Source organism: Cupressus sempervirens, chromosome 11, assembly GCF_028749045.1.
Source record: "Cupressus sempervirens isolate cs-2001-9-10 chromosome 11, ASM2874904v1, whole genome shotgun sequence".
In the NCBI taxonomy this organism is placed as follows: Eukaryota; Viridiplantae; Streptophyta; class Pinopsida; order Cupressales; family Cupressaceae; genus Cupressus; species Cupressus sempervirens.
This window is the reverse complement of record NC_143128.1, coordinates 295,236,763-295,308,851: the sequence shown is the minus strand read 5'-3', so window position 1 is coordinate 295,308,851 and position 72,089 is coordinate 295,236,763. Positions and strand designations below refer to the sequence as shown.

The 72,089-nt window shown below is 32.7% G+C and overlaps 1 protein-coding gene across 2 annotated transcripts; it reads left to right on the top strand.

Annotated features, from left to right (window-relative positions):
* Positions 1–45,131: 45,131 nt before the first annotated feature.
* LOC149529286 (putative low-specificity L-threonine aldolase 2) lies at positions 45,132–59,531 on the top strand. 2 transcript variants are annotated; one of them, XM_089810374.1, is made up of 10 exons: positions 45,132–45,573; positions 48,906–49,126; positions 54,180–54,291; positions 54,568–54,618; positions 54,895–54,966; positions 55,153–55,285; positions 57,534–57,592; positions 57,743–57,843; positions 58,916–58,982; positions 59,359–59,531. In XM_089810374.1, the coding sequence occupies exons 1-10, from the start codon at positions 45,295–45,297 to the stop codon at positions 59,419–59,421; spliced, it is 1,158 nt and encodes a 385-aa protein (XP_089666500.1). In that variant the 5' UTR covers positions 45,132–45,294; the 3' UTR covers positions 59,422–59,531. The 2 variants fall into 2 exon arrangements, with proteins under 2 accessions (XP_089666500.1, XP_089666502.1); XM_089810376.1 differs by having other exon boundaries at positions 45,153–45,573; positions 54,183–54,291.
* The last annotated feature ends 12,558 nt before the right edge of the window (positions 59,532–72,089 follow it).

Sequence of the window (72,089 nt, the reverse complement as noted above, 5' to 3'; positions counted from 1 at the left end):
GTAGCGGAAGCAATAACATACAAACATACATAAGAAAACATAACAAATTACATTCCTTAAGGATCCCAAGACATTGAATCACATTTAAATTTTAATTAATACTAAGTCTAATAAACAACACATCCATATAAAATAATAATTAAAAGTCCAAAGTCTATTTAAATAATATACATTTGTTCCAAATGCCACTTGGCAATAAAATTTGGAATGCTCAATCATCCACTATACATGTCACAGGGTATGAAAGGCTAAAAGAATATACATTTATAAAAATAGAATTACATCATCCCTTTCAAATCCATGATACAAAGTACAATACAATTAGTGAAACCATCCATCACAAAGACATAACTATCCATCATAAAGATACAACCATCCATTATAATGCACAAAGATAGAACGAAAGGAAATGCAGACAAGGAAACTCTAGCCATGGTATCAATGGATGGATCTCAATGGTAAGAGTAAAAAGCACTACCTCCCAACCACATGGTAACCCAAAAAGGCCCAATCCCACCACACTAATATCATAGTCTCAAGTCCCAAGTAGGATATCAATCTAAATATCAAAAGTAATCTCTAAGTCCAGGAAACCCCAAAAGTAAACTAACACAAAGGTTCCAACATAAATCGACATCTAGACCTAGAGGCACACAAAGACACGTAGGAAACCTACTATGTAAGAGGGCAAGTTTCATCGCATGAATCAACACTAGAGTTACCCTAGCAGTCTCTTAGGACCCTGGCCCCCTAGTGATCCATATGCTGCACTAGTATCCTCTTGTACTGATAAGGCATACTAACAATGCAAGGTCACAACCAAGCATTCTCTCTACTCCCATCCTAGTCTGTACTAGCACTCGAAGCATGGGCAAGAACATACAAAGACTCTTATTAGGTTTATTTTAATCTCATTTAGTGTAGTGTTTTCACTTATTAAATAACTTACAATGGGTTACCCTAGTAGCCACTTAGGGCCCCAGCCTCCATTGCAAGCCACTTCCCAACATTACATATAGATAACCTACCCGAGGCTCATAAAAATATAAATCAAAGAATCACAAATTTGAACTCAACCCTATACAACTAACTAGAAAGCATCAAAAGATAAGCATAATAACACATCAGTTCTCTACGAGTAACTAGAAAGCATCCCCAAAAATATGGATCGAAGACTCAAAATGGTTAAGTCAAATATGTCATAACATCCACCTTAGTTTCACACAAGAACACTAGAAAGAAATAATGAACAATACATACAAACTCATCATGAAGCATACCAGACACATTACCATGGTTGAGTTTAAAAGATTAAGATCAATTCAGCATAACATCACAATCACAAAACCCCCAAGCCTCTGGTAGACATCCTAAACTGGTCAACACTCTAGTCAACCCAAACTCAAAACACAAACAACACATAGAAACAGAGTAGTCTCATAGTTTGGTTTGATTTGAAAACATATCGTTGAGTTAAATGTAAGGTTTCAATTTTTGTTTCAATGTATATTCCAAGTAGATGAAATTCAAAGTTTACCCTACAAATTAACCCATTTTAATTTTCAAAAAGAAAATAGAATTACCCCTGTTTGATTTTAACACAATTGTCTAAAATACTCCTAGGGTAATTATTTATTTAAATTATTAAAATATATTTATTGATTTTAAATAAAATATTTTATAATTTTATTAAAAATCAAAGTTATTAATAATAATTAAATAAATCTTACAACTTTATTACATAACTTCCATTATTAAAATTAGGCAAGAGCCTACAACACGATGGTAAATTGTGAGCTTATTATAAAAGAGGTCTTAGGTTTGAATCTACCTATGCTTAATAAAATAATAATTAATAACAATACACAATAATTAATCTTGGCTTCTGCCTCTTACCAATCAAAAAAAATTCTTCCATTATTAAAATACACTTAATTAAAGTAATTAATAATTATACAAAACTAATTATATTACCATTCATTAATAATTATTAATTATTAATAAATAAAATTAATTAATTAATAATTAATAATTAATAAATAATAAGATAAATTAAATATTATTAAATTTTAACAAAACAATTTTTTTTTAAATTAAATTAAATTAAATTAAATTATAAAATTTATATTGTTAAAAAAAATTATTTAAAAAGGCATATTATTATAAAGGCTCGTCGGCCTTGGTTGTGGCCTCTTTGTGGTTGTCGTAGGGCTTGTGTCATGGCAGTACTGTGTACTATCGTTGTCAGAGTCCTTGCATCAATGGCAGAGCCACCTTAAATAAAAGAAAGAAGGTAAGTGGGAGGTGGGGGGGTGGTGGCCCCACCTCCCCACAGTATTATTAAAAATTATTATTATTATTTTATTTAAATATTATGAAATTTGTTTTAAATAATACCCCCCCTTAAACACTTTTAATAAATATTTATTTTTTATTAGAATTTTGACCAAAACTCTGATAGAAAAAATATAGCGAACTAATCAACTTTTTTAATTTAAAAATTCCATTTCATTCCAAACCCTTCCATGTTTAATTTTCACTTTTTAAATCTACTTAAAGAAGGATAATATTAATCTTTTAATCTTCCCATGTACAGAAGATTTAAAATACATACTAGAAATTCACAATACTAAAACATTCATCACAAGAATTATTTAGATAACCATTCGACAGTCACGATGTTGACAGGAAAAAGAAAAAGCATAATGAACTGTGTGAATAATCACAAGCATCTACCTGGACTCTAATGCTAATCGCTATGCCTAAGAAGATTGTGAGATAAATTTCTCCTCTCAAAAACCTTCTCTCTTCTAAAATCTTTTTTTCCTACCAAAATTTGTGGTCCCTTGAAAATGAACCCTCAAATTGTGATATGGAGTTCTCTCAAATTGGGGCACTAATTGTGTGATCACCATTTAATAAATTATAAAATAACTTTATTTAATTTCACTTGACTTCTCTTTTTAATTTTACTTGACTTCTTTTTTTAATTAATTTATTAAATTTTTAATCTCATGCACACTTTATGCAACCTTTAGACTTTTAATAAATTAATATATTTTCCATGCTTTACTTTATTTTCGAAAGATTAATTGATAAAATATTTATTAACTTAAATAATAATAATATTTAGCATTTATTTAAAAATGAACTCTAAATATATTATTATTAAATTAAATAAACATTATCACGCTCTAAAATTAAACTTATGACTTTTATCTTTAAATTTAATTCTTGTTATTTAATTAATTTCTTAATTAATTAAAATATAATTAAATATTAAAATATCATAATAATTTTCTGTTAAATTAAATCATTTAATTTGACTTAATTAATAGAAAAATCACCAAAGTCTTACAGGACAAAATACAAAAACCCATAATACAAAAACACATGAAAAATCAAACTAAAGGGTTATAATCATGGATTAACATCATACGACACATTTGGTAGGTAAACAACTCAGATTCTTGTCCTAATTTTCTAGGACAAATGGGTTTAAAGGTTTAGGATTTGGACTTAAGAATTTATCTTCCCTCTCTTACCATTGAGATAATGAGATAGGGTACACTTATCCTACCAATTTAGGGAAGTCAATACCCAATACCTGCAATCTGCAAAAAATCCACGCATGTACAAACACAATATTCTAAACTAAACAACCAATGGCAGGAAGTGGTGCATCGTGTAGATCCTGACTAGCAGGTGACTACAACTCCCTTCCTTAACCACATCAAACATGTCATACATAAAGAAAACATGTGTACACCATACACATGCAATATGGGGTAAGTATCCATGTAAGAAAACACATGATAATCCATCTAACTAATCATCATCAATAACTAAAAATACTGTAATAATCATCATACATACATGAAGTACAAAGTACCATGCAATCTCATCATAAATCAATTGAATCTAAAACAATATTTGATAATCTCAAAACAATGTTACTAATCATAAGCATAAAACTGACCTAAAAGAGTTCGGCAATAATAGCAAAAATGTAAACTAGGGGCAGACACTACACAAAGTAGCTTGTCAAATATATGAATCCAACATAAAAATAGTATCAACCAACTAGGTAACCAATTACCACTTAACCAAATCACATAATCATGAAAACTAGCCTAAAAGAGTTCAACAATATAACTAAAAGAAAACTTGGTGTAGGCACTACAAGAAGGATCTTGACATTCTTAATAGAAGCCTTTAGGATTTTATAACTTTGATTAGAAATGCCCATCAAGGTGGAGTCCAACCTCAAAACCTTATTCTCTAGCATCTTGACCTTTTCCCCCAATTTAATAAAATCCACCTTGTTCATAACTACAAATAGCATACACCCCATGAGGTTTATCTTTAACAACATCCTGATCTTTGGCCTTGGCAATATCCTTGTGAACATTAACCCTACTCTCAAGTTCCCTAACTTGGAACCTCACCTCTTTGAGATTATGTAAGGAACCTTTGATTTCCCTATTGAGGTCCAACATACCCTTCCTCATGATAAGATGAAGTTGTTTAGAATACAAGATGAATTTGTTTAAAATATTCTCAAATCTTTAACACTAGATTATAAGAAAAGGCAAATACAATTGATGAAGTCATTACTCTTATTAAAAGTTTTAATAGGGAAACATTTATATGTAAGTTGCAAGTTTTCAAAAATGAAAAATTATAAGATTATTTTTCTAAAATTGAGAATGATATTAGAGATAGTGCACATAAAGATAAAAGAGTACTAACCAAGAGTACAAGCACTAGGAGGAGGAATCTTGGAAAATATGTAGGAGAATATGCAAGTGAATAGGCATGAATTCAAGGAAGAAGAAAGAAAGATGGATGAATTTGAAGCTTTGGTTGCAAAGAGAAATCTTGAAGGTAAGAGAGACTTAAAAAAAGTTACCTTATGTTTTCCATCACTGTGAGAAGATTCATCATTCTACTTCTAATTTCCTATAAGAGAACCTAAGGTAAAACCTAGACCTTACAAATCAAAATTTACTAAAGGATGTATGTATGTTAATGATAATGAGATTGAAGTCAAAGGTGTCAATTTTGTGTATAGTGATGATGACAATGAGATAGGATTTATTTCTATAAAAAAGGAAAGTCTTTCACATCACATAAATTTTTCATAGTCTTCCTTAGAAGCACACTTAGCTTTGCATTATTAAACTTTCCTCTTTACAAATCATGTAATGCCATGAACTAATTACATGTTTTGTTAATTACAGTGGTATAAGAGGAAAGTTTAATAATGCAAAGCTAAGTGTGCTTCTAAGGAAGACTATGAAAAATTTATGTGATGTGAATTTTGATGTATAATCAAAGGATTGTGAGTTTTGTGATGAGAAAAAAAAGGCAAAGATCAAATATTGAAGATATCGGCATTGTAAAGAGGTTTTGTAATTATCTCTTCTATTGAAGAACTTCATCTATAAGTTACATGTTTGGGAAGTGGGCTTATCTTGTACAACATTTTGTATATGTACCAACTCCTAATAGGGTTGAAGCAACTCCTAATAAGTTTAAGGCTTCTAACAAGGACTGAGACACTATATGCATGTAATAGACTCCTAAAAGGGTCAATATCTTTAACCAGATACTTATGATTACTGGATCATTTTGTGGGTACCATCCCCATCAGAGTTTCTTCTTAGCCAAGGTTTCCCTAGTAAACAAAATATGGTGTTATGAGTTATCTTATTACATGGTTATGTATACTATTTAATTTAATTAGTTTGATTTCATATGCAAGTTGCAAGGCAATTAATAATATCCAATTTTGGGATAAAGTTTGTAGAATACTGATTCACCCCCCACCGCCCCCCCCAAATTATTCCCTATTTATAACAATTGGTATATTGAGTAAGATTTCTATGGATATGGAGCAATTACCAAAGAACCTAGAAGAAGTTCTTGAGCATATTGATATTCTCACTAAAGAAAGAGACAACTTGAAAGAGAGATGTGAACAGGCAAAAGACTACATTGGGAAGTTAAAAAGACAAGATTGAATCCAAAAAGGAACCTAAAGATCACACAAAATATAGAGATGAAGTTTCCAGATTGATGAAAGAAAATGATATTTTGAAACATGCGTTGAAGATCACTGGACTAAAGCTAAGTTTGAAGAAAGATGATAGCAAAGTTGAGTGAGATCTAAAATCTAAAAATACAACTCTAAGATCCCATCTTAGAAAAGTGGCATCTAAACTTGAATCCATCAAGTTAGAATATGCAAAACTTGAAAACTACAACACTATTATAAAAGAAGAGTTAACCCAGACTAAGCAACAATTAGAAAGCTATATTTCAATAGTGAGAAAATTGATGAGCAACTATATTTTTAGAGACCTTCCTATGATAAGATTGGTCTTGGATATTTTATTGGAGAAATGTCAACTAAGAGATCCAAGGCAAGAAATGAACTTTATCCAGTTACTAAGCATCCTAAACATAACACAGATGAGCAAGATAAGATTGAATACAAATCAAAATAAGTTGAGAAAATAAATCAACCTGAGAAAATTCATGAACCTAAGAAAACTGAGCAAGTTGAATCACCCAATAAAGTGAGGTATGAATTTAAAGGTAGATTCTTTGCATGTAATTAAATTGGTCATCTAAAAAGAGATTGCACAGGCAAGTCATTCAAACCTATCTCTAATTTTTATTGTTATAATTGTCATGGTTTAGGTCATAAAGTAGTTGACTATAAGAAACCTAAATTTGATAGTAATAATAGCAATAATAGAATGTTTAGATATACTAACCTTGCCAGAGAAAGGAGATCTGAAAGAGCTTAGTAGCATCCTAGGCTAAAAGAAGAAAAGAGATAAGGGTCTTTTGGATCCTCAAATGAAAGAGAAAGGGAAAATTGGGAGGGAAAATGATAAATGTCCTAAATCTGATATTTATATTTGTTCTAACATTTTGAATGTAGGAATTACATATGGCACAAGTGGGAGAATTTGGAGAAGTTGGAGGAAGGAGTTGGAATGGAAGAAAACTTATTTTGATATAGTATATTAAGTTTTCTAGTTATTTTTCTACGATTTCTCTGATTTTTTGGTTGATGTGAGCTCATTTTAAATGATACAGACTTGAAACTTGCATTTTCATAAAATTATATGAGTTGACTTTGATTTGGTTTTGGTTTTGATTATTTTCATTATGTTTGGAAGAAGTTATGGCTGTTCTAGTGAAGACTGGTCAAATTTTGTCATAATATAAATAGTTTTGAGAAAATTGCAATAACTTTTATTTCCTTGATTGTATTTGGCTATAACTTGGAAAAAATATTTTTAACTCATTTTTATTGAGTCTCATAAAAAGGATTGGTTTCGTTTTTTCATGTATGGAAATTATTAATGCTTGATTAAGGGTTTTAAATTTTGCCCTATTGAGAAATTGTTCTTAAAAGATGCAACATTCTTGCATTCAATTGTTTAGTTGGAAAAGATTATAAATGTGAATCCATACCTATAATTTAAATTTTTTTTGGAAGGCCCATATAGCACACTTCTATTGTGCTCTTTGCATCAAGAAAAAATGAAGAAAATAATAGAAGAAGGAGAAATGTTGTGTGTTACAAATATAACAACCTTGGACACATTGCCAAAAATTATAGAGCACTTATTAACCAGCCTAAACCTAATTATAGGAACAATGCACCAATATGCCATCTATGTAATAACTTTGGTCATATAGCAATATTTTTCAGAATGGATATGAGGAACATCAATAGGAATCTGAATTTTAGAAGGAATAACAACTAAAATGTCAAGAGAAATGATCACAGCAATAATTTTCAGAAAGATGAGTCACGAGAACATGTGGAAGAATTCAAAGAAGTATTTATCAAAGAAAAATATCCATCAAGCTCACATGCAATATTGGCATTTGATACACCTAAACAAAGACTAAAGTCAATAATTGTTTGTGATTCATCCTATTTGAATTGAGCATCTTTTATAACTGAATTAACATTAGAAAGGAAGAGAAGATAGCATACAAAGTGTTAAATTTTTTGCAATTAGTATGAGCTAGTGCATGATGAGTTGAATCTATGATAAGAGAGAATGTCATTTGGAGAATACAAATGAAAACAAGTTTACTAGTAATCATTAACAACTTCTTACGAATTGCATACTTACACAATTAATGCAAATATCAATTTGGTAAGATTTAAGGGATGCAAATGAGATCTTGTATACCATTTGATCATGTGAAGTGTTAAGGAGCAGTTAAAAGAAAATTAAGAGCGAATTGAAAATGGTTTAAAGTGAGAAGTGTATAAATCCCTAGCTACATGTAATTGAGGTATTTACCATTCGTGTAATTAAAATTCTAAGGTTTTAATCTGAAACAATGACCACCAATAGTTTGTGATGTGAATGAACATCCTAGATGCAAATTTAAGAAAGACCCTTATGTGTCTTTGGAATATGACCCATTAGGAGCATTTCACAAGTTTGATTGGTTGTATTGTACATAGAAGATATTAGAGCCTACATTCATTGTAAGTTTGAAAGCATTGGTGATGATGGCATTCATAAGGAGATGATATTAGAGCCTACATTCATTATAAGTTTAAAAGCATTGGTGATGATGGAATTCATATGGAGATGAACGCAGTATGCAGCAATGACCTATCCTTGAAACATGGCTTTGAGAACCTAGATGAGCTAAACATCATTAGACATGTATTTTATACTAAATTTGACAATCATGAGTGGACTAGGATAATTTTGAGTGGAATTCATGAGGACGGTTTTTGGGTAGGAGATATCCTTGTGATGATAGACAATGATATGATTCATAAACTGACAAGTCTGAGTAATGAAGGATGTAACCCTGTCAATGAGAAAAAATGTCAAGAAGATAGTAGAGACCACTTTGAAAACCAAGTCAAATAATAGGAACATGAGATTAGATCTAATTAAGGAAGCATATATGTCAGATTGTTGAGTAAAATCATTAGATACAAAATGAATTATAATTCTAGTATAAACTTTGTGCCTGCTAGATTTATATATGCAATATATATTATATCTGTAGTCTGTAAAGAAAGAGAAACTAAACATGTCTCATTTTCTAAAGCAATGGATTTTGGATAACATTGATAGGATTAAGAAGAACAAAAATGCAATATTCATATTTGAATCCCTTATCACACATTTATTTTTTCAAGTTATGAGAAAAAATTTAGGAATGCCTAATTATGAATGGAATGGAGACAAGTGCACAATGAACCTAATCATGTATCATTATAGAAGACACTCTAAAGAATGAATAATTGGGGATATTACAAGGTTGATGAAAAGTTTCCAATCTGAGATGAGATAGAGATATAGAGCTCCACCCTCTTTTGTAGAAAAGTACAAAGATGGTATTTGTCTTATGGTAGAAATATATGTAACATGCATGGAGGTAGTAGAGCCTAGAGTCAAATTCATTTACCCTATGGAATATGAGATGATAGAAGAGCTAATAAAAGGATATGTGAAGATAATACTTGAATCTAAAAGAGACGAAGAGTATCCTAGATGGGGAACATATGAAGAAAATATGAAAGAAGTACAAATTGAGCCATATAGTAAAGACATCAAGAAGAGAGTTGATAAGAAAATTGAAACTATAGTAAAAGAAATAGGTATGACAAAAGAAGAACTCAAAGGAACTGTGATAGTTTGCAAAGAACTAAAGGCAAGTGGTCAATTAAACATTATATTTGTCACACTATTGGAAGTAGTGGGAGTAGTAGAAGGAGTGATAATGGCAAGACCCTCATCACAGATTCCTAGTGTGCCATACACTACAGTCTCATAGGTACAACCTACTACTATATAGACAACAAAAAAGAAGAATAATGAAGAGGATATGATCTTTGTAAGCATGGGAAGCCACTCCTCTTAGCACTAGAAAATCTATAAGACTAACAAAGGTTAAGAAGGAGCAAATAGAACCTCCAAAACAACAAAAGAGAGTCAAATAGATGGCTATATGACCTGGAAGAAGAAGAAAAACTCATACTCCCAAAAGAAAAATATAGATAGTTGAGTATGAATCAAAGTCATCAAATGAGGAATTAGAGAAGAAAGCTAAAGAGAAAAAGGTAGAAACCAAGATACCTATAGGTAGAAAGGTATCTAAATGATACCATCATCAACAAAGGAAATTTTACACAAGTTAGAAATTTTTATGATTTGTATAGAAGTTTTGAAAGATTTGAGTTAGAAAATATTATAGGGTAAATGCACCAAGTTGTGGTGCCAAAACTATAATACACAACTTTTTATTTTCAAATTTTCAATAGCACATATGTGCTTTTTGAAAGTAATATTTATGGGCGCCTCTCTCTCTCTCTCTCTCTCCCCTTCCTATTGCACTCTCTCTCTCTCCCTATCTCACCCTCTCCCATCCCCTACTCTCTCTCTCTCACTCTCTCTCTCTCTCTCTCTCTCTCTCTCTCTCTCTCTCTCTCTCTCCCCCTCCATCTCTCTCTATCCCACACTCACCCATCCCCTTCTCTCTCTCTCTCTCTCTCTCTCTCTCTCTCTCTCTCTCTCTCTCTCTCTCTCTCTCCCCCCATCCTCTACTCTCTCACAATCTCTACCCTCTCTCCCTCTCTCCTTCCCTCTCTATTGAAATCCAGGCTTACAAAGTGTGTGTACACTATCATGCATGTGTGTTTTGTAAGCTTGAATTTAACTACCAATCCTAAGGCTTGGATTTTCCTTAGGGATCCAACCCAAAGGTTTGAAGTCTCTAAACAGGTCTAAGACATGTTTTGCAACAAACATACAAAAAATGATTGATTTTTCTTCTGTGCTCTCCTTCAAGTTTCCTCGTGGTTGAGCATCAATAGAATCAGGTTACATGATATTGTAGATCTTTATGTTAGCTATCTAACCATATAATTTATTTCAAATTTGAACTATTTCTAGCCTTTCAACTATAATTTCTTTTAAATGTATGTCTATTTTCTCTCAAAAACCAACATGTACTAAATGGGGTGTAGATTTTAGCTCATTCCTCAAATTTCACAACAACTTGCTTTTTTAGAAACTAGACTCCATTTTACACACTTTGAAAAAATGAATTTTTGACTTTAGATTAGTTCTCAATCATTTCTAAGGGGAGCACACAAATATTTCACATTTTTGGGATGTGTCCAATAACAAAATTCATTAAAAAAATACAAATTATAAAATTACCCAAAAAATCTGGGATAAACTACATGATGTTAGGTAACTTTTGACTAGAGTGATTAAAGAATTTCAAAAAAAAAAAAAGTTAAAATTTTAGGGGGGCCACACTTTGCACTATGTTATGTTTTTTTTGAAAAAATAGTTCCACTTTCTATGGCCCCACTTTTTTTAGGACCTAAAACTAAACCATTTTGAAAAAAATATAGTATTTTAGAAACTAGATTCAAAGGACTACTACTTTTTTTTATCATATCTTAAAATTTCAAGCATGACTATCTTCAAATTATTGTCGAAGTTCAAAAAATTTTGATTTTTGAAGGGAAAAAAAGTGGCCACTTATACCTCCCTTTTGGCACCACAACTTGGTGCACTTACCCTATAATAAGACATTTGATTATTAATGATAAGAAATTTGTAGAAATACAACGTATTATTCCAAAAATACTTGAATAAAAGACTTGTAAATAGAAAATGGAGAGTTATAGAGGAAGACAAAAAGATAAGAGAGAATCACCTTAGAAATGTTTGTGAAGTTAAAGATGAAAATCACTTGAGTATTTTGTTGAGTGACCTTGCACCTTACTTGAGAAAGAAGACAAGGCCCATACTCATCATGGAAGTTATGAAGAGGTAAATAAGGAAACAAAGGAAGCAATTGTAAAAATGGTGACATGTCAAGAGAAAGCTAATTAACAAGAAAAGAAGAAGGATATAGAGGTGTCTACAACAAAGGATACAGTCATGGAAGAGGTATTTCTTATCCACAAATAAAAATTTCCATAGATATTGTGCATATTGATAGCACAAAGGCAACAGTCAATACATTAGAAGATCCTTTGAAGGATTATGGTACAAATGTTGGCAATTTGACTAGTTAAAGTAGATCTAAGAATGAAGATGAAGAAGAAGAAAAGAAAAAGGTTGAAGAAGACAAAAAGAGAAAGGAGATAGAACAAAAGAAAATGGAGAGAGAAAAGAAGAAACTTGAAGAGGAAAGGAAGAAATTAAAGGAGGAAAAGAAAAAGAAAGAAGAGGAGGAGAAAAGAAATAAAGAAGAAGAGAAAAATAAAAATAAAAAGGAGGAAGAAGAGGAGAAAATAAAGAAAGAAGATGAGAAAAAGAGGAAAGAGGAAGAAGATAAAAAGAGGAAAGAGGAAGAGGAGAAGAAGAAAAAGGAGGAAGGAGAAAAGAAGAAAAAGGAAGAAGAAGAGAAGAAGAGGAAAGAGAAAGAAGAAGAGGAAAAGAAAAGTCAAGAAAAGAAGGCAAAAGAAGTAGCAATAGCATCAGACAATGATGATAGAAAGGACTCATATCATCTTTGAGTAAGCTACTAGAGAAGAACAAGAAAGTGCGCAGTTTGGAAAAGACTCAAGACAGAATGTAGAATACAATTCCATCACAAGTGACAAGACAAGATTTGAAGCTAAGACCGAAGGAATTAGTGAAATCCTTTGATGTGAATGTCACTAACCTTTCTGACATTGCAATAGTTCAAGTACAGGCCAAGCATGATGCACAAAAGTTTGACATTGTTTGTCAAAATATTAAAAATAACTTAGGAGCTCTTAATGCGTGTATAAAAGAGCTAAGGAAATGTGAATAGGAAGGAAAGACATTGTATGAAAAGTGCACATTATCATTCAAGTTTACTAATGGTAGTGATGATGAGCTAAGGAATAAGCATGAAGAAATCCAAGAACTAATAAATTAGCTTTAGTGGCCTGATAAAAGGGTAGAAGATACTGAGGCAAAAATTGGGAAGACTAATGATGAAATAAGTCTTATTGAGATGAAAGTTTACTAACAATGATGTAAGTCAGTACGGTCATTTCAAGTGTGTGAGTCAGTACGATCAAGTACAAAAGAAGATGTGATTGTTTTTACCAATTGCGATAGTATACAGACAAGAATAGAGCATAACAAAAAATGGGTAATTGTGAGCTAAGGAATTATTTTGTTTACAACATAATTGCTTGACTAATTAGGGACAATATCATATATGTTAACACTAAGAGGAAAAAAGTTAATTTTTTATTTTTCCAAGTGTGTGAAAACTTAAAGGCCAACTAGACAATGTTTTGTTAATTACAATGGTATAAAAGAAAATTTTGTAATGCGAAGTTAAGTGTGCTTCTAAGGAAAACTATGTTAACTTTATGTGATGTGAATTCTAATGTATGATCAAAGGATTATAAATTTTGTCATGAGCAATAAAGGAAAAGATTAGATAATGAAGATATCAGCATTGTAAAGAGGTTTTGTAATTATATCTTGCATTGAAGAACTTCATCTGTAAGTTACATGTTTGGGCAGTGGGCTTAGCTTGTACAATATTTTATATATCTATATATGCTAACTCCTAACAAGGTTGAAGTAGCTCCTAATAGGGTTGAGGCTTCTAACAATGCCTAAGTCCTCCAACAAGGACCAAGACACTCTATGCATGTAATGGACTCCTAAACTAGAAACTTTTGATTAGTGGATTATTTTGTGGGTACCATCCCCACCAGGGTTTTCTCTTGGCTAGGGTTTCCCTAGTTAAAAAAATATGGTGTTATGAATTCTCTTATTGTGTGGTTACATTTTCAGTTTAGTTTAATTTATTTGATTTCATATGCAAGTTACAAGGCAATCACTAATATCTAGTTTTAGGCTAAACTTTGTAAAATACTGGTTCACCCCCCTCCCCTCGCAATATTCCCTATTTATAATAGGAACAAGGACAGACTAGTATGTAAAGATTACTCTCAATAGTAAGGTATAAATTGTGTAGAAACCTTTTCCCTAGTAGCAAGATTAGAAATAGTAAGATTTTTTTATCTTATGCATCTAACAAAAATTTCAAGACATATCATATGATGTTAAATCAAATTTCTTGAATGAGAACTCGAAGAAGAAGTCTATATTGAGCAACCTGATAGATTTCCCTCGACAGAACAAAAGGCAATGGTATGCAAGTTGAAGAAAGAACTTTATGGATTGAAGTAAGATTTTAGAGCTTGGTATATGAGATCGAATAAGAACTTATTAAACTTGGGATTCAAGAAAGGTAATGTAGATAGTAATTTTTACTTAAGAGTTAATTTGATGGTTTACTTATTATTGAAGTATTTTTTGATGACATTATTTTTGGAGAAATGATGAAGTAATAAGTTTTTTGATAAATGAAAGGAGAATTTGAGATGTCTATGGTAGGTGAGATGAATTATTTTTTGGGATTAAAGATAACTCAAAAAAAGATGACACTTTTATATTTCAAACTAAGTACCTTAAGGAACTATTGGTAAGATTTGGAATAGAAAAAATTCTAAACCGATTGGACCACCTATGGTAGCAGGATGTAAGTTGACTAACAATGATGATTCCTCTAGCACATTTCAAACAAGATATAGATCAATGATTCATGGCTTACAACATTTTACTCTTACTAGATCTTATATTGCTAGTGTAGTTGGAATTGTAGCAAGTTGTCAAGAGCATCCTAAGGAATTACATCTTACAGTAGTAAAAAGAATATTCGAATACTCGAAGGGAACTTTGGAATATGGTTTTTGGTATGATAGATCTAATGGATTTACATTATATAACTACATTTATGTTGATTAGGAAGGAAATGTAAACGATGGGAAGAGCACCAATAGAGGAGCATTTTTTCTTGGAGGAAGATTGGTATCATGGTTAAGAAAGAAATAAGAATGTATTTCTCAGTCTACAACAAAAGTAGGGTATGCAGTAACAACAAACAATTCTAATAAAATAATATAAATGAAATAGATGCTAAAGAATATCAATATTACATTATATGAGCCTATCATCATGCATAGTGACAATACAAGTACAATTATTGGGTGGGTGCAAGAAGTTGAGTCCCACTTTTGGCCAAAAAGTGGAAGTATTTTTCTTGTTTTCCAAATTTCCTATCACTTAATGTCCAAATTTGAGGCACATCAAGATTGAATCTTAGAAAACTTCAATAATAGAAAATGTAGTGCTCAGAGTCTAATTTTCAAATATGTAATTTTTTGGAATACACACATGGTATAAATTACATTTTGGTAGGTATGTTCAAAAATCACTTTTTTAAAATGATTATTTCAGAATCATACCACACACGTGTACAACTACCCTTTTTTGGAGCAAAAGAATATTTTTTTGAAATTCCTTTTGGGGAAAGGTACCTAACACACCAAATATTTATGAGAATAATTTTCCTTTTTTTTATTGAATTTTTTTTCATAAATTTGTATTTGACCATAAAGTGGACTTTGAAAACCTTTAGTGTACAACCACCATAATTTGATGAAAACTTCACCTTTTTTCAATTTTTTTTAATATTGAACTACATTCTATGTATATTGATGACATATAATTCATTTTTCAAAAAAAATGTAATATCAAAAAAAGTTATTAAAATTTTAGTTAACCATACTATTTGAAGTTTAGGTACCAATTTGGCTTGATAAATATTGTAAAAATACTAAAATAAGTCATATTACTATAAAATTCACATTTTTAGAAACTAGACAAAGAGTACTTATAATACATTTTTGTTTCCTCAAAAAATTCATTTGGAAAGTCCTCCAAAAAATTACGGCAGGGCAAAAATTTCAAGTTCTTGTGCCTTAGCCAAATTTTCTAGAACAAGCAAAGGCTTGGTCCTACCAAGCCTGTCCCAAGAGAAAATACAATGCAACCCATGGCATGAAAAATTCAAATTTTAAGAAATGAGTACACATTTCAAAATGGGTACCTAATTCTAAAAGTAGGCAAAAATGAGCTTTCAAGTGCCAAAGATTGACTTTTTGATTTTTTTAGAAATAGGTACCCATTTTGAAAATAATAGGTACACATTTTGAAATGGGTACCCATTTTGACAAAAAAAGGGTAGCCATTTTTTTAATTTAGGATCAAACACCTGAGCCTAAAGCGAATGCCCATTTTTAATAAATAGGTACCCATTTTTAGCAACAATATTTTTTCCTCAAGGACTTCCATGGTTTTGGTACTCAACTTCTTGCATTTACCCTATTATGTCTAAGAATCTATTTCTACACTCTAAGACTAAGCACATTACAACTATCACTTTTTTTTAGAGTGATAAAGTCACTAAGAAGGATATCTAATTGGAAAAAGTTGAGCACAAAAGAGTAGGTAGCAGATATATTCACTAAACCATTGGATAAGGACACTTTTGAGTACCTTAGAGGTATGCTTGGGGTAATGGCCCCACCTAGTGCAGAGTAATTGATGTATATTTTCATCAATCCAATGTATTCAGAGCATATTTATTCATCTAGACATGATGCTTGTTCTCCTTAGGGGGACTGATCCCATTGTGTAGAGATAATCCTAGAGCTCTTATGTAATGATTGTTGGTATAAACGTGTTTGTTAGCACTTAACATGTCTATAGTTGTAGATTGGCTTGATCAAATGCAAGTACTTTGATGAAGGTTGTGATCAAAATGGGAGAATTTAAGAATAAGAGAAGGTCTATGAGTTATGTTGTTATTTGTCATATTGGAACATTTTTCATTGATGTCAAAGAGGGAGAAGATCAATGAAAAACCTTAAGGAGGTAAATGAAGGAATGTGCCAAAGTTGATCAAAAAGGCATATGCATAGGTGAAGATTGTATATGCTAAGGATATTCAGAAAATTGTATTCAATTGATTAATTTATGGATTGATGATTCTTTACCTTATGTTTCCATCAATGCAAAAGGGGGAGATTATTAGGAATTGAGGAATTTTTTGGATCTTGGATGAATCTTGAGATATTTTATTGATGATAATATGTGTTTGTATGTTCATGGAAGACATGTATATTCTATGTATCATAGGTTAATTATAAGGAAGGTGAGGTTAGTTGGCGATAGTATCATATATGTAGTAGAATGAGTATAGATATCATACCTATGTTCTCTATTTTTTATGTGAAGATTTGGTGAAGTTAGAGTTTGTCTAGTAAAGATTGGTAGCATACCAGTGTATAGAAAATAGTTGCAAAAACTACCTATAAAAGTTTCTAATGTTTAGCACGTGGAATGTTTTAATGGTAGACAACTATGTTGAGGAAATGTGTAATTTACTTATGTAAAATGTGATATATTTATTAGAAAGTGTGGGAAACTTATTGTGATGTATTTAATAATTCCTATAAAGGTGTGTATACCTTAGCATGGTCATATAAATATACATTGGGTAAGCTCTAACAAGTTGACCTGATTAATTATTCATAAAGGGTACAAAGGAAAGATGTTTTTCTTGGTTGGAGATGTGTAGATATGAGATTAGTTGAGTATGATGCAAGCTTCTGTTTTGAATTATTAGAGTATAGAAGAGATGATATTGGTTGATTGAGGAGGACTTCAAGGAATTATTTTGATATCATGGTATTGGATATGTTATCTTGAAAGATTGTCTTTCACATTTTCTTGAGCATTTAGGTAGTGGGTCTACTTGTTTCCTTTCACCCTCGATTGGGGTTGGAACCTTCAAGAAAGGGTTCAAAGGTCTCCTCATATGGATATTTCCTCTAATAAGGATTTTTGTACTAAATACATTATATTTGACTCCTAAGAGGATCACATTCCTTCATAAGGAACTTATATATTAGTGCATGATCTTGTGGGTATCATCCCCATTGGGGTTTTCCCTCTAATCAAGGGTTTCTCTAGTCAACAAAAAATTGTGTTATGGTGTATTATTTTGTGTTGTTGCACATCATTATTTTAATTTTTGGAGATTAAATTTATAAGTTGGATATATTTGGTCACAACCGATTCAACCACCCCCTCCCCCTCTTAGTTGTGTGTCAACTTTACTTCTTAATAGGGAATTCATGTGGAGGAAAAAGATGACCAACTATAGATTAATAGGAATATTTGAGAAAAGTGACAAGATATTCACATAGGTTTCATGGATTAATACAATACTTTAAACACACTAGGGGTAACTCGTAATAATTTGGGGCATTATAATGACAATTACCCTTGATTATAAACTCAAATAGGTAATAGGTATTTGGGAATGTAAACTCTCTAAGTAGTGTGAGGAAAGTGTGAGAATATAGAAATTCCTTTGCATCTTGTCTCTCACAAATGTTGGATATCATTCCTTGATGAAATCTCTAAAAATGAGATTATTTTACAATCAGAGCATAGATATAGAGTTATTTATAATATCTCTTGTATATTTTTTTGCAATCCTAATCAATAAGATGAGGACAAATGAATAGAAGAGACCGTGGACAAATGAATAATAAAGAAATGCTTCCAAGGGGACATTAATGATGCATTGGATAACACTAATGTTGTTTCCAAAAACATCCCTTGCCCTTGAAACTTTTATATTAGACAACATGGATGTGGCACATAAGGAGTAGAGAAACATAGGTGTGAGAAGAAAATCCTTACTACTCAAAAATATGGCTGACTTGACCAATTAAGGAGAGCTTGGATGGCTACATAAATCCTTAGTTGTAAATGACCTAATTGTTGAGGACTTTGAGTGTGAGTGGGTGAATGCAATGGAAGGTGGTGTTAGTATAGATGGCTTGGAGGAGTTCCTATGCCTCATGAGGTCATGGATGGTCATTTTGTCTACATTGCCTTTTTCTAAATGGTAATAAATTGCATGAAGAAGTGAAGGACTAAGTAAGCCCATTATTTTAATGATGGTATTCCAAATGTCATAGAATGTAATTAAGCATATGCATGTTTAGAATATTGGCCCCCTATTTTGATTGTACAATAAGGGGACCTTATCCTTATTTAACTAGGTTAAAGCTCAAACGCATAAGCACATTAGATCAATGGGGTACATCCCTAAAACCACAATGGCATATTGAGGGTTTAACCTTCAAGGGAACAACAAAAAAAAGTACAACTTTTAACCAATACACAGTTAAGTGGAGAACCCATTTCAATTTTGTTTGGAGGAAATTGATAAAATAAATTAATTAAATGAAATTCACACGCATGCACGTACCCACCCACTCACTCATTCACACATAGTTTTAGTAGATGAAGTACTATAAGGACATAATGAGCCAAGTAAACTAATTCATTAATTAGCTAAGTGACTACGAAAAAATAATTTAAATAATAAATTGTTTAATAAATAAGGGTAGCCAAAATAGATGACTATTGCGGATAAATTGACTAAGTAACAATGGTCAATTTTAAGCATCTACGATTACCTATTACAACACTTTACTAAAACTATCAGGTTAATTTTTTCCCCATTGTATATATAAAAGCCTCTTAATCACTCTCCAATGACTTAGTTTTCACTTCTTTGATTTAGCATGATTCATTATTGATATCTCTCATTCTATGAATGTAGATAATAATTTATTAGAGATAAGTACTACAAGTTTATTATTCTTAAACATAAAACATGCAATAGAATTATCATAAATTATTAAGATGTGAATCAATATCAAAAGATACAAATACATTAAAAAATAATAATAAACCACAAACTAAGAACAATTGTGATAGATCATCATGTTTTGTATCATAAACTACAAAAGGTAAAAGTGGATAATCACTAATCTAAGTATTCTTTATTTAATTCTCTTTATCTTATTAGATAGAAATAATTAGTAATTCATATAGTATTGAGTTGAACAAGGGGCGCATGCGCCAAAATTCCTGCCTTCATTTTTTTATAGTTGACTGAAGTAGCTTTTGCAATGATCTCTATCTTGTCAATGCCTCTGTGTTTTATCGATGGAAACTTATGGCTCAAGATTAATTTTTTGTATTTAGTGAGGAACTAATGGAAATGTTGAAGTGTCTTTCAAAATGAAAACATTCATAAAATTTTTTGTATATATACAACTAAGCTAATGTTGATATCAAGGATGCCTATGGCCCATAGGATATAATGTTATATGAAGAGAGAGCTAAAAGAGAGAATGATATGTTATTATAAGGACAACTAAAGGTAGAATAATAGAGAGAGTTAAAGAGAATTTGAAAAATAGTAATAATTTTTATTATTTTAAGAAATATATAAATAAAAATAAAAATTATATTATATGAATGAACTATTCATTTCTACCAATTCAATTATAAGTTGAAATATTTAATTAAAAAAATTTGTTGATTACTTAAATCAAAATACCAAAATATGTAATAGGTTTGAGTGGTAGTATTAATGGTATAAAAAAAATTGAGCAAAATTGTAAAATAGTAGCTAATAAAACATAGTGTAAACTTTTTTAAAATAACATTTTACAATTGTCAAAAATAAACATCAATGTAAAACTAATAAGAAATATATATAAACATCAATACAAAACTAATAATAAATATATTTAAAATAATAAATATAAAACATTTAACTCTATAAATTCATATGACTTCTTCTCTATAAACTATCTTAAATAATCAACGTATTTAAAATAAGAAATATAAAATATTTAACTCTATATTTGATTAAAATATCTATATTTGAATAACATTTTACAAATTACAAAAATAAACATCAATATAAAACTAATAATAAATATATTTAAAATAAGAATATAAAACATTTAACTCTATATTTGAACTTGGTAAGGAAAATAGATAGGGATATAAATAACAATAGAAATTATATTATATGAATGAACTACCAATTTCTACCAATTTAAATATAAGTTGAAATATTTAATTTTAAAAAATAAATTGTTGATTAATTTATTCAAACTACCAAAATCTCTAGTAAGTTTGAGGGGTAGTATTAGAGCAAGATTGTAAAATAGTAGGTAGTAAAACATAGTGTAAACTTAAAGAAATAACATTTTACAATTGGAAAAAATAAACATCACTATAAAACTAATAAATATATTTAAAATAAGAAATATAAAATATTTAACTTTATTAATGTTGATAGGCATTCTACAATGGCAGAATGGGGGAGTGAGATGGTGTGAGCATGTTAATGTTAACTTTTATTCTTCTAGGTTAAATTTGACAGCCATCTACATGTCAAAAGTTTAAATCTTATTATAAATAGAATATATTTTTACAAATAATTTAATAAATAGAACATAAAATATCCGTTTAAATTATAATATTTGTTGGCAAGAGCCTATAACACAATGGTAAATTGTGAGCCTCTTATTGAAGAGGTCTTGGGTTCAAATATACCCGTGCTTAATAAAATAATATCTAATAATAATAGATAATAATTTTAGATGTAGTAAATTAAATTATAATTATTTGGTAGAATATAAAATATTTAACTTTATATTTGAAATTGTGATAAATTCATTATTAAAATATCTAAATTTTACAACTTTAAAAACATTTAACTCTATAAATTCATATGACTTCTTCTTCATAAACTATCTTAAATAATAAATGTATTTAAAATAAGAAATACAAAATATTTAACTCTATAATTGATTAAAATATCTATATTTGAATAACATTTTACAAATTACAAAAACTAAACATCAATGTAAAACTAATAATAAATATATTTAAAACTAGCACTTGCACCCAAAGGAGTAAGGGGTATGCTAATAGTGGCAAAAGGTGAAAGTCTATAGCTATAGAGAAGATAATGTTTGTTTCCAAAAAGTAGGGATCTTCTTAGAAATATTGATCCTATTTATTGTTTCTACAAGATAGTGTGAGGATTCCAGACATTCACATATTTTTCAAACAATAACCTTACTCACTCTACTTCCTCATAGTTGTGCCAATCGAGTTTGTCCAAGTTAGCACCAAGAATCCAAGTGAATCCATGTATATGTCCTAATCCGTGATGTAGCCATTCATATCTATACCAATTTTTTGTCACATAAAAGAGTTTTTCTATTATTTCTTCATGGAATATGATGAACCTTTGATGCGAGAATAGGAAAGTGGTATGTGGATTATTGATAACATTGCGTGTGGATTCTTTGTTGTTTTAAAGGATAGATGGAAGGCCATTTGGAAAGATTTTTTGTAATTTAGTCCATTTAGTATCTACAACACTAAACGTGGAGAAAAGAGTAAGGGTTCATATTGGGTGATGAGGACTTAATTATAATATCTTATAATGGTCCCATGTTATTCATTAGACATTAGGAAATTCTCAAATACAACTCAATTAGTTATTTTAGGACTTTCTATAAAGAAAATATGGTTTCCTTGTCATAATCATCATGTGTGTAATCATAGTATCATATGTGTTTCCATTGTATTATGCAACCTTTGGATGAGAACTTGATGAGATCCTTCTTACTCATGACAAAGGGAGGTTTATTTGTGGAGTTACTTGGTTAAAATTGCCAGCCAGAAAAATAGCTCTAGTATTCAAGATTCTAGTTGCTATTCAAAATGATGATGGTGTTAATATTGTTTATGCCATTCACGGAGGATATTTATAGAGGTGCAAGAATTTAGAAACATATTAAATATTGTAAATGGCGAATCAATCCACCTAAATATTCTAAATTTTAGGGATCATTACAAGATCTTTTGAAATATATAAAGATCTATAGATATCTCAAATATCAGACTAATCCAATCAATATGGTCAGTGGAGATCTCAAATACCAGAGTAAACCAAGCACATATGTCATTTAAACTACTGAACTTTTTAAAAGCCACATAAATCTTCTAAATAGTTATAATGTATCATACAAATAAAGCTTGTCGTATAATTTCTCTTGATAAAATTGACCCCATAGTTTAAAATTAAATGTGGTAGGACTCCTAATTATAATTGATCTACAACACAATGTCATATTCCTTTAATGTAAAACCCCTTTATTTTTGTGCATGTATGATATTCATCGAGTTCTCAATTGTGAAACTAAAATATTGGATGGGCTCATGGAGCCTGTTTATCCACAACAACAATCCACCTGCAAGAGCACATTGAGTTCAAGTATTATATATCATAACATATAATAAAAGTTGGATTAGAAAATGATTTTGTTTTTAGAAGTAGACATTATTGGGTAAGTTCATAGAAGAACCTACCTAGAAATTCAAATAGTAGGATAACTATATCCTTTAAGTAACACAATAGACACCTTTACAATTTCTCCCAAGTCAACGTAATCATTATATTTCTTTGGAATTGTTTCTTTTTTTTTGTAAACTCCATCAGAGAGGTCTATTTTGTATCTAGGTATTGCTCAACAATGTATAAAACTTGGAGTTATGGTTTTAATTGTAGATACCCATAATTAATCATTGTAATTATAGATTCAATCAAGGAAGCCATTTTAAGTGGAAGGAGGTAATTTATATATCTATAAATTACACATCACATGCATTAAATTTTTCTTCTTGAAAATGTATGATATTACTTTGTATTGTATTGACTAAATACTATATATCAAAATGTGAGATTGGAACAATCCTGCATGTGCCATTAGGAATGCTTTACACTAAATTCTCCTTGCCATTCAATTCAGTTTCAATCCTCTATGAAGATTCCTCCTCTTCTCCTAGTTTCTCCTTGAAAGAATGTGTCTCTTCTCCCCTATTGTCCACCTTACTTTGCATTGTATCCATATTTGCAACCCTATTACGTACACTTGCAGAAACAAGGAAGCTATTGTGTTTATTTACCATACCTATAGCATATGTGTTGTGTGTTAGATGTGGCCAACTATTGTGTTTATGGTAAAGGAAGTTGATTACTCAATACTTTCTTATTAAAAGACAACAATGGTGTAGATGATTTATGGGTTGTGCATCTAAAATTTTATGCAATCATTCTTTGTATTTTTAATCAAGTCTAAAGTTATAATTATTGGTGTCATATTATAAAGAAATATTAATAGGCAACCTCAAATGGATAGATAAAATGTGTTGTATGAATTGTAAAATGAAGTTGTGACAATTGTTTTGTACCAATGCAAGATAAGAGAATTACCTCTTTAGTAGTCAAGTGTCCTAAGGGAGTCAGTGCGAAGGTGGTATGTCATTGTGGTCACTAGTATCTTGTGTGAGCTAGTATAAGGACACGATATGAGGCCTCTTGATATAGTTGAGCTACCATACCAACACACAACTTGGGCTAGTACGAGCCAAGTGATTATGCTTGACTAGAGTCCCTACATAGTTATCTGTAGAATATTCTAATTAGTGACTAGAGATATTATATTGAATTTACAATCATGTGTGTACTTGTGTCATAAAAAACTTGGTGTAAATTAAATTAAATATTTGTATTTTCAAATTAGTGCATGATTTGCCAGCCAAAGTCTCCAAGCTTGGCTAACATATTTTTGCATCCTAGGGTGAGAAGGTATAGGGGTGATTTGGTTTCACTATATACATTTGTTGAGATATTTGGACAACTTTTTGTTGTTTCATTGGTAGGTTTAAACAACTTTTGAGTGAAATAAATTTGGGATAATAACCTTGACCATCCATAATTTATTTTTATATTAAACACTATGAAATTGTTCACTTTGAAATTTTTTTGTAGGTTTGAGGGTTGGAGATTTATCATTGCTATGTTATACTTAGCATATTGATGTTGGCATCTATTGTCATTGATGTCAAAACATCCATATTGAAACTCTTTTGTACCATGTGATAATGGAAATGAGAGTTGCATTGTGGTCATTTAAACCAGGAAGTGTGATATTGATGTTGTGGTGAATGATTAATCAAAGCATAGATAAGGTGATCAAACTATTTAAAATAATGTCTCTTAGATATCTTCAATTATTTGTTTTGGTTGTGATATGAGAAGAGACATGGATTTCAAAACCTACATTAAAGTAAAATTTTCTACCAAAACTATATGATTACTTTCTATCGAAAGTTTTTGGGCAAAAAATTGTCTTTCGCAATTTTGGAAGAATTTCTTCCTCCGAAAAAGTGTAACCCACTATTGTGGGTTCGACACAAGAGATTCATTTTTTCACCCATTATCAATTCACAGATGATGTAACTATGTTCCCAATTTTACACCTAAGTTTTACACATTGAGCTCTTGAGATTTAAACTCATGTTAAATTGTAGATCTCGACATAAAATAGAAGGCTATTAAATTTAACACGTAAGTTTGGTTGGTGTGGCATATGACACGATGTTAGTGTTTTACTAGGAAGGATCATCGATCTCACTTCGACAATGGTGGAGGGTGTGGTAGTGAACTGATATGGTTGATTTTTAAACTCATAAATGGAGAAGGATGACTTTTTTGCCTAAGAATGAAGATTTGTTATCGTCTTTGACTATTTATTTTTTACAACTTCTTTGGCGCCATTAATTTCTAATTTCTTAATTTATGTATTAAAATTATTGTGAGATGATAAAAAAAATGTCAAAAGTTTTTAGGATAATTACAGCTAAACCATATTTATAACTTTACATGTTATTTCTTCAATGTGTATACGAATATGTAATATTTGTTCATGGTTTATAAATATATTGTCATCTAGTTAAATTTGTGCCAAAGTTCTTATAGCTTGACCAAAGCTCATCAATACAAATAAAAGGACTTGGATATGGCAAAAACTTTGATAAATAAAATAAACTACATAAATACCAAAAAATAAAATAAAATAATACATAAGGAATGTAAAGAGTGAATTTGGAAAAAGGTATATCTATTTTAGTACAGTTAATATAGTATTTATTTATAATTTCAAGAAAAATAAGTTTTAAATTAATATAAAATATCTACTATCTTTTATATTGCAATATTATTATTTTTCTTGATATTTAGTTAGTTTGTATAAATAAGGTTGCAAATTTATAATCTCTTAATTATATTTTTCCTTTTCTAAATACATATTTTTTGTTTATTTTTATGTTCATTATAAGATGTAATTAATGTTTCTATATATATATCTTTGAATATTTATTATGTGCTATTGTTTTTCTGTTCTGCTACAATGAATGTCTATCTATTATTTTGCCCGTCTTTCTCAAGGGTTTGGCATGGCAGAGAACACAAGATTTGAGCATGACTAGGATTGAATTCATGTGCGTCACTCTGAGACAGGCCAGAGTATCTAGATGTCTTGCGAACTAAGTTGAAATCACATCCTTTGCTCACCTACAAAGGCTGACGTCTTTTCACCTCTTGAATGTAAAGAGCATTTACACTAAAAATGGACCAATATTGGAGATAGATATCTATCTATACTAAGAGAGGTAAAGTATACTCGACAATTTGTGGAAAAGAAACCGTCTTTCTATTTCAAGCCAAGTGAATTTAAATATCCAGCGCGACAGTACTCCATATATGAAAAAATAAGATTTCCCCACTATTTCACAATGGAAATACAAAGTGGGGAGAAGTGGATTATCCAGTATTTGTAGCAACTACAACTCATTCTTCACCCCTCTCACAATATTGTCACCAATCTCTTCTACTTTGCTGCAAAATATGTTTTTGTACCCCTCAACTCAGCAAGAAGCACATCTCATCTATCGCCGCCACCCTTTTTCTTGATCTTTCTGAAGTGGGAAAGTTGTAAATTTCCATTGTGCTCAAAGATAAATAACAGCAAAGGAAGGAGCATTTCCAGCTCTGGAGGAGCTGAGACTGGAGAATCTGAAGACATTGGAGGAGTTGTCATCCTTAAAGGAGAATGATAAAGAATTTAAGAGTGAGATTCTGCCAGGAAATCAAATTATTTTGCAAGGGCGTAGAAAACTCAAAGAATCATGGGATCATGTGGACTAATACGAAGCGTGAAAGAGAAGGGTGAACCTGCATTTTCTCACATCACTCATCTCTCTGCTTAATTGAGTAACATCAAATATGACCAAGAACGTTCCAATTACTCTCCTGCTCATAAACAATTATGACTTATACTTTGAGCAGTTTTATAATGCACTCATTAAATACAATATACGATAAAAGATCTTTGGTGTTTATTGCAAAAGATCAAAATACGAAATAACATTAATGAAAACTGCGAACCACTAAAAAAACAATTAGTTGTTTTACGCATTGGACAGGTTTAAGTGAAATGCCCATCTATAATAGCCTATCGACTAATAAGAAATATAAAACATTTAACTCTATATTTGAACTTGGTAAGGAAAATAGATAGGAATAATTAATATTGATCACACATTCATTTGTGAAGTGGAAGATAAAAATGATTTTTTTTTTTAAAGTTAATCCACTTGCTTGTAGAAAAGATAAAGTTGTAATTAAGGCATTCATTAATAGAGTTGTTAGAAAATATTTGTATTTTTGTTGAAGAAAGTTGAATTTTTTCATTACTTTTTTTTTTATCATAGACCAATGCAATTTTCATTTTTCAATTTCAAAAAAAATGCAAATTAATATATCTTTTGCAAACATTAGTATATTTTCAAATTTTTAGATTTATGTAACTAATATGGAATCACATGATTCCATTACTTTCCTGGAGAAACTAATAATAAATTTTTACCCTATTGCATTTCTTCATTTATAAAACCAAGGAGATAGCCACAACTAGCATAAATAAATTGTGATGTGGAGAACAACCCACACTATGCCCATCACAACCATTCAACCTATTCAACCTCCACCAAAAACAAATAATATAAAAGGAAAATATAAGCACTTATATATTGATACAAAGAAATAATTTGAATGTTATCAATTAAAAAACATATTCATTCATATGATGTTTTGATATCCCCAACGCCTCATATCATCAATTTTAATATTATTCTCTCAATTATTTGTCCGTTCCCCAAATCCACCTTGTCTCCACGTCCACAAGCACTTTTAGGGCCCATTTGTTTGTCGGCATAGGAATAGAAAATTAGAATAAAAAATTAGAATAGGAATAGAAATGTGGAATGGGACTGGAAAAGAGCATTCCCATTCTTGTTCGGTATGCCTGGTATTTGATTGGAATATGTTACTCCCTTGTTTGGTTGTACAAAATTAGAATTGGAATACAGTTAAGTTTAAATTTTAATATATATTATTTATTTTAATATAGTATTATATTTGGTTAATTATTTCAATTTATTAAAAAGAAACTAATTTATTTTTTTCATTCTATTTGAAATTAATTTATGCCAACATTTTTAATGAATAGATATAAACATAAAAATATTATACACAATAATATAATTGTAAAATTCATAAAATTTGCTCATCCCGAATTTGATGAATTGAGTTGTACGTCAATTTGATTTTTAAATTCATTTAATAGATTTTATTTGTTTCACTATATTATTATATTTGGTTAATTATTTCAATTTATTGTCAAGAAAATTTTTTTTTTTTCATTCTATTTGAAATTAATTTGTCAACATTTTATAATGAGTAGATACAAACATAAAAATATTATAAACAATAATATAATCGTGAAATCAGTTAAATTTGCTCATCCTGATCCGAATTTGATGAATTGAGTTGTACATCAATTTGATTTTTAAATTCATTTAATATATTTTATTGGTTTCACTATATTATTGTATTTGGTTAATTATTTCAATTTATTGTAAAGAAAATAATTTTTTTCATTCTATTTGAAATTAATTTATGTCAAACATTTTTTAATGAATAAATATAAACATAAGAATATTATACACAATAATATAATCATGAAATTAGTAAAATTTTCTCATCCTGATCCGAATTTGATGAATTGAGTTGTACATCAATTTGATTTTTAAATTCATTTAATATATTTTATTTGTTTCACTATATTATTAGATTTGGTTAATTATTTCAATTTATTGTAAAGAAAATAATTTTTTTCATTCTATTTTATTAAATGAAATTAATAAGAAATTAATTTATTTCAACATTTTTTTAAATGAATAGATATAAAATAAAAATGTTATATAAATAATATACATTAGAAATTACTAAAATTTGCTCATCTCTTAATACAAAATCATATAAAAGGTTTAGTCTACATGATTCTTTACAGCAAAATGGTCATTTCATTACTAAAATTAGAATCACCATCACCAATAGTGTGTTTATAAAAAATAGAGCACAATTAAGTCTACGTTGAAACGCAATTTCGGCTTTCGCCATAAAACCAATCTCCCTAGCAGTTGTCTCCTACACAATGCACAACTTGCAACCCTTCCTATCTTCTTCTATAGATTATGACGTGCTTGATGTAGATGAGCCATCTTTGACCCACTCAAAGAAATTGTAACCATTGTTCCCTTGCATTCCAAAAGTACATTAGGGCTTGCCACAATAATAAAATAAAAAAAGATTAGTAACAACCTTTCTTTTATTTGGACAACACAAAAACCTACGCCTAGGATTATCCTCTATATGTGACATCTTCATTACGACAGGTCCAGCAGCAAATTGACACAGTGGCAAAGTTGTCAAATCCATCGACCCTATATAGAATAATGAACAAATATAATGAGAAATCACCACAAAAGTGTAAAATATATTCTTATATCTGATATCATAAAGAAAAGATAGGATGTGGAGAGATTGAGAAGCACAATTTACTAGGATGGTGGTTTTGTAGCAAGGGTGTTGACATCACTGACTTATTCCCAACTATATCAGTTATACAGCTATTATTGGACGACTATTGTAGTGTGAACAAATTGCCAAAGGCATTGAGATTGTCGAAGAAAAGGATAGCATTTAGCACTAACAATGAAGAAAGGTCAAAAGGTATGACACTTAAAACACCCACCTAGGCTAGAAGCATTGTCTTTGAACATGGAATAGCCATCAAGCATATTATAACCTACAAATCATTAAAACATACGGCTGAAGATATAAACCAGATGTTAGAGTAAATAATTAATAATTAATTATTTATTCTATTACTTAAGCTTACTTAGGTTAATGCATTTATTTAATATTTAGTATTTAATGCATGTAGTGGTTAGTTGTTGACAACTCGGGAGTTTGCTCCTTTTTTAGCATATTCCACTTTTTTGTGGATATGTGTTGAGTTGTCATTTTTGTCCTCTACCTCCTTCCAGCTTGTTCTACAAGCTTCCATGAGGCCTTTTTAAACGGTCTCTCTCTCATTGTAATACATTCTATTTTTCACATAGCAATTCTAATTTTCTATTGTGAAACATTCTTGTGCATTTTTTGCTTCAAGCTCTTTGCTCCCTAGGCTTTTCTTCAGCAAGTTATTTGCATTGCAGGTGATCTTGGGGCATTATCGGAGTCGAATTCTCAACTCCTACATGGTATCAGAGCCTCCCTGCTGCTTCTTGTTCGAAGGTTTTTTAAGCCATGATTTGATGTCACAAACCCTAGTTTGTTTGTGAATTTTTTTTCAAATCAGGGGTAGAGAAATTTTTTGGAGCATTTTCAGCCCAAACGGATGCCACCATTGAATCTGAAAGGCCGTTTACAGTTAGAAATCATATAAAATTTTTTGATTTTGAACACAGGGCATTTTTGGAGATTTTTTAAGGCCTCTAGGGCACTATCATACGGACTGTACGGCCGAAAAAGGCAAATTTTTTATTAAAAAAAGGGCGATCGCCGTAGCAGCACCGAAGCGCCACCCGGCGGCCACCCCGCAACCACCGTCCGCAGCCCTTCGGAAACTCCACCAGCGCTATTTTTTCGGCGCCGCCTCAGCTCTCCACAGCTGCAGCGGAGCCTCCGCCACCGCAGCGGAGCTTCAGCCCCGCCGCAACCCGCTATGCAGACAGTCGCGCCGCTGGGTTTTCCTCCCGGGCGCCACCACCGCCGGCGGACATTGCTCCGACGCCGCTCTGCGGCCTTTCCGACTTGCTGACGTCATTTTTTGATTTGCTGACGTCACTTTTTGGCACTCTGACGTCACTTTGCCAGCGACCGAATTTTTTTTCCTGCGACAGTCTTGTGATAGGCATACGACCGTCAAATTTAGGCCAGTGTCTGTAATTTTCCAGCAAGTACATTTTTGGAGCAGCAGTCAGTTTTTTGGCTATAACTTGAGCATACAGAGGTCTTTTTCCGATCCAAAAGAAGCGTCGGAAAGCTGACTTAGAGACGGAGACATTGGTACTAGTTTTGTACAATTTTGAGTTCATTTGAGGTTCCATTTTGGGAGTCAAAGTAGAGGCTTCTGTTTCCTCTTACTCTGCATCAACAAATCCAGGTTCCTTTCCAGTTTTTTGCTTTTCTTAGTTGTTTTTTGTGGTATTTGGGAGATATTCTTATAAGTTTGTGGGGGGGTGTCTTTCTTTTTTATAATTTACTTCAGTTAAGACCCTTCTACTTCTGTCTTCTTCTTTCTCTCAATGGCGGATCCATCTATATCCCATCTCACACCACACAACTACCACACATGGAAGGCACAAATAACTAGACTTCTCATGTCAAGGGGTTTATGGTCATGTTTGGATGAGAATCAACCTGTTCTTACACGAGCTTTTGAGGTTCTTTAGCATAGGAACAAAATGGATGAGGCCATGGGATTGATTGCACTGAACATTTCAGACAATCTACTATTCCACTTGGATGGTTTGACTACTCCACGAGCTTATTGGCTCAAATTTTAGACTTTGTTTGGCCAAGTGAATGAGTTTCGGGCACTTCAGCTAGATACAGAATTGACTTCTTTGACACCTGATAGCTTTCCCACCATTGAGGACTTCTTGATGAAGTTCAAATCTCTACGTACACTTTTGCAGGGATGTGGGAAGAACAAAACAGATGATGAGTGTATCTTTTTGATACTCTCAAAGTTAAAGGGACAGTATCAGATCTTCTCTTCCACTTTCTACTCCACTATGGATGCCTTGGGTGATAGACATAGGATGCCTTCATTTGAAATATTTTGTGATTGATTAACCCGTGAACAGTCCAAGATCACTCAAATGGATTCACTTTCAGGTTCACAGTCACAAGCATTGCTTACACAGGAGCAGAAGTCAACACAGATATCAGATCCCTCTTCTACTGGTTCATCATCTTCTAAGAAGAAGGAAAAAAAAAGACCGCAACTCCTACCTGTTCCTATTGTGGGAAAGGATCTCATGATGAGGCACGTTGTTTTCAGAAGAGATGTGATGGCTATGAGAAACAGATTGCTGATTTGCTCCTCTCCTTCAGAAGAGCACTATTTCCTCTCCATCCTCTTCTACCTCACAAGGGTCTTCTTTTCAAGCTTCTTCCACCTCTTCAACATCTACATCAGATCTTGGAAAGGGTCATGCATTACAGGCTTCCATTGCATCTCCTTCACAAGCTCCTTGGACACTGGATTAAGGTGCTTCTCACCATATGACATCTTCTCACGGTGTTTTCTCCACCCTTGAGGCTTCTCCTATTCCTCACATTCTCATGGGGAATAACACTGCATTACCAGTCTGCGGGAAAGGTTTAGTTCCCATCCAAGATGGTATATTCAATGATGTATTGTATGTTCCATCTTTGTCTGCTAACCTTCTCTCGATTTCTCAGATTACACGCAGTGGATCAGGGAAGACAGTTGAGTTCACTACTGATTCAGTCTTCATTCGAGATCGTGCTACAGGAGATCTTATTGCTACAGGGGCAGTTAATCCTTCCACTCATCTCTACACCTTCTTACACTTTGGTCCACCATCTCCATTGTTGAAGCACACTACTTCTCTTTTGCAGGAGCATCATGTGGTGCAGTCAGGATACTTGAACCTTTGTATTGTTCTTGAGATCCCTATTTTTACTACCACGCCACATCCAGTTGAGGGCTCTTCTTCTCTGCAAGATTCTCCTTCCGCTCTACCTGATCTTCCAGCTTCATTTATTGAGACTCTAGATACAATTGTTGCAGATACTACAGTGGACATTCATGACAGTGTCATCACACCTGCCTTGGGGATTCCATTTCCAGATCCTCATACATTCTCCCCTGGGCTTCAACTAGGCTTTCTAGTTTTGCCTCTCATTCAGGGATTCCCTTGTTATGTACCCTTGTTTCTTCCACATTGGAGTTGCATTGGTTTGATCCCTCCTTTAGGGGCTCCGTTATTCTAGGGAGGCTCTAGTATCTCTCATGGGGGGGCTGGTTTTACTTATGGTTTTGAGCGGGTCTCTTGACTCTTTTCTTACGGAAGTTGTCCTTGGGGGGATTGGTTGAGGCCTTCCTTCCTTCCTTCACTTCATGTTTTTTTTTGCATGTTGTTTTTACCTCTTTTTGGAGGAGGGTTTTTCCCATAGGGTTTTCCCTCTTCTTTGTTTTACAGAGGTTGCATTGTACATGGGTACCTAACATGGCCTCGTTGCCGGGACCCATTATGCATTTCATCTTAGTTTTGGGAGCTTAAGGCATTCCCCTAAGTTGCACTTAAGGGGGGGTGTTAGAGTAAATAATTAATAATTAATTATTTATTCTATTACTTAAGCTTACTTAGGTTATGCATTTATTTAATATTTAGTATTTAATGCATGTAGTGGTTAGTTGTTGACAACTCGGGAGTTTGCTCCTTTTTTAGCATATTCCACTTTTTTGTGGATATGTGCTGAGTTGTCATTTTTGTCCTTTACCTCCTTCCAGCTTGTTCTACAAGCTTCCATGAGGCCTTTTTAAACGGTCTCTCTCTCATTGTAATACATTCTATTTTTCACATAGCAATTCTAATTTTCTATTGTGAAACATTCTTGTGCGTTTTTTGCTTCAAGCTCTTTGCTCCCTAGGCTTTTCTTCAGCAAGTTATTTGCACTGCAGGTGATCTTGGCGCATTATCGGAGTCGGATTCTCAACTCCTACACCAGACTCCATTATTGTTGTCAAATGGCTCTTGCATAGCAATTAAGTTAGCCAACTTTCACACAAATATATCTCCCTCAAGAGATTGTTATCATACATTTTTGCAAATCATCTTAAAACTAGGAGAGGGGATAGAAAGAAGTCTCTTCTATTTGAAATAACAATAATAGTGCCTTGCATCCTAAATATTATATGTTCATCAGGCTAAGAACTGAAGATTCAAGGAATACACCTACAACAACCATTACTGCCATGATTAAGCTGCTACTACTGTTATAGAGGTGTGAATTAACAGGAAATAGAGAATAGAGAAATCTTTGGATTTCTCATTGTTTCTTGGGTCCATAGTTGTAGAATCAAACTATGCTCTATTGAGTTGATGTGGTTCGGGGCTCAAATATTGTCCCACTTAGTAGGGTGCCCAAATTAAAAGCTTAGCTATTGAGAAATTCCCCATTTGAAGTCGCAAACAATTCATCTAAGGGAACGGCATTGTTGATAACCCTAGGCTACACCTAAGATGTGGGACTTATCAGGTGGTGGGAATTGAACCAGATCTGAGTATCTCTTTTCATAATTTTGTACACCCTTTAAAAGCATTATCAAAGTGACTATTATCTCAATCATGAATAGTCCAAGTTTGGTCTCAAAAGTTCCCATAGCACATGTACAAGTAAAAATTCAGACATCAAAACACATTTGGCTTCAAATTAGCCCTTGTAATTGAGAACAGGGCCCCAGTTCACATTCAGGGTAATATAGAATTAAATTTTCTCATCTATAACGATATAACAGAGTAATGCAATAAGATATTTGGACCATTGTTAAGTTCTTACCTCATGGAGTGTGTCAAGGGTGGAGATAGTATTTGTTTCCTTCTTGGGCTTTCCAAACATTCTCTTCAACATGGTTGTCTCTACTCTGCAAATATATCTGTGTTGAATATAGAGCAAGGAAACAGAGCTTCTAAGGTTTAAAATAGGTATATAAACATTTGGTTCAAACTTTGTTCAAATGGGAAAGAGAGGGAACCCCGCAGGAATATAATGAGATAGCCTCGATTACCAACATTAGACAAATGCAGATTTCTATCCATGGCCATGGAATTTGATTAATTGTGTGCACTTAGCTTTACCATTTGATACCAAGATCTCTATTTCAAATGCATTTTCCTTTATAATAAAATCATGAAATTCTAAACAAGCATATAAATACTACACCTTAAAAATATTATTAAAATTTCAATCGTAAAATAAAAATCTCCAAAACAATCTCAATGATACAGGGCACAAATAGTAGCAGCATATGAAAATCTAATCATGCAAACAAGTTATAATTTTGAAAAATCTGATCATGCAAAAGTGCGATAAAGTCAAAATGGAAGCACAAACTAAACATGGAATGTCATGTTGGAAAATCACTACAATCCCCCAAATTTATATTGGACATACTCTTCTTTCTCCTCTAGACTCATCTCTAAGAACCCCCAAGATTTTGTAGGTTCTGAAGTAAAAGTGTCATAAGCCACAATCTTAGTATGTTGATTAAGTCTAGGTATGGCCTTGAGGGCTACAAATGCAACTGATATATCTTGCTTTGTTTCTCCTTTATCAACTTTTACTATTTGAGACCCCCTCATGCCTTCCCGTATATCTTGTATGCCTTCACATATCACATCTAAAGAAGAAGTCATGCTTTCCTTCCTCTTATTTGTCTTCCTCGATGATGATGGTGTGGAAGCATTTTGTCTAACAGATGTACTAGAATCATTCATCCCAACGAAACCTTCCTCAAATTTGGGAGTGCCATCCATAGGTGTAGTGAAGCCCCCATCATTGTCAAGATTAGTTGCCTAATCAAAAAGGTGCCCATCTTCATTCTCTTGGGTTGTTGCAATTGTACTTTCATCCACAATGTCATTCCCAACAATGATTGCTAAGTCATTGTAATAGAGGAATGGTTGCCTCTTGTAGACCCTAGCATTCTTGAAGTCCTTTCGCTACAAATAAGGTATTAGATATTTATCTCTCATTAGTAACTTAACTTATAAACATTGTGTAGGGTACATTACCTTTAACAACTCTTCCCATACAACATCATCAGTGTCCACACACTGAGTAGTTTCATTCCATGTGAAGCCACTCATATTTCTCAAGTCTTTCATTATTCAATAAGCTTGCTTCCATGTTTTCAATTTATTCTTGAAGTTGTCTCTTACAAGATTCATCTTCATATCCAAATTGAACCTCCTTTCAATGTTGCCCCAAGCTTCTTTCTAAAACCCCCCTTCTCCTTTTCTTCCTAATGTGACTTGCTCAAGGAGTATATTGAGCAATTTTCATTCCATATTTCAAGTCCAAACAACTTTCACATTTTTAGGTGTGGAAGCAATAGCAGTGACATGAAGCCCCTCATCAATGCTCGTCAGGAGATTGGTGAATGACATTTTCAACAATTATCAGCTAGAAAACAATATAGTTTAGATGCACAAAACAAGATGAAAATTTATGATAGAATATTGGAGTATTAGATTGTAAATTATTGCTCAAATAAATCCAGTAAATTGTCATATTAAAAATTATTGCTCACACATCATCCCTGGTAAAAAGGACAGAAATGTTAATATAATACATATATGAAAATGGGGCAGAACAATGAAAGACAAAGGATTATATTCAGATAGACATGATGAATAATCTTGATCTAGCAAACTTAGTATAAGGAATAACTTCACTTGAAAGGCAATGGACCTAAGCATAGTTAAATCTTTAGTTTATCTATCAATTTTTAATTTGTACTACAATGACAATATCTAACTAGATTGTCTTGTTATTTACTAGTTTTAATTTACAAGACTGAAAGGAGACATAAAAGTTCCCCATTCAGGACTGCTCTCAATGCACTGTAGAAGGCCCATGTGATTATTTGGCCTAACAGTTAATAAAATTGGCCAATATAGATTATTACAGTAGATGCAAAATCTACTTTCTACATCAAGGATGAATGACTTAATAATTGAATATTGCAATTCAAGCAATAGCTTTCAATCTCTTGCAACCTCAAATAACTATTGTGCCTTAAATCCTAGGGTGATACCATGATGTTCAAACGAAAATAAAAACAACTATACAAAGATTCATTTTTATATTGGAACTGAAAATATTGCAAATCATTTTTAATTGATTGTCACTAAAATAATACAATTTTAGGGAACTAGTGATTTTAATATAATGACTAATTGTGAGATGGTATATTAGTATCTAATGTAAGATTTAAAATTCTAGGTTTTAGTACCATAAAAAGAGCCACAAGCAATGGGACAATTATAGAGAATACAATGACTAATTATGAGACGGTATGTTAGTATCTAATGCAAGATTTAAAATTCTAGGTTCCAGTACCTTAAAAATAGCCACAAGCAATGGGAGACTTACTACAATAGTGCAAAGTATATCCCTAGACTTAAAGCTTGAAAGAATGTCATATGTGGAATTACTCAACCATTAAACATGAGTATACTTATCATTTTTTGTATTTTTCTCAGTCGTTAACTTCTAATCACAATTTTCAAAATAAATGTCCTCTTATAAGCACACTTCTCTAAGAGGTAGAGGCAAGAGTTCTTATAGCTCTGTATACTAATTTTTTTTCCCCATCCCACTTAGAATGGCTTGAGGAGCTTTCATACGAGTAAAATGCAGTTTACAATTTCAAGCATTTCATTTCTGTCTTATGTATTTTTTTTCATTTGTTAATTTCTGGTCACAATTTTTAATGTAAATGCCATCTACCAAGCCTAAAATTTCAATGAATTCCCCAACCTTTGGTTCTCAAACGCATTATCAATATATTGTTCTGAACTTCTAACTCTTATTCTTCAAGATTAGAAAATACAGTTTTGGGCATATTCTAGTTTCCCCTATCCTTAGATTTCAGCTTGTTTGAATCTCACATAGATTTAGTGAGTCATTCCATGGACTAGAAGTTTAGTTATATGATTTTATGTATTTCAGATTACTATTGCACAGTTGTTGACAGTGATGAAAGTGTTGGAGCAATAGTAATCATGTGATCAACGCATTGATGATGACCATGTTCATGTCAAACTTATTGTTGGTTTATCCAAAAAAATGAGTGTATAATGGATCCAATTAGATTGTTGGAATGTGTCCTCTGGTTTCCAGCAACAAGAATGCATAGTTTTTCAAGAGGAAATTCAAGGCACCAAAATAGAATAGTTGGCAACTTTCTTTAATAAGTGGTATAGCCATAAAATAGTGGTCAAGTATTTTGTTAGATCCTTCGAATCACTCTTTTTTAATATACATCTGGACTTTGCCAAATCATTTATGATGTGAAGAACTAATGTTGATCATCTTTAATAAGTGGTATAGCCCTAGAACAGTGGTCAAGTATTTTGTTAGATCCTCTGAATCATTCTTTTTGAATATACATCTGGACTTTGCCAAATCATTTATGATGTGAAGAACTGATGTTGATCATCTTTAATAAGTGGTATAGCCTTAAAATAGTGGTCAAGTATTTTGTTAGATCCTTTGAATCATTCTTTTTTAATATACATCTGGACTTTGCCAAATCATTTATGATGTGAAGAACTGATGTTGATCATCTTTAATAAGTGGTATAGCCCTAAAACAGTGGTGAAGAATTTGTTAGACCCTTTGAATCATTCTTTTCGAAGATACATCTGGACTTTGCCAAATCATTTATGATATGTGAAGAGTTGATGTTGTCAAGACATGCATTTTATATTTTTGTGATTTGGTTAGAATCTCCCTAATGTTTTCAACATATGGTTTCAATTTGTTTATTAGACCTCTTTGTGCTTCTTCTAGCTTTAGTGGTTGTAACTTTAATTGTATATAGCAAGCCTTGAATTGTGTACAAAATGTTGAATTGTGTTGATCATTAAAATCTCAAGCAAACAATGGGTCACATGATTTATTTAACTGTTAAAGATATGTCTAAAAATATGTCAGGTATGATTCAGATTGTTTGTTCATCTATCACAGTGTGGGCCATGGGCACTTCCAATTAAACGTATTGTTCTAAGATCAACCACTACTTTTCTTAAATCAAAATATCTTGTATTATATTATAAATGAGTTTGCACTTCTAAGCACTTTCCAATGCTGCCAAAAATAAAATAGCATAGTACAACATGCTTACATCCCCTTCAAACATACATGAAATTTCTATATACAGATAACAAACTACTCATATTAAATCTTCATATAAATATATCTTAAACACAACAAATGTCAAGGTAATTTAAGCAGATCCATATTTTATGTCATGGTAAATTTTCATTCCTCTATTTAAGTGCAAATAAATGTTCATGTTTTGTGGTACAATTAAGTACGAGAGTTGTAGTCTTCCCACATTCTTCAAGCTATTTCATCTCAAAATTTTGTCCAATCATCTCTATCTCATTGACTCATCTCATAAGTCTGAAGAATTGGCACATTTATCAGAGCATGACCATCATCGTCTTCTAATTCCACTTTGGATGGAACACCGTCCTCCACCATAATGAAATTGTGTAGTATGGTGCATGCTAATACAATCCTTGTTTGGGTCATGATATTATACGATGTTGCATTCTTAAGGATAGGAAATTGTTGCTTCAAAATACCAAATGTACGCTCTATTACATTCCTAAGAGAGGAGTGTCAGTGGTTAAATAACTCTTCAGGATTGTTGATTGGGTTCACTCTACAAAACTCTTTTAGGTGGTAACAAGTGCAGCAATATGGAGCAAGAAACCCAAGTACATTTGGGTATCTGGCATCAACTAAATAAAATTTCCCTACACAAATAGAAAAAACGTTATTGTCAAAATATATCATAGAAGTTTAGATATCATAGAATCATATAAAATATGAATTAATATACCAAGAGGAACCACAAGTGGATCTACTCTAGAGAGAGTTGAAGCAAGCACCAGACTATCTGCAGTAGACCCTTCCCAACCAGAAAGAACGTATTGAAACTTATAGTCAAATGAACAAACACCTAAAACATTATGTGACAAACTGCCCTTTCTATCACGATATTTTGTTTGATTTTTCACTTCAATGGTAACTAGCACATGGGTTCCATTGAGTGCACCAATACAATCCTATAAAAATAAATAGTATTATGAAATACATATTAATATTATCAATTCTATAGCAAATAAATACATGTCATTACAATGTTTACCTTGAAGAAAGGATCAAAACGGTTCTTCCCAGTGATTTCCAAAGGAGTGGTTGGAGCAGGGGGTAACAGATACTCTTTATGTAATGCTAAGATAGCCTTCAAGATCTTGTGGAAGTATTGACTCACTATCTCTCTCGAGTGACCAAAGTTATGGTCAATCTTACGATTCCTTAAATTGTGGCCAAGTGTATGCAACAACATCACAAGTTGTTCTTCTAATGTTATGTTTATTGTATCTTGAGTGCTCGCTTTTTTTCTTAGAATTTCAGCCAAGCGAAAGAAGGCTACTCTAGACATGCATATTTGGTCATGGCAATCTATGTGATTAGAATGGATAATATGCTTATAAAAAGGACATGTAGCTCTTCTTTGCTTATGCCCTTGTCTTCTACCTTCTTTGTAAGATGCCACTATGTACACAGCAAGGGTTGCAAGCAAAACAACAAGCAAGCACATGACCTTCAACCTCCTAACAATGGCTCCTTGAACTTGAACATCATCTTCGACATCATCATTAGGATCCATAAAATACCTACAACCATAATATGGACTACATATTTCAAAAATATACAACACAAAGAAAGAAAGATTATGACAGTAAGGAAGCATAACTTCTTCTCCCAACATCCAACATCCACTATAACTTATTCTAAGATGGAAGGTAAAACTATGCATTTATGAAGCTACACGATCAAATGAAATGATAAACAAGATAAAATGATGCAATTCAACTAGAATGATGATCTTTCAATGCAAGTCTCATAGTAGCCTAGGTAATCTCCTTAATAAAAGATGTTATATACAAATGACTTGATTTTGATGTGGATTTATAGATTCTCAAGGCTTTAAAGAGTTGTGTTTCTAGATCAATGGTCAAGATCATTCATTTAAAAAGAATGGTAGAGATAGAAAAGGCTACATATGTTCTTGTGGGAGAGGATTTTGAAGCTTGCAATATTGATTATTTGTTGACAAACAAAGCTATTGCCAGAGCAAATTGGTCTTTCTCTTTTGACAAAAACAAAAAAACATATTGTTTTAGATTGATGTTGTTGGAAATAAGAACAAGGAGCAAAACCCTATTGGAGCTCTTGTGAATCAACATGAAGAAAAGAGCATTGAGTAGCCCAAATCCATTAGATCTAGCCAGGCACTTCTATGTGTGGACATGGTAGTCTTATTTATAGCCACAACTTATGGAATTGGGAATACTGTCACTGCTATTAACAACATGGGTTAGATTGGGCAATCTTTGGAAAACAGTCCTACGAATACTCTCATCAACATATGGAACTTTCTAGGTTGTATACTATCTAGATACATGTCAAAATGTATCTTGCATAAGTATGAATTTCCAAGACCTTTGTTGTTTACAATAATAATGTTTATTTCTTGTATTGAGCATACTTTTACATTTACCATTCCTAGATCACTATATGTAGCCTTAATCATTATAGTAATGAGGTTTTGCTAACATTTTTAACACTAAAATTTCCTGACATGGACCAAACCTTCATGAATAGAAACAATCCCTACTATTTTTCATTTCCAAAGTTATGTTTCCTAATTTAAAATAAGTTTTCATATATTAATGTCTAGGACTCCATTATTTCATATTCATGAGCAATGTAGTAGTTGTGGTCTTCTTGAGGCTTTCTATTGTCATCCTTACCACCTAGACATCCTATTGAAATAGGATCTCTATGTGTATCCATAGAACTAGGCCATCCACCTATTCATTCTAAAACATATTTGTAAGGAAACTTGGCAACAAAGAATATAACCGTTTCCACATAACCCATAATAGATCTAAAATAAACACAGAATTAAAATCCACATGCAAGAGAATAGACAACATACCCACAAAATTGTGACACAAGATATACCCTGGGAAACCCTCATTGAGGGAAAAACCCAGCCTCCAAAAGCATCCATCACCATGTATTATTCAGCAAAAATACCATTGCCATACAATCATGCAAGCCTTCATGGCCATAGCCACAACCGAGAAAACTATGTGAACAAGCATGAATCCACACATCCCATGCCATGCTTCCAACCTTCACAAATGCTCCCTTGGCTAACCTGTCAAGCCTTGTCTCGCTCGACTCTTGCCTTTTGTCTTCTCCTTGTCACTCTTTCTCTACAACAACTACCCTTATGGCTGCTTATATAGTAGCAAGTCCCACAAAACCACTAAGTGGTATTACATAAACCATGTGCTAAAACCATGTGCTACCTAACCCACTGACCCCACATTTAATATTGGGCATTTAATTCTTTTCCCCAATATTAAATAATTACATGAAATATTTTCACAATGTTACAATACAACTCATCAAGAATATTTCATGGGAATCTTTACATGTTGCACGTCCATCTAGGTGGAACATTACATAATAAAATATAACAATATTATGCAATGTGTGCAACACCCATTATCTCAACAATATTGTTGTGGTGTCTCTCTTTATGCAGGCATATGACCTAGTCAATGAAAGACTCTTCCATTCATTGTATCCAACAAAACTAACAGGTTAAGTATTGAATTTGATCACTTTAGAGAAAATTAGATAAAACCAAAATTAAGGTGTGGTTGAATCAAGTTTTCTTGCAAAGAGGTAAGACTTTGAATAAAGTTAAGTTGTGTATGCTATGAAAGCTTAACAAAAGAGGGTGTTGTTCCATCAATATCTTTGAATGAAGTTCAAGTTGTGTATGTTGTGAAAGCTTAACCCAGAAATACACAGTGAGCCTCATATCGTTGTAGATTCCCCCTAAAAAGACTCAATCAAAAGCTAGAAAATAAAAATCACCTCACAATTGCTAATTAAAAACAATCAAAAGCTAGAAAATCCTGTTAAAAGAAGTGTTTAAAGTAGAGTTAAAAGTTTATTTCTTTAGAGCATTACTTAGAGTAGATTTTCTTCATAGCATTACTTAGAGCTGCAAAAGAAAATCATGTTAAAAAGAAGTGCTTAAAGAAAGATATGGCCTCTTTAACAAAGTCAAAACATATGAGGAACAAGGTAAGTTTCATGATTAGCAATATAAACTATACAGCAAACAAGATCATGATTCAGATTGCAATGTCAATTAGATTTGTGAGATAGTAATCTCTCAAGCAGCTAAGGAAAGGTCATTTTATGGTTTCATAATATTAGTCATGTGTTATTGGGCTTACATATTGTAAATACCCTACTCTCTAGAAGGATTTGAATTAATGATATTTTCTTTTTTGTAACTTTATATAGAAAAAAAAAGTTTCAAGAGAGATTCAGCATGTTTTAAAATATTAAAAAATACAATCATCATTATACTTTAAATATGAAGATAGCCACAGGTATCTCCCTATTTCATCACTACAAATCATTATGTCGACTACTATCATTCCTAGATTCCACTTTTGTGGCACTAGTCCATTACTTACATATCTCTCCTAGTTATGGATAGGTTGAATTCGGTTTAAAGAGATGTCGCTCCCTAATAAAGCTTTGAGAATTAAAAACAATGTAGGCCTCAAAACAAAACAAAATGTTTCTAGATTTTTGGCAGTTAGAAGGATGAACTTGACAGGTTGTATAATGATGAAATTGCACATTGAACTAGATAGGTTGATTAGAGAAACTCCTTGCTGAGAGTTGATTCAATAATAAGTGCCTCTCTGTCTTAGAATTGCATGGAAATATCAGATGTCATTCTATGTACCATCTAGCAGACCATATGTTATCTAATAATGCAATTCCCAATTTTATTTATATATATTTGATTACTTATAAAGAACAAAAATTTAAACAAACAAAACATCTTCTCTTTTTACGAATGGAAAGAAAAATGGTTTTAAAATCTCCCTCTAAAATCGTTTACCCAAAAAGGTTCAAAAGCTTGTCCATGTACAAATTGTATAGCCTTTGCAAGATTTCGTCATATGTCCTCAATACTACCAAGTAAATGATTTATGCAGACTTTAGGACATCTTCTACTTATTCTTCACAAGTAAATAGTCTAACATTCCATATTTCAACTACTTCAGAATGCCCTCACATTTTTTGCAAAAAATAAATTGGTCTTCTAAAAACTTACAATCTCGAAAATGAAAATAGATATGCATCTGTGAGCAATTATGGACTAACAATGAAATTTCTTTTGCAATGATTCTCTGGTAGACTTCATAAATGCCCACAACCCTGTTTATTACACCTCACAGAAATTCCAAAGCAGTGAACTCCAGAATTCAAGTTCCATCATTCTGAGAAGAAAAAATTATAAACTCAAGGCCTTAAATAAACATACAAAACCCTGCCTCTAACTTGACGGTACAGTATAGTATAGCACAGCGGAGGAGAGTTTCAAAACAATGTATGCAAAGCAATATAATAAGTGAGCCAAAAAGCCCTCTTTGGTATGAAGAGGTTATAGAGACAAACCAAAACTTAACTACATCCAACAACAAATATATAATCATCATGGAATAAGAACCCTTGAAGCTAACAAATGTATCTTCTTGGAAATCATTTATCTATTGATGTAGAAATAAACAAGGCTTGTCAAAGAGAGATTGTAATTTCAGAGGCATTGGGCTTCATACCAGCGTAAATCGTCCTCCACAATGCAACCAAAGAAAAAACCCTCCTCCACAAACTCGGCAGGAACTGTGGAAACAATGGTGTCGATTGTCCTCCACAATGCGAGCTCGGCAAAAACTCTCCACAAACTCAGTGGGAACAAAAATAATGGTTCTCGAGGGCTAAAATGAAAACAACAGATTCCAAATAATTGTCAAATTTTGAAAAGTATTATATGGAATAGAAATGAACCTTTCCAATAACAATTTTTTTAAAGAATGGACGTATCCTTATTTATGGAATAAAATTGGAATAGAATTCCATATTCCCTATTCTGATTTGATAGAGCAAACAGACAATATAGAATCAATTATAATTTTCCTATTCCTATTCCCGCATAAAAACGGGCCCCTAGTTTTTGTCATATCCCATCGGATTCCACTCCCACAAGCAGAGGTGGCAACACTCACCTTCATTAATTCTTTTCCCAAAATTTCCTTTCCGTGCTTCGCCACCCACGTTCATGACTCGCCATTTTAATTGGAGCTTTCTCCACCCACGTTCAGTGGCTTGAGTCCTTACGCAGCTTGCATTTGCATGCAAGATTAGTTCTTGTTTGGAGATCAATTGTTGCTTGTCAAACCCATCTTTTCGCGCTACTGAGAAATGCAGTGTGAGGAATTGGGGGAAAAAATCATGGATTTGGGTTTGGGAAATGTGGAAGTGAAAAGGGTGGTGGATCTTCGCTCTGACACAGTGACGAAGCCGACAGACGCCATGCGGGCAGCAATGGCGCAGGCCCAGGTGGACGACGACGTCCTCTGTTCGGATCCCACGGCTGCCACCTTGCAACAGCAAATGGCGAAAATCATGGGGAAAGAAGCCGCTCTGTTCGTGCCGTCTGGTACAATGGGCAACTTAATCAGTGTTCTTGTTCACTGCGAGGTTTGTAATATGGTTTCTTTCTTTCCCTTTTCTCAGAATTGTTCTTCAAAATATGTCAATTCTGTTACACTATATACTGAAACTTGTGAATTGACCTGGTTGGGATACTTTACTGTTGCCTGGGAAAGAAGTACTTTGCAAGATGTGTCGCTTGAGGGAAATGGAGATTGCATTTCTAACTCTTTTTTAAGAAGCTAGTTTTATCTTTTGTCAATTGTTTTTGGTGCTGTTAAGTGTTAACACGCTTGGACGCGATGAACATAAATTGTCCTACTAGCACTAATGTAAATGCTTAAATTTTATATTTTGTTAGTCGTGACATTTTTTAATTTTCCCAATTTGGTTATCTACAAGAAGTTAGGTATTTTTTAAGACTAAAGTTTTTCAAAAGATGCAATTCTGGGGTTTTACAATGGGACCATAGCCCCATAACAACTAAAAAGGAATCACCAATAAAATTAAAACATCTGTTAAAAAAAAGGTCTGAGGCAGACTTAGAATCTACAACCATAAGTATAATTAGCATAAATCAGGCCAAACCTCCTCCTATGACAGTGACCCAAAGATTGTTTCTTTGTAGCAGCTTTTCTATTGTTAACTACATTCCAACCCACTATATCCTCCTTGTATTTCAAAGATATGATGGAGGTAGAAAAGGATTGATTGATCATGTCTGGCAAAACCCAATATTGTTTACTGTTACAAGTTAGGGTTGTCGTTGCACCAAAAGATCAACTTGTCAATGTCCAATACAACCATTGGACTTATAGAACATTGGAGGTGGTTAAGCCATGTCACGAATCCCGAAGGGGAACATTGGCGGTTAGTCCAACAATCCCCCCCCTCAGTGTTACCCGAGGAGATTTGAACCTATGACCAAGCTTTGATACCACTTGTTACAAGCTAGGGTTGTCGTTGCACCAAAAGATCGACCTGTCAATGTCGATGCAACCACTAGACTTATAGAACACAAGAGGCGGATAAGCCATGTCACGAAACCCGAAGGGGAACATTGGCAGTTAGTCCAACATTTACCTCTATACTCCATTCCTTAAATTGACATAATGTCAAATTTGTTGAGTGGTGAGGCCTTCAATACATACCTTTAGTTTCTCCTAGTTCCATCTAACCTCTTTGGTGACACACTCACTAAACTTATGATGTACTAACAAGAATTGGGTTCATTAACATTTCTAATAAAAATCAACTATACTGGAAAGAAGTCTGACTTTTACTCAGCATTTTAGAAATTTGCTCGTCTCTTGGTCAACCATGTTTTGTTTGTTGCTCAGGGTGGCTAAACTGTTAAGAGTGGTGAGACCCTCAACCCTTTCATTTGAGCTCCCCTAGTTCTCTCTAACCTCTGTAGTGGTTCACTCATTAATAGTTGAAGCTTTTGACATAGCAGCAAGACTGGGGTGTGTCAACAAAAGTGAGACCTGAAGTCCATGCCATAGTCTCAAAATCTGAAAGGGGTAGGAAGGAGAGGCTAAGTAATAGTATCAGAACTTCTAGGTTTCCTCCTAGGTAGGGTCACACCATCCTTGCAGCTGTTAGGCTAGGAGAAAGCACAAGTAGAACATATGCTCATGTGTAAGCACAAAAAAGGAGGCAAAATAGAAGATATATCCCCATATTCCCTTTGACATTCATCAGCTTGTATTTAACCGACAGCAGGTGAATTCTTGAGGGGCTTAAACACAGGGAGTTGTTCAACATTGCCTAAGAATTTATTGTGTCCTGTTTGATAGATAATTGCGATAAGTGTTGGAGAATACCAGAAATGACACAATACATAAAATAGATAACACAGAACACAGAGCTCAAATGTTGCCCTGGGATAACCCTTCCAACTTGAGGGGAAAAACCAAGCCACGCTATAAAATCTCTTTAATTAAATAATTTTAGGAGTCTGATACTTTTGGTCCTCGCAATAAACTTAATCTACACAAACAATGAAATATAAACACTTTTAATGCTAGTCACCATCAGAAATGTCTGAGACAATAAAGACAGCCAAACAGAAGATCTCTGCAAACAACCAAAAGTCTCAATTACATAGGACACACTAAAAACAAAATGGTCTTTTAAAATTTACAATATGCTGTGCAAAAGGAAGAACCAAAACTGCGGAAAGATGAAGAGGGTGACTCTTCGAGTCTACCATTACTCACAAATTGATACCCAGCTGTAGATTCAAGCGATACTTATGAAATGGCACCAAACCTAGAGATGCCACTCCAATTGACACCAATACAAGAGCTTTTTCAGAGACTTCAGGTAACTGTCAATGTCATGGTGACTCCTACAAATTAAGAAGGATCTGACTGGCTGACTTGATGAAACCACATCAGAGAATATAAAATAATACTTGAATGAAGAAGAACCAGTAGAACACATCATGAAGAGAGGATGATCGGGATCTTATCACAGAGAAAACTGTTGCTGGTATGAAAGATATCTCCTGACGCTACATAATGTCAACAATAAGCAGGTGCCTGTCCACCACATATTCTTTTTCAGGTTTTCAAATGGACAATCCATTGAGGCATGACCTACTTGGAAAAAACGTCTACATCTAAAAGCTAGATTTTCATAGTTAGTCACCTGTTTTTAAGATACAATCCTCCACTTGAATGCAATTTTTTTTAGCAGGCCTTTGGAAATGTTCAATTCCACTTGAATCCTTGTAAAATTCTAAATTGGAGTGGATCAAAGAATCATTTTCCAAGATTAAAGCAAGAAACATTCTTAGAGTATTGCTGACACCCTATAAACATGAATCTACCTAGAAATAGAGTAAGCGATAAGGTAGCCACATCCACACAATTAAAAATGAAAAAGATTGTGGCAATAGATTCAATTTTAGAAATCTTGGTGTGACTGGTAAAGCATTTCTATGCCATAATTGTGGTCTTTTCTCCAAGATTACAGTCCTAGCTTCAAGTGATTTACAAAGAAAGAAAACCTTAATACTATTTCTCTATTGCAAATTCTGAAAACTACTGGAAATTTATGACGGGTGATTGGATTTTGTCTTTGTTAAACTTCAAAGAGGGGATATTACATATTTTTAATGTACAAGATATTACTTTGTGTTTTCTATAAAGTATCATATCTGCTGAAAATACTCTGGTTTCAAAGATCCTGCTTTTTTGAATCCAATATAGAGACTAGTAGAATTCATCTTCAGTTTCATTTGGTTTAACTCTCTTTCTATGAATTGACAGCCATTTCTGATTATTTTAAGAATTGCTATATTTATCCTTTGGTTTGGTAGTTCTGGAATAAAGAAAGCAAAACTTTTCTTCATTATTGTGGCTTTGTATCAGGTGCGAGGTAGTGAAGTGATACTTGGATCAAATAGCCACATACATGTTTATGAAAATGGTGGAATTTCAACAATTGGGCATGTCTATCCCCATCTGGTTGAGAATGAAGCAGATGGTACAATGGACATAAAAAAGGTAGAAGCTGCAATCCGCCCTTCTGGTGATGATGACATGTACTATCCTACAACTCGCCTTATATGCATAGAAAACACGCATGCAAAGTAAGTTAATGCTCTGTCCTTTGGAATCTTGTTGTTATACACAATTTTAGCTATATCAAATTGTCACATTTTAGGGAACCAAGAAATTGCTTCGGCCCATGAATCCATGGGTATACAAAGATATAAACTTTAGAAGTATCAACTCCACTTCCAGGATCACAACCTGCAGGATAATCTCCACAGAGAGTCAAATATTTAACCAGAAGATAAAAGTATATTGAGATACAAAATAATGTACAATATCCTGCTTACAAAGGTAAGGAATAAACCATTACGTATGAATAATTGTACAACTACCAATATGCACATAATAAATCAAAAGCTAATAAACTGCCTAAGTAAACTGAAGCATAAGAGTAAATAGCCTAGTCCAGCTTAAACTCTGTAGAAGAACAAGGGAAGCAGTTTCATGCATTTTTTTCTGTGTTTCTAGTTTTTAGTCATTTTAGAAATCCAGAAGAAACCCTTTCTTGGATACAACCATGGTTTTTGAAAAATTCTTGATATAGATTTTAACATTATTTTAATCAAAGTTACTGTTAAATTCCTAGAAGTTATGAACAAAAGCTTCCCCAAATTGGCTTGTAATAATCCTTTTAACAATCCAGGAATCTGAAAAGGAGCAATCACTATAATGGGAACTTAGCTCGAAGCTCTTCTGATCACAATCCCTGTTTATATTAATACGGAACAATTGCCACAATGCTAATGTTTTGAGCCCAGCCGGTAATTTTTCTTGAATATGCAGCCACCATTAGAGATACATAGAAACCTGTCAGATGTGGTTTCTAAGCCAAATGGATTTCTAAGCTTGATTATTTTCCTGTTTGGATGTTCTTGGTGAAAGTTACAGAATTTGTCCTTTTTTTTTTTATAATACTTACGGTAACATCAATGTGTGAACTACAGCATCATTGCTGCTCCAGACAAATAATCTTTAACTCAGAACATCTTTTGAAAGATGCACAGCCTGATTCTAGCCTTATCATTTTTATCATTTTGGATCCACATGTTAATTCTCACATTGATATTATATGGAGCTTACTTATCAGAATTCCTCTAGTGTATACTTTAAAGTGTTAAATGCTATTTCCATTGTTGAAGGCCTTCCATTAAGTTTAGTTTATAGGAAAGAACACCCTGCAACATCGTAGCTCATTTCATTGTTTTGGGAAAAAATGCAATTTGATCGAGGGAAACCATGTTAAATGGATGAGTGCATGTAAGTTCAAAATAGTAAGATTAGAAAGGATGGCAAGGAAATGATTACTTTTGCATTCAAGGAGAATCATGATTTTCTTGTGGATGTTTTCAAAGCTCTATTTGATTTATAATATTGCATGTTATAACCTCTATATGATACCAATTACCTAAGGTATATGTCAACACTATTTAATTGTTGGGTATTGAGCAGCTTCAAAAAAATTTAAAAGGGATAAAATTTTTTATGAATTTTTTTCAAAATTGTACGGTGAAATTTGAGATCTTGAGAGGGAATTTCCATAATTAGCCAAATTTTATCTATTCTTTTCAATTTCTTCCTTAGAGGAGGAATTTTCCAATATTTAGCCATTTTTCATCTTTCCTTGAAATTTCTTCCATGCAGGAGAAACTTTACAACACTTTGCCATTTTTCATCTTTCCTTGCAATTTCTTCCATGGAGGAGAAATTTTCCAACACTCGGCCATTTTTTATTCCATGGGGGAGAAATTTTCTTACACATCCATATTTTCCTTCCATGGAGGAGAAACTTTCCAACACAAACATTTTTTTCTTCCACGGAGGAGAAATTTCCTAACACTTAGCCATTTTCTGTTCTATGGAGGAGAAATTTTCCTTCCATGGAGGAGAAACTTTCCAACACAAACATTTTTTTCTTCCACGGAGGAGAAATTTCCTAACACTTAGCCATTTTCTGTTCTATGGAGGAGAAATTTCTTCAACTCAAGGAATTTCATTGACTTAGTGGAATTTGTCTTGTATACATTTGGAGCTTCGTGGAGAAATTTCTTCAACTCAAGCAAATTCCTTGTCTTGGTGAACCACCTATTCTGGTGTTATCACACTATCACCTATCCACCTTTCATGGAGTGATAGTTTTTCACGTTGGTTATCATGTAATTGGACCAAGACACTTAGTCATTGTCTCATTCACCCCTTTGTACATTCCTTTGCTATATAACTAAGTGATCTGCTATGTAATATTCATTCCAGTTGAGTAAATCCGGTTGATCAGTTCTGTAGCATTCTTGATGAGAATATAGTTAATTATTGTCATCATCATTCTCTCTTGTTATTGTGCTTTACATTTGGCTTCTAGGTTTTGGGTGGCTATTATCATAGCCAAATCTTATAATTTGATCTATATTTTGATTTTACTATTATCCATATAATCTAAGTTGCCGGTTTGGATTCTGGTACGGATGTGGGTTCGAGATTCGGGTTTGAAATTCATCCAAATATTTTTTTGTGTTTGGTTCGGATTCATTTTGGGTTCGTCCGTACCAAAACATATGTTTCTTTTTTTTAAATATGTGTGTGTGTGTATGCAACAACAAATAAGTCCATACACTACTCTGCTAATAGTAAAGCAACATAGAAAAATACACCACCATATCTACGTTTCAATATAATAGGATATTAATTGCATCATTTCGCCATACATACAACATCACACACTTGCTTGGTCACATGCATGGGGTATAGTTCCATATCAAGGGACAGTTTGAGAATGAAAGGAATCATCAAAAGATAAGTGCAGCTATCTGAATTTCTTTTATATTGGTTAGAGGATTTCTAACCAAGCTAGATCAAAAGTTGAGATTCAAATTTTAAGCCCTAGATTCAAAGAATATATCATAGTTTTTTAACTTAGTTGCCGGATTCGTCCCTTGCTGCCTGGATTCGGGTTCGGGTCCATACGGGTCCGGGTTCGTCCCTGGGTTCGGTTCGGGTCCGGGCAGGGTCCTTAGTTTTGACTGTGGATTCGTCTGGGTCCTTGCTGAAGCGAACCCAGATGAACCCACAGCGAACCCAAGGCTAAAACAACATAAAAGAGTGTGTTTTTTTAATTGTTTTCTTATGCAACTCTCAAAGGAATTTAATAAAAAACATTTCACTCATCTAATCCCTTATGTCAAGGAGGAGGACGATGATATAGCAGCATATGGGACTAGCGGAACCAGTTTGGGTTCCAATGATGAAGATCTAGATATAGTTGCAGTTGGGGATGAAGCCATTGATCCCTCATTTTGTGATGATCCATTTGAACCTTGAAGGGCATTTGATACTATGATTATTGATAAACTACTAAAAACTTGTCATCTATCATCATGTTTCAATCTTTATTACTTGATGAACTAGTCTTTCTTTTGCAATTTAGTAATTCAATGTATTATTTGATGAACTAGTCTATGTTTTGCAATTTAGTAATTCAATGTATAATTTTCTTTACAATCATGAAGATAGATTAATGAGCGAGTATTTAATGCTTTTAGATTCAGGTAAAAACAGGTTTTGAAGGGACTTGAAACCCTTTGGCATTTGGCATTGATCAATGATCAAGCAACAATTGTTCATATTGTGAAATGACTTTTTTTTGCAACTATGCATGTTTCTCTTGTGTGTGTGTGTTTATATATATATATATATATATACACTCACGAACCCACCCACGAACCCAAATGGGGAAATAAAAAATTGCCCGAATCCACGAACCGAACCCCGAACATGAACCCGTCCCCGAACCCGAATCGGCAACTTAGTTTTTTAAAAGAAATTCCTCTATAATCGTCAATTTGGACTTCACCAATTGTCAATTTGTATTTCCTCTATAAGCAAGGTTTCATTTTCACTCACAAATGCATAAATGACATATAAACCATCTTTTTTGGCCTTTTTAGTGGTCACTTTTAGGGTTGGGAGGATCGAATAAACCAAATTAGTTTAAAAAAAACACTTTAAAAAAGTAAAAACAATTTTTTTTGAGGCCAAATTCAGCTCGGGTTTGGCTATTGGGCAGCAAATTCTTCAAAATTTGCTCCAAATTCTGTCCAGATCCCTCTAGCAGAATTTGCAGCGAATTTGTAGCTCTGTAGGCGAATTTGGGGAGAATTTGACAAGAACCAGACTTTGTACAGAATTGAACCAGACTTTGAGAGTTGCTGGACAGAATCTGATAGCTCATATATTTTATTGGCTAAAATGACTATTTCAAAATTTAGATTATTATTATATTATTTGACAATAAACACCAATTAATGGTTATATAGTTATACACCCAAGAGGGCTTTTTGGGTATAAATTATTCAGTGAAAAAGTACCTTGAGAGTCTAACTCTTAGATCCTGTCCATTATAAAAGCCACAAGTACATACTAGTTACATATTGGTCATAGCCCTTGTTGTGATCAGAAATACACTCAAACAGTTTGACATGAAGTTGGTATTAAGTATTCTACCCAAGAAAATGGCTGAACTTGCATTATTTTGAATCTTGCCTTTGATAAATCAATAAGTACATTTATCTGCACCAATTTGACATCCGTGCCTTCAGGGGATGTATAGGTTGTTGGCACATTGTGCATCTTTCAGATTGTTGTTAAAACTGTTGATGTTTATTACCAGTAGTGATCTGTATGATTTGAGATTCTACGAAAATTCTTTGAAACTTTGTTTAAATAATATACAAAGGAAAAATATGTTTCTAGGCATAAATTCTACATACTAGTTTATTCTCACGTTTCCTTGTTGATACGATGCACTTTTTGTTTCTTGTAACATAGTTATGAACTCATGTCCTATAAATTTTACAAGTCTTTAAAATAGCTCAAGTGTTGCTCCTTTATTTGGCTTATAGATATCACTCATGATATGCTGATGTGTCAAAATAAACTATATCCATGCTTTCATCAAGAAGACTGACAATTCTTGAATTGATTAGCAATAAAAGAAATATCAGGTTTATGGATGGCATGTCAGGGCAATTGAATCAATTAGTCATGGGATGATTTTCTAACTTTATAGTGATTGTTTATATATTTTCCACTGTGCAGCAGCGGAGGTAGATGTATTACTGCAGAGTACACAGACAAGATAGGAGAGTTAGCAAAACAGTATGGATTGAAACTGCATGTGGATGGAGCTCGGATATTTAATGCTTCCATTGTAAGAAAGTCAATCTAATCCCTGTGATAATAAATCCTTCAGCTAGAAATTCTGAATCATCTAAGACACTGGTAACTTATTTGCACAGTGCAAACAGGATGTTAACACATTCTTATTTGAAAGTTATTTGCCAGATTTATCAGTTCTTATACACTATAAAATTGAATGAGTAGTCATAAGTAAATTCTGTGATAGATGCACTAATTAATAAGTTCTTTTGTGTACATATGTGCAATTATGTCCTATTTCCTAATACCATTTGCTGCTAATGTTCAGGAATTGGGGGTACCTGTGGATAGACTTGTCCAAGCTGCTGATTCTGTTTCGGTACACCGTGATTAAATGGTTTTTTTGGTTGAATGATTTTTTATTTTATTTTATAATTGATTCTGTGAACCTGTTTAATGTGTTTATTCAATTGGCAAAAAGTGATGTTTTTTAATCCTAGTTTGAAGTTACCATCTGCCAGCTTTGACATATTATGTTTTCTATACAGTCTTTTGGTCCTTATAACTTCTTGATGTTTATGTATGATATGGATGTATTGAGATTTTTGGATTCTTAATTTCTATGACAATTTGATGTCTGCATGTCTTAATGCAGGTTTGCTTGTCAAAGGGTCTGGGAGCTCCAGTTGGAACTGTCATTGTGGGCTCACACGAATTTATTGCAAAGGTTTGTGATTTTTCATTGTGACAAAATGATGTTTAACAAAGCTATTGTCGACTTCTATTTCAAGCTGTTGTATTGAAAACTGTTAGGCAGTACACCTGTTCTTGATTAGTTTACAAATTAAATTTTTATAATTTAGTATAAAAAGGGAAGGCTATCATTAATCTATATTGAAATACTTATATGCAGGCAAAGAAGCTCAGGAAGACCTTAGGTGGAGGTATGAGACAGGTTGGAGTGCTATGTGCTGCAGGACTCATTGCATTGAATGATATGGTTGGTCAGTTAAGAGAGGATCACAAAAATAGTAGAATTTTAGCTGGTAATGTTGACATACCTTTATTTTGTAAGATCTACATGCACGGTAGCTGTGATATCTTCTTTGGAATTATACTAATAGATTATTAATTGGCACAATAAAAAACAGTTAAACCTAATTGGCACAATAAAAAACAGTTGAACCTTTTTGACATATTCAGTAAATAAATTTCAAGTTTTAGTTTAATTGTCATTATTTGAAGTTGGTTAAGGCCGTGGAGAGGTTTATTGAATTATTGCCTATCTCCTTGTTCATTTCACTTTGAGTTCTTTATGGTAAATTTACGTGCATGATTGCTTATGAAAAAATTTATTTCCCCTCAGGAAAGCCCTTTCTCAATGTCTATATTCCTACTTTTTGATCTTTGACCATAACCAACATGCCCTTTGGGAAGAACACCACAATCAACAGGCTGCCTGTGATACCCCCTTTATTGGGCACGATTCAAAGAAGCAACCTGCATTTTTCCAGCAGTAGCATTGTGCACATTTCTTTGATTATAAGGGCCATGGGTTCGTGTTATGCTATTTACAAATTGAATGCAGAAGAGTAGACCCATACATAATGTAGATAATAATTTTGTATCTATATAGCACATAGATATTGAAATATTTGATGAAAACTTAATGGAACTGGATGCAAACTCAATGACAAGAGGAAGTAGTCCGTGAAAGTTAATTTACCAGCGTACTATTAATATATTGTCTCTTGTACAGTTGCACCAATGTACTTGGAAGATTCTATTCCCGTGCTGACTGCCAAAAGCTTTTAGAAATATGCAAAAAATTAAAATAGTACATACATTGTTAACTTGTATATTCCTTAATCTTTAAACAGAAAATATGAAACTCAATTTTTTTTAGTTCTTCCATTTTGAATAGTCCCAGTCCTGTCACACCTAAGTATATACACACCTTTCACACACATTACCATTTATAGCCCCTAAATCATATTCCAGTTATTGACCTCAAATTTATTTCTTGGGAATGACAAATTGATTTACATGATTTGAAATGATTGTGGAGTTAAGTACATGCGTACGAAGTTCATTATTTCATTTTGCATGCAGGTTTTAAATCATCTAGTAATTTATGGTGTCCTCTTACTTATATCTAGTATTTCTTTTATCCTGATTACAGAATTGAATCCAACTTGATTTATGAAAATTTCAAATCTGTATTAAGTTTGTCAGAAATCTCATTTCAGAATCTTCATACATGTTTTTTGCCTGGAAAATAAATATGAATTTGGATACTCACTAGCAGAAACTTCCTTCATGTCTCCATAATGTAACGGATATATGTGTTACAGAATTGCTTGTTCTGGGTTTGATATTAGTCCATATATTACTCCATGAGGGATTCTGTTGTAGGTTTCATTTCATTCTTTTTATTTCGTGTTAAAACTATAATTTAGTGCAAAACAGTTCTGTTTCTAATCCTTAAATGAATTGCATGGTATGTAAAACCTTTTTGCTGGAAACTTATTGTTTTCCTCTCAATAACCTTTTATGTTAGAATTCATTAAACTCATGATGATCATGCTACCCTACATTTTATAAACTGGCATGACTTCATTGATTCCTATTGATCATTCTCTATTTTAGCACTCATATATCTCACATTTTGTGTTGAAGCTTCAGGAACCGGGACGCTTTTCTTTATCCTCTCTGTGATTTGTTTCTTTTAAATGGCTAGTCTTGATCAATGTGGTGTATATCTAATATTGTTTTTCGTTATTTGACACTTTATTTAAAATTTCCAGTTCAGAATATTATCTAGTATTAAATAAGTCAATCTCTGTCCTGTTCCTTTGTTAAGGCATAGATGGTTTGTTTTAAGCTGTGGCTGATTTTTAAGTTAATGTCATCAGCAGAAACCTTTTCAGAAATGGTTCAATATTAGAAAAACACATTTACAAATTTTAACCTTCATAAAAATATAGCATTTTAATTGCAAAGGCTAAATGCCAGCATTTGTTTTTCTATGCATTTGCTTACAATAGGAAAACTCTGAATAATATGGGTTTCATATAAACATGGTGGTTGTGTCAGAAACTATTATTCTATACAATCAACTTTTCTACTACTACAATCTTAATTCCAAAACTTTCTCTTCAAGCACTTTTTGTTATGCTTAAGATGTAGCAATCCTACATAAACCATTTGAAGTGAGCATTAAATATAATTTTATAGTCAAACATTATATATCAAAAAATGTTTTATGGAACCTATTTGTTTTTGCCCCTGCAGAAGGTGTACATGCCATTGATGGTTTCCATGTAAGATTGGATGCAGTTGAGACAAATATTGTAAGTATACTTAATTGTAATAAAACATTTGATTCCTTGATGTAAGGTAGTTGTTTCATTTGCTGTTCTTACTGTTAGGAAGAATCCATGCAAGAGTTATAGTTTAAACAAATGTTTTTAGCATAACCTAGTAATTGTTTCTCCAATCAGGTTTTCGTTGATCTTTCAGTTGATTCAGCCTTTGGGGCAGAAGAGCTTTGTGAAGCTATGAAGGAGAAAGGCATTCTTTTTATGCCAGTGGGTTGTATGAGGTTGGTATGAATTTGTTTAGGAGATTATAGGTTATGAATATCCTCTGTAGTTTTTGTCTAGTTATATGGGGAAAAAATGGAAAGATTAAAGTTTGATGTCATTTAAGCTTCCTTGGAATAAAGGCACACTCTTAGAAACAGTCACTTAGGTAAATTATAAGCTTCGCTAAATATGTTTTCTACTAAAGTTTAGTTATACTACATCACTTATGTTTTTTGCTACATTTTTAATTTTATTACGTTACTTAAGTTTTTCTACTCTTAGTCAATGTTTTTCACTACTGTTACTCCAAATTATTTCAAAGCATAAGAGCAAATTGGTAAGGGGATGGATGGAGTACTTGATGCATGCTAAGTACCAATGTCATGGTTGATATCCAATCCAGTATGCTTGCATGGATTTGAATATTCCTTAACAGAAACTATGTCATTCAGTTGGCATTTGAATTCCATACATTTTTGTCTCCCACATTGTGAGGAATTAAATATCTTTACTCTCTTTCAGGAACCTATTTTCCTCCTTATCAGGTTCTGATTTCATTCTCTGTTAGGGTAAAGGCCTTCACCTAGGAAAATAACTACTGTATATTATGAAAAGAGAATGCTAAACTAGGAATCTAACATCCAACTTCTGATCGACATCTAGTCTATTCATTAGTAATTCTATGAAGAAATTACAATGGTACAAGTATTCCTGGGATTTTGTTGTTTCTTTCATCCTTCTGCAGTAGCAAGCTCAACACTGAGATTGAAAATAGAGAGAACAAGACAACTTTCATAAATATGTAGTGGTAAGATTTTGTTACTTAGTCAACTAATGTAAAAGGTTGCATGTAGCTCTGGATGTAGAATACTTTTTCTAAATAAATAATGTTATATAGAAACCCAGAGTATCTACTTTTGAAGTTTTTCCTCCATTATATTTTTTTGTGCTTGATAGAAAGATGACCTTGGCTACTCTTTTGATACATAGTTTCAACATATGATATACTCAGGATTTTGGAACAACCTCTAGAACTTTCAATCCCAATAGATGAATACCATGACATTTACCATTGATTCATTATTGCAGATTTAGACTTGTCACACATCACCAGATCTCGGAGAATGATATTCAATATGCAATAACACGTTTTCAGGTACTCTTATTGCTATTGTTGTTCATTCATTTTGATATTTATCTATATGTTCATCATTCCTTTATGGTGATATTTTTCACTGAGCTTGTTTCACTTCGACCTGAGTTAATTGTCTAAATTTTTCTAGCTAAATATCAAGTAATTTAGGACACATTAGATTCTTTGACACTCTTCATTTCAAGGATTATATTTTGATTTAATTTGATAAATGTGTGGAGCACTATAACATATGAGACTGTCATGTGAGATCTTCTCTTGTAAGACCTTGCATATTGTGATTAATTCAACTCCTTCAGTATTGCTCTTATTTTTCCACTCTTAGCTGGTTTTGTGACAGATGCTAATAACTTGTAATTGGAATCTTTTTATTTTTCAGGATGTTTCTGCACGTTTACAAAGAAACAAGATGCAAAATTGCATCAAAAATTCATGGCATTAAGAGTATTTTCCAAAGCATGTATCAAGATTTGTTTCTACACATAAAAAATGGAGTTACATACTGTCAATACATTTGTTTTTATATCAATGAAAAATATGGATTATGAAGTGTCTGATGAAAGTTTTGAGCTATATTACTGAAAGGCAAGTTTGGAAAAATGTTTATATGTGAAATCTGTTTTACTCAAGTTGGTGGAAGAGGTGCAGTCCCTAATGCTTAGTTAGATGATTCGAGATCAGTACAATTGTTTTTTACCTAGAATAAGTAGGCTGGACTCTAGAATATAATGCTTTTGCATCTAACTTTGAACAACGTTGATAGACTCCTGTATTTCACTGTAGGAGAACAGCATACATAGGATTCTTGGATTTCTGAAAAACAAACAAACTATACAACACATTCTGATATTATGTCACATGATGACTCAAGCGTTTATGTCTATGTCAGTGTTCCAGTGAATACAGGTCAATCTGCATTTTCACATAACACTTTATTGTTAGTTGACTCCTTAGATTGGTTGCAACCATCCCCAAGATGAATTGTGTTCCCCATTTAGAGGTGACAATTTTGTAACAGTCTTACTTTATATCGTAAGGTAAATTATTATAGTTTACTCAGAATAGAATGAGGAAACAAGATGACCTGAAATTAGGACACAGGGAAATGAACAGATCAAGTTTTAGATTAATTTTCAGCAATGACCCTAAAGAACCAGAAGAGAGAAATTAGAAGCTAGGGTTGCATAGCTAAACTATCAGCTTGTTAGATTTGGTGGCGACCTTCAACCTTTGCCATTAAGAATGGTGTTTATAATGAGAGATGGCATGTTCCTGTTTTAAGCTTGAGATGAGAGTTGTGTAGGGGGCCTATTTCATATATTCTATAGAAAATCCAATGATAGCATGAGATGTTCTGCAACTTTCCAACCATTACCTACCTTATCAGGAGATCATCAACAGCACCGCAGCTGGTTTTTAGAAGCACATTATCCTTTTTAAGCAGTACTGGAGTTTCTGAAGAAGCTTCATTGACTGCTTGCCCATTTTAGGTTTCTGGCCATGGTTTGCAATTATTGTCCATTGAGTTGAGCTGTGGGTCCATTTCAGGAGTATAATTCCTAAATGTGTCACTTGGCCTATAGGTTCCGCGTAGAGTCTTTTATCTTGGAAACACTTTTCAGGTGCAGATAATTTTGACTGTGTTCTCTTACTCTTAGCGTTCAGTCTTTTAACTCTCTTAGCACATATAAAACGTGCATATGAGACATTTCTGATCATTTCAATAACAATATAGAAAACTCTTTTCTCTACCACACATCTAGGTCACTTCACATTTTAATTGACATTCCACCAGACTTACTGGTAGGTATCAGTCAGGCTGTTAGACAGAAATACATATTTAGACTTCCATTGTTCCCTCAACACTTCTCTTTAGAACACACGATCCCTCTATTAAAAGAGAGAATTCTATTTATAGTAATATATATTGTTATCTTTATACAAAAGAAAAGGTTGTGAAAAATATCCTAGCTAAGAAGGGCCAAAGTGATTAATGTGTGCATGGAGGGGTGGGGCAAGCCTACTAATAATAGGGACAATATAGCTTATTACGATATATGTTATTGAAAGCATAGATGTTTAAAGTCAAAATGGAAGATGTTTCCACCAAGAGAGAGAGGATGGCTACTAGTTTTGTAGGGTTTAACATGCAATTGCATAAAGTTGTTTTGTATAACCAATTTCCATTTGCCGTGCCATACTTTTCATGTGGCACATTTTCCTCTTTTAAAACAAATATTTAACATTACTGTCCTTGATTTGCCTGTGCCCTCATGAAGCATATGCCATACTTTTCATGTGGCACATTTTCCTAATTTTAAACCAATATTTAACATTACGGTCCTTGATTTGCATGTGCCCTCATGAAGCATAAGCTAAAGACCGCCTTCTTGATAATATATTATAAGTCATGAAGTCATGTGAACTTGAATAAGGTTTGGATCTTTTAATCATAATGGATGGGGGAACTGATATTAAGCATTGGACACGTATGCTATTGTCACATGTTTAATCAACTCTTATTTTATTCAAGAGGATGATTGTTTGGGGTAGAGGAATAATGCAGTATTTCAATTATATATATTGAAGGATGTTAAGGAAGAGATTGGGCTCTCTAATATTGAACAAGTGGTGTTCAATTTGGCTTGTTTAAATAAATTAGTTTGGTTGATGGCGGAGAACGCTAAAATATACATATCTCGAACTTCCTTTATGTGCATACATTTAACAACAAATAACATTGAGAAGATAGTTTTGATGAAGGCAATGGTGGTAGAAGATGGAGCTTCTCATTTCCAACCATCACACTAAACATGTTTTGCTTGGGATTCTTAAGGAAGGAAATCCTCAAGTCGTCGATTCTAGATAATGACATTTGCTTTTATTTTGTTAGAGAGGATGCTTGATGCACAAGGAACTTTGTAATTTATGATGGTAATCTCTAATGTAGGATAGATGGCTAGAGGCAAGCATGTTGGGACAAAAAATTGAAATAAACATCCTAATGATAATTGGACTATATTGAGCTAAGAAAGTTTTTCTTTTATTATAAAATATTTAATTTATTTATCTTTCTAATTTGTAAAGTACTTTCTTTCTTTGTAATATCACTTACTCTTTGTCATTTGAGTTTTAATTTTTTTTTGAAATTCTCATTTTTATAATAAGTTTTCTATCTTTGTATCTTGAAGGTTTATAGTCATATATTGAGAGTATATCATATATATTTATGTTCTTACTCCTCTTGCCATCGACTATGTTATTATTCATTGTACTCGCACTTTTCAAAGGCTCAAATATGTGCCTTTTCTCCTTGTTTTCAACTATAGACTAGGTCTCTTATATATAGTGTTGCTATCATGTGGTATTGGATCTTAATAGTTCTTTATGGATATGTGTGTGTGTGTGTGTGTGTGTGTGTGTGTGTGTGTGTGTCTATGTCTGTGTCTGTCCCTGTGACATAGTTCTATCTATCCTCATGTTTACTCATAATCATTCACCACATTTTAAATCTATTTTATTCCACTTTAATTAGCTTGCCTTCTTTCATTGAATCGATACTCCTAGGTTCTTCATGGTGATGATTCAACAATGACTGAGTAGGGGATTTGAACATTGTCAAACTAAAGAGGGCTAACATTAGTAGAACCTAGACAAGACAACCAACGTGAACATGAGAATCATCATGAGCCTAGTCAATGTGTATTTTCTTATTCACATCATGTAAATGATGATTTATGTGGATTTAAATATCTTTATTTGCCACCCTAATCCTTAATATATCCATTATGAGAAAGTTGGTTATAACTTATGAATGATGTAATTTACATTTGATTATAAAACATAATCATAAAATCTTATGTCCTATCATGAAGTATGGGATCCTATACATGGAAAATATGCTTATAAATTTGATCATGCACAAGAAACATTGCTGTCATGATCAAGAATACTTTTTTATTGCAAAGTGAAAAATATAGGCTTGTATTTATAGAGCACTTTATTAGAGACTTAAAAAAATCCATCATTGTTCCTTGTTATGAAGGAGAAGATTATCTTGATAGTTGTAGGGATCTCACATACCTTTTCTATATGGTTTTTTGTTTGGTAATTCCAATATGGTTTTTCCTTTATTAATAATAGCAATTATTATCATTAAGACAAACATTGGGTCAAACTATGTTGGATCATGAGGGTCTTTTCACGATTCTTAAAGTGACCAAGATAATCTTTTAAGTTATAAATTGGTGGTTGTTGATGAATGTTGGAAATGGAGGAAACTAGGTTGGAAATGGAGGAAACTAGGTTTGGCTTTAAATGTAAGTCTTTTCATGCTAGCTATGTTAATGATGATTGCAAAATGAAGAATGACAAGTTTGTCACATTATATAGGTGATAAATGTGTCATTCATCATGGTGAACATCAAATATTGTAGATTTGTTCTGTTTTAAGCTATTAACACAAGGATGTTAATGAGTTCATATTTTTTCAAGTGGAACTTCACAAACAAATTAGTGAATTTGATGAGGTCTTGGCATTGAATTGGTCCACTTTTTGTTTTTCTCCATTTTTGGGAACACAAGTTATGAAAATATGAATAATCCCTTTTATTAGGTTTAATTTGTGTAAATGAGTGGAAGAGTGTAAGGCCTTTATAATTGTATGTTTTCCAAATAAGGTTTGAAAGGCTTGAGGGAATTAAAATGAGCTCCAACTATCCTTCAATCTAGCGGAGGAGGTGCTTGCAACATACTCTTTGTTGGTGTTTTTTTTTCATTGACTTTTCTAAATGTCTAATTTGGTGTTTATGTTACATTTGGTGCACGTGCACTTTGGTTTCTTATATTCCATGTTTCCAATTCATGAGTATACGTATATTGTAATTTCCATTGCATTTTAACTAAAAGATATCAGTTTGAAAAATCCTTAAGAGAGTCAAAATTAGGTGTATTAATAACTAGTAACCATATGAGGTATACCATGTGTACTTTATGGATCAAGTGGTATTAGATATATGTTAGACCTATAATTAGATTTTTGGACATGTCATTCCATGTAGTAGGTCAAGTGGAAATGGATAATCCGTATGAACTTAATATTCACACAAAGGAGTAGGCAAGAGTTAGAAGAGTTATGTAAAGTGAAGAGGATGAAAATGAACTTATTTATAAAAATTGCAAGATGATATGGGAAGATCATAATATCACTTGTCAATTGATTGGATTTAAAATTCAATAATGACTCGAATTGAATATTTCAAATGAAAAAGATAAATGAGTAGTAAAGAAACATAGAAAAGATTAAATTAGGTATGAGAGAGTCTTCATGTGTGATTTTATTTCAAGTTGAAAATGATCAATTTTACTCAATCATGTGGTTCAGAGATATTGTGTTGATAAATTAGATCATCAAATCTTATTTGTTAAGATATTAGGCCATGCTTTAATGTGGTATGAAAGATGCACACTACCCTTGGAGCACAATTACGAGCCTTTAATTTTGGAGTTGAAAGCATCATTTGGTTGTCTTCAAGACAATTGATTGACAAGGTGTGTAAAGAGTGACCATGTATGCCACCAAGTGAATCCTTTTGTATAGGAGGGAAGGAGATTGAGTTTGTTGATTTAGAATTTCTCTACATTTAAAGGAACTTGATGAAAACTAATAGCTTCTCTTCATTCACATTCAAATAATAGATCCAAAATTTAATGAGAGTCACCATTTTATATTTTTTGTTATGATCGACATTTTAGTGGATGCCATTTTGAGAAGATAATAAATTATATGAAGATAGGTAGAACCTATTGTATTATGTACATCTACTGTAAATATATAGAGAGAGTGAGAATCATTATTTTATATTTTTTGGTATGATCAACACATCAATAGTTGCCATTATGAGAAGACAGTGACTTATATGGAGATAGGTGGAACCTATTGTTTCATGTTTGTCTACTTGAAACACAAAGAGAGAGTAAGAGTCATCATTTATATTTCTTGGTATAATCATTACTCATTGGTTTCCATTTGAAGAAGACAATGACTTATATGGAGATATGTAGAGCCTATTGTTCCATGCACATCCATGAGAAACATAGAGAGGGTGAGAGTTGTGTGTGTGTTGTGTCTGTGTCTGTCTGTGTCTGTGTGTGTCTGTGTGTGTGTGTGTGTGTGTGACTACGGATGATCTAGTTATGAATTATAGTAAGAATGAAACTATTAAGAAAACTCATGATATAGTACTCCATACTGCAAGGTATATTCTTGATGAACATGGGATTGAAACTACACATATTCAATATATTAATATGTGGTAAGAGGTCCTAAGGTGTCTTAAAGGGTCACAATGGATCCTAAGTTGTACTAATGGGTGACAATGTATCCTGGTAGGATGCAATAGGACCTAAGGGATCCTAGAACAACCTACATCACACTAGGACTCTAGATAGACTAGAGTTTTCACATGTCACTATCCCTTCTATTGTGAAGGAGGGTGTTGAGGTGCAAAGCTTAAAATCTATTATCTCTTTGACTCAGACCCTTATACTTACTATGGAGAATCTAGTTATGATTTTTTAAGAACAAAACTGTTAAGGAATTATATAATATAGAACTCTGTGGCACAAGGTATGTTCTTGATGAAAATGGGATTGCAGATACATGTATTGAATATACTAAAATGCGATAAGGGACCCTAAGGTGTCCTTAAGGGTCAAATTGGGTCCTACAATGTCCTAATGGGTCATAATATATTATAAGGGGTCTTAGGACCACCTACATCACACTAGGCCTCTAGTTAGATTAGAGTTTACACATGTCACTATCCCTTCTATTATGATGGAAGTTGTTGAGGTGGAGATGATAGAATCTATTAGCTCATTGGCATAAACCCTTATAGTAACTATGAATAATCTAGTTATGAATTTTACTAACAATGAAACTATTAAGAAATTTCATGATATTATACTCTACGGTGTAAGGTATATTCTTCATCAACATGGGATTGTAGCTACATGTATTTCATAGACTAATGTGTAGAAAGGGGTCCTAATGGGTCCTAAGGTGTCCTAAAGGGTTGGAATGGGTCATAAGGTGTCCTAATGGGTCTTTAGGTGTCTATCTCTCATCCCCACTTGTTATTCTTTTTCTCTCCATCCCTCAAGCCTTTTTTCAATACATTATATAGAGTGTACGTGCTATATAATGCATCTTAATCTGAGGTTACATTGAATGCAACTTCGCAAACCTCATAACAACATTCACATTTAAATAGTGTGTGAGTGTTATTTTGTGTACACACTTTTAAATGCTTTAGAACCCACAAAGCCTAAGGCTACGATTTTCCTTGGAGATTCGACCCAAAGGCTTGGAGGATACAATAAATTATGAGATATTTTTCCCAACAAAGATACCAAAAAATCAAAAAAAAATTGTGTGCCCTCCATTAGGTTTACTCATGGTTCAACAAAGATAAAATCAAATGACATGATATTGTAGATCTACCTATTAGCTATCTTAGAACCATATAATTTATTTTGAATTTTGTCAAAAACCAATGTGTAATATTTTGGGATCAGACTTTGGCTCCTTTGTTGAATTTTTCCAACAAATTAGATTTTAAAAATAGTATTGATTTTTTATTAGTTTTGAATAATTTCTAGTATGGAATATGAAAATCCCATGTTTTAAGGATGTGTCCACTTACAAAAATTCATAATAAAAAGTCAAATATATATTAAATAATTAGCAGAAAAAACTTGATAAACTACATGGTGTTAGATAACTTCTCACTAGAGTGATCAAAAAATTTCAAAAAAATATTCTAACATTTCAAGGGGAGCACACCAAACACCATGTTATGCTTTTCCACAAAAGAAGGACCACTTTTTGTGCTTCCCCTTTTGAGGGCCTTAAAACTCCACCATTTTCAAAAAAAAGTGGAAGTTTATAAAATAGATTTGGAGTAAAAATCTTATCATATCTTGATATTTTGAGTCTAATCATCTTCAATTTATTGTGGAATCTCAAAAAAAAATGATTTTAGAAAAAAGAGTTGTCTCGTACTCCTTTTTTGGTCCCCCATCTTCCTACACTTACCTTATAATCATGCTTATAGCTAGAATATAAGAAATGGGAATTAAATCCACAACTCAAGTCACTACCAATGACACATTGTAATACAAAAATAGTATTAAAGTCTACTACCAATTGCACATGCTCATACGATCATTAACATACAAATTACGCCTTATTATATTTGCACTTTGTACTAAATCACATATTACTCGCATATAAGTATCATGTATTATGTACAAACAATTGAAATTGTCACTCTTTTTTATCTTTCTTGATTCCATCATCCTTATCAGTCTACGCCAGTTTGAAATAGGTCACACAAAATTATTTGCATAGTGGTAAGGAACAAAAAATGGACCACTTCACTCTATACAACACACCTTGGACATATCACCACACAACATTTTGAGGTGTTTAGTACAAACAAATATTAACAATGTATTACACAATAATTGCAATGATTCAATTGAACACTCCAAATAGGACAACCCAAATAATTGCTCCACCATATCTTGTACATTAAAAAGGGACATCATCAAAACAGATAAAGAGAAATATCTAAGGCACGTTCATTGGCGAACACTTCTATCGATACAACAAAATAACCAAGCATAAATAATATGCATCAAATATGTTAACATCAATGAAATCGTTAATGAAAATAACATGAATAGCACCAACTTCACATTATAACAAATATATTGAGTATTATACATAATAGTAATATAATAATTTAACATATTATATACTACATCATATTAACATTATAATTATAAAAATAAACTATCGGGAATCATATATTAGAAAGCTTCAAGAATTTGATATTTGATATGGACAAAACGATCAAATATCCAATAAAATTCAATATATACTACCTCTAACAAAAATCTACATACAGGCTTTGGATTTTCCTCAAGATTTCCTTGAGATTTGGCCAAGACATGTCAAACTTAGAAAGTCAACACAAAAATGTGCCTAGAATGTTTTCTTTCATTTTGAGACTTTGCCGATGTGGTTGATGATCATTTTTAATCAAATTTGACAAACAAAAGGATTTCTTGAGAAGATCATTATCTTTTGAACAATATATATTATTCCTTATTTTAAATGTTATAAAAAAATATTATTCATTTTCTATATTAATTATGGCTAAAGTCATGATTGATAGGCTAATTAAAAAATATTTATAACTTTCAAATTGTATCTCATTCTATGTTTCACTTACTATAGGATTACAAAAAGATTTCATAAATTTTTTACCAAGTTATGTTTTAGATTATGGTAAAATCAGGTTTTGAAGGGACTCCAAAACCCTTTAACAACTAGAGAAAGATAAAGCAATAAAACCACCAAGAAAGAAGTCATGAAACCAACAACAAAATCAGGTTTTACAGGGACCTGAAACCACAAACATAGTCCAAAAAAAGAGAACCCAGGTTTTACAGGGACCTGGAACCACTAAAATAGTTTAGACCAAAAACCAGTACCAAGTACCACACCCAGAAAATAGGACCAGAACAGGACAAAACCAAAGAACAAAAACCCAGGCAACTATTGCAGCCCCGTAATCATCTTGACAGCCTCTTTACCAAGTTATGTTAGCTATGTGAGTTTTTATATTATTAAAATAATTGTAAAATTTTATAGTTAATTATTTACTTTTAAAAAATACAAAAATATGTGTCACATCTAGATACAAGTCTTCTACGTATATCTAGAGTCTTCTAAAAAATATTATAATTTGATTGTTATTAGGGTGGTACTACTAAATTGAAATTTCAAATTCACCAAATAGATATTTGTTTTCATAGAATAATTATTTTGTTCGATCAATGAATTATTTTGGGTTGACATTAAGGCACATAAATAGATGGATTGGCACTTGCTCATAAAATTTGAATTTCTTGTAGATTTGACTTGTGCTAACATGTTTAGGGTTTTTCCATTGACTTGAACAAGAATAAAAATGATGTAATTCAATTTGGTAAAAGTTATGATGCGAGTTTAAAATTTGACAACTTAAGGAAGAAGTGCAGAGGTTTTGTGAGAGCATTTCAAAGCAAATAAATTGAGAAAAAGTGCATTAGATTTGTTGAGCAGTGTGTTTTATTATTATACCTTTTTCACTTGTTGATTCTAACAAATTGGCTAGCTAAATCCCTTAAGCAAGTCACTCCTAATAGGGCCAAAATGATCCTATCAATTATGAAGAACAAATCCTCTCACCAGTTGACTCTAAGAAGGAGTTTGAATCCTTTAATTGGGTAGATCTTAACACATCTTTGTGAATAGATTTTAACTAGGCTATAGATACTCTTAACCAAGCATGCCCCTTACAAGGTGATGTAATGCTCCTAAAAGAGAACTTACTATTGTACTGGTGATATTTGTGGGTACTGATTCTCACTATGGTTTTTCCCTCCGACTAACAATTGGCACATGAAAAATTTGGTGTTATTTGAGTTGCATGTGTGGATTTTTTATTTATTTTACTTATATGTTATAGTTTACATTGCATGTTTGTTATTGTGTAATTTAAGTTGTATTAATTCCAAGCCCCCCCACCCTTCAATGCCTTAAAATATTAACATAGCCTAAATATTTTTATTGGATAAGGAGTTCCCCCACCAAGAAACAAACTTACCCTACTTGGACCCCACCAAAATGGAACCCCCTCTTTGCCTTTAGTATTTTTGGTAGAAAAGCATACTACTTTCCTCCATATACATCTTAAATTAATGTCTAAGATAAACCGCACAACATTTACCTCTTGTAGTAATAGAATGTCAATGCCTTTGTTCATCTTAAAAATTATTTTCACTACATATTTTATATTAGGGGATAGTCCACTAACATTCCAAGAAGCACAATTTTAATTTGTAAAAACCTAATGATTAGTGTTCATTGGAGATTTGAATCTCTTAAACATTTAGGTAACTTCCCTTTAGGAGCCTTGGTCTGTAATCTAATGGAAGAAGGCCCTAAGGGTGTGCCCTTTCCTATTAACTTTGGACTTATATGTTTTTTCAATCCTTGGGGGGAGTCACTAGGGCTCTTGGAATTGTTTTCCTTAATGGGTAAATATTTCTTCTTAGCTTTGGCCTTCCTTCTATCTCTCCTCACCTCAATCTCCTTTGAGGCTTCTGTAGTCATAATATCATTATAAATAGTGTTGTATGGGATTATGGACCAACATTTATTCTTTCCCTCCAACAACCTACTAACCCCAAGGGAGCCTACTAATCTCCCTCCTCAATAAGAGAACAAAGACTTGGGTGGTCAGGCCCTAGCTAGAAGTCAAGAATTGGCAAGGTCTAAAAGGTGGGGTGACTATAGGGATGAGAACTAAGAAAAAAAATGTTTAGGTTCTCTTCTAAAATCAGATTTGTATTATTCTTTAAAAAATGCAAGGGAATATTTGATGTTAGGGTCCCCATTAGGGGTGATAAGGAACTTCGTACTATTATCACTACTACCAAACTTTTCCAAGTCATTTTGACAATAGCGTCCCAACCATCTAGAGCCATGACTTTACCCATGGGGGATGTATCCACTCTAACATCTTTTTTTTTCCTTCCTTACTTAAGCTCCTACACCCCTCTTCAGCACTAGTTTCAACAAGGTTGTTGATTACAATGCTTCATCTATTAACTAACTCTCTTTTGATTTTCTCAATGGCTAGTTGTTGAGCATTCAAATTTTAAGGTATCAAGGATTGGTTAGAGCATGCATCCCCTTGTTGGGGATGTTCATTGTCCTTAGTGTTATTGCTAGGTTTTTTAAGTTTTATTGTTGCCCACTTAGGAATGGTCATCCTTCCTAAGGGCTTCTTTGAAAACATAAAGTTTGTTGGCAATGAGATTTAGTTGAGGGTTTATATTGTTAGTAGACTGTTTGATAGCCCTCAACTTAGAGTCAAAAGGAGGGCCAGGATGAACCCCTTCTATTTAGCATTTTTTTGAGAGGCTCAAATGTGGTGGGTTACAAACTTGGGCCTTATAATGAAGGTTAGGGGGACTCCCCTTATAGATTCCATTTTACCTTCTCAAAAGGGGACAATTTCTTGTATTGTGGCCATCCCATCTACATAGAAAACATGTGTTTATACCCCGCAAATAAATTAGTAGAGAAAACCACTTTCTCCTCATGTAATTCAATATTCAAAGACTTTAGTATGTCAAGGCTAGGACGAATGGAAACTATAATTGTGACATCCACATGGGGAAGCATAGAGGGTGATTTGTCCATTGTCATTATTGTGTATATGGCCTCCATTGTTTTGATAATTAGACTTCAAAGATAGGGAGAAATGTTTCTCATTGTAACCCATGTAGGACATGAAACTGCTAGAGATTCATTATTATTTTCTTCAAGGGGGATAAACTTGTGGCTCTAAAACATGAGCCAATGTTCCAAAATTGTTTCTTTATGATCTCCTTATGATTGTTGGGGTCCTTGGAAAAAATGAAGAACAATATTTTCTGAGCCATTCAACAAAAAGAATATTAAGACCTTGATTTCATGAACCAAATATTATGCATCCACTCATTAAAAAAAATTGAAATTAGCTAGAAAAATGGCATCTTTCAGCCTAATTTTTTTTCTCTATAAAAAATAGAGGCCATTTGGACATTCTTCCTGACAACAAAAGAAATAGGGGAAGTGTTAAGGTCTGTGGATCTCAGCGATCATAGTTAGCCTTCCTTTGATTGTAGACTAAAATTTATGGAGGAAATATATGTTTGATGTTATTATATCTACAAAAATGAAATGTTAAACAATGTCTTTGCTCTGATCACAGGTATTGAAATTGCCATAAATTGATATTCTTCGCTACAATCAGAATGGCATATTAATATGGTTGCAAGAGGACATGAAGAGTCATGTCGCTACGTGTCCCAAAGGCCACGTAGAGGCATGCCTCTTCAGAGGCATGTCACTTCATAACAAACAAAACTTGCTTAATTATAAACCCAACAACCATTAGTCCGATAACATGTAATGAGACATGAATAATATATATCTACCCATAA

Bases quoted from the DNA above. Each gene is read 5' to 3' on its own strand.
- LOC149529286 (XM_089810374.1), top strand. From the start codon at position 45,295: ATGCAGTGTGAGGAATTGGGGGAAAAAATCATGGATTTGGGTTTGGGA. The intron at 54,292-54,567 runs GTAAGAAAGTCA...GCTAATGTTCAG, and splicing joins GGATATTTAATGCTTCCATT to GAATTGGGGGTACCTGTGGA. The intron at 58,983-59,358 runs GTACTCTTATTG...TTTATTTTTCAG, and splicing joins ATGCAATAACACGTTTTCAG to GATGTTTCTGCACGTTTACA.